The sequence below is a fragment of the Hippoglossus stenolepis genome, chromosome 15 (assembly GCF_022539355.2).
Source record: "Hippoglossus stenolepis isolate QCI-W04-F060 chromosome 15, HSTE1.2, whole genome shotgun sequence".
NCBI lineage: Eukaryota > Metazoa > Chordata > Actinopteri > Pleuronectiformes > Pleuronectidae > Hippoglossus > Hippoglossus stenolepis.
Genome location: NC_061497.1, coordinates 15930560 through 16002648, shown reverse-complemented (window position 1 = coordinate 16002648; position 72089 = coordinate 15930560). Strand labels below are relative to the sequence as shown.

Here is a 72089-nt window from a genome sequence, read left to right as displayed (position 1 = left end):
CTGGTCCGCAGCAAATTCACTTTCTAAATGAGGCTTGAGCTTCAAAGCTATCAGCTTGCTCACCACAAAACTTGCCTGTGTAATGTTGTCCTTGTAAAAAATAGTCTTGTGAAAGCTGCTTGTGAAGCACTCAAAGTCGACCGAGGAGCTTTAACCCAGCGTATTTGTTTTTAAAATCTATATATTCCAGCAGCATGTTTCCATCTGTAATGACGCTTGAGATTGGACTTTTTCCATTGCTGCAACACTTCCCCTTCAAACTAGACCCACTTCTCTTTTACTTCAGCCCCAAACTGTTTGTCCATTTCTATTGATAAGTTTGACGTCGCACAGCCACTTTTATTTTCTTCACCGTCGCCACAATGATTGTCGGCAATGACACGTAACAACTTTGTGGGTTTTCTTCACCCTGACCTTGACCTGGCGGCAATACAATCAGCGGGGAGCGACCTAAAAGACGAGGCTGGACTATTATCAGTCCCAGAATAAAATAGCTGCAGTCATCGTTTCATATTTCTGAGATGCTTTTTCGTATTTTATGAATTGCCTCGTAGGCTGGATCAAACCTTCTTCCGGGGCCATAAACATGCGGATGTTCCCATTCACCCCTGTTGCAAACAAGCCTCTGCAAGATAAATTTGATTACACGGGTTGGTTTGGGTGCAGCTGAGAAACACTTTATCTCGATAATGAGACCGCTGGCTTCCTTTTTCTTCAAGCAGTCACCCCATGCGGTACCTGAACACATGGCCAATTAGTGTAACGTATGAAGGACGAGTCACGTACGACTTAGTTTCCAGGACTCCAGAAACAAGCGTGTGCAGGAGAGTGCACATGAGATCACAACCAGCAGAGATGGTAGATCATCTATCATCGTATAGGCTTGTGTCATATTACACACCAGCCACGGACTATAGATAAACTCCATGACTGCAAATGACTCAGGGTCACCTCGACGACGCATGAGATCTGAAAGGAGAAGAGAGAGTAGAGAGAGGCACGGGATGAAGGGTGAATGTATTTTATTGTATAGAATTCCAATGGGAAGTGCACTGTATTAAATACAATACCTTTGTTAAAGACACTGTGGTCGTAATTACATGGAGAGCCACTATGATGTTCTGTTCTCTACTTGGTTTTCTATACACCCTTGGTAATTCTCTTAATGGCTTTTCTGAACGGATTACCATTCAACATGGAGGCGTGAGACGTGTGGCTGCACTTGACTTACTTTTAAAAGCTTCTCAAGCCGAATGATGTGATGTATCCAGATACTGAATATGAATCATACAGGCGATTTGTCTACATGCTACAAAATAGGGGCGGCATGTAAGCTGGTGAGCAGAATTATAAATCATAAAATGAGTGGGGGGAGCGGACAAAGCTTGCAGGTTGACTTTGGGGGTGAAATGTTTATTAAAGAGCCACGGAATTCAAAGTCAAAGATTCAACTGGCATGCAAGGAAAAAGATGGATGGATGGATGGATAAGTGGATGGATGAATGAATGGATGGATGAATGAATGAATTAATGGATGGATGGATGGATGAATGAATGATTGGATAATTGGATAAATGGATGGATGGATGGATGAATGAATGAATTAATATTAAGAATGAATGAATGAATGAATGGATGGATGGATGGATGAATGGATGAATGGATGAATGGATGGATGGATGGATGAATGGATGAATGGATGGATGGATGGTATGTTTTGGAGCATGGACTGTCTGCAGAATATAAAAGCCGACTTCCATGACAACATCATCTGAAACTAGTTACATGATTCCAATGCAGGATCATAAGGTTTATTACTTTCTAGTTGTTTATGCAGAGGGAGTGTTGTTAAAATGTTAAAGTGTGTGTGTGTGTGTGTGTGTGTGTGTGTGTGTGTGTGTGTGTGTGTGTGTGTGTGTGTGTGTGTGTGTGTGTGTGTGTGTGTGTGTGTGTGTGTGTGTGTGTTACACTGCTTTTGCACACTGAAGCCTATTAGTAGGCGTTCTGCTCCCACAGACTGTTTTTAACTGAAATTACATTGTACGTCTCACAGTTCAGCACGGGTGTGAACTTAGGTAATATGCAAGTCCATTTGTTACCTTTACAGAGGAGGTTGTTGGCGAGACAAACCAATTTGCTCTTCTGTTTGTTAGTGCATTTATCTGATTACCCGATAACCGATCAACATATTTCCACAAAACAATAGCCATAATCGCACTGTGCCACATTATGAACACAGCTGCAGGTCCTCAACGTAAGCTCCTCCAGAGCTACACAGCCCCTGCGTGGTACAAAATAAAGTCCTTGTACCTGAGAAATATGGCAACCAGTCCCCTTTTGGCTTCAGACAGATTTTAGAGGTTGATATCTAGGTTTAGAATATACATTTGTCACATGGTTTTACATATTTTCGGTATTTGTTTACAGCCTTGAAATATAAACTGAAACATCTTATCCAGCATCTTATCGCCCACTGTCAGGAGACAGTTCCTGCACTTAACTTCCACTTTCTACCTCCACCAAGGAGGTTGTTTTCATTGCAGTGATTGTTTGTCTCTTAGCCGTATTACTCAAAAAGCACATATTTCCATGAAATCTTGTGGAGGGGTTGGGTCTGACCCAAAGAAGAACCCATCACACTTAGGAGAGGAGCTAATCGCCTCTTGAGTCTCTCACCGCACTCCCTCATCTCCGTTGCTTCCACAGGTTTGTCCTTCAAGATGTTGGAAGGAGAAACGCGCTTTGCAAATCAGAGCGATGGCGCTCGCCTGCGGAGAACGACTTGTGATCATCTCTCATACATGATAAAAGCCTGCGAGGAGTCTTCCCCAGTCAGATTGGTCTCTTTACCATCTATCATAGGTTCTGTGGTGCCTGCGTTGTTTGCCTCATTCTTCTTGTCCTCAAGGGGAGAATTCTTTTTTTAAATAGCATAGTGGAGCTAAAAAAAAAATTTCCACATGAATCGTGTGCTCATTTCAGTGTTTTTCTTTTATGGCAGAAATTTGTTATGTTGAAGTTATCGTGCTGTGACGTGCTATTAAATTTGCATGTTCGTTAAGGGATATTACAGAAAGAGATCTTGTGTCTGTGGTTAATATTCTGTAGGACAATATGAACTGGAATAAAGCAGGGGACTGGTTATTTGCATTGTCTTATCAGGCATCTTCCTGAACCCTGTGTCCTTGAAAGTAAGCTCATATATAACAACAATTTCAAAGAGAGTTGACATGGTGAAGGACACATAGATGCAACGATGATATGTTTTTATTTTACTTTTGTGGAAAGTCACACATATATATTTATAACGAATATCAGTAAAATGTTTTCCATCAAACAATTCAAACTTATAGAATGATATTCACTTGTAATGTTTTCAGCTTTATTATACTTATTATGTTTATATGTTCTGTTTTACATTACAAAATTGTATATTTTTAACATTTAGCCAAAACTAAAATCTTGTCCCTAACCAAAGTGCTTTTGTTGCCTGAACCTAACTACAGACTGGACTCTGGATCTGAACCCAGGTCTAATCCTCATCTTAACTTATCTTTTATCAAGGAAATGACGATGGAATTTTTTATGGCAGTTTGGTAAACATGAAAATATAAAGGTAAATTGATAGCATGGAAAAGTGGAAACCATTTGATCAAATCAGGGGGATAAAGTTAACAAGCTCCGAGGCGCTGAGCCGAGTGAAAAGTGGTTTTGGTGTTTTATAGGGCACGGAAACTTTCATCATTCATCACATAAATTGGGGGTTAGTTTTTTTCCATATAAAATCACTCGAAAAAGTTGTGGCTGTAAAAAGGTTATACAACAATCTGATTAATCTGGAGTGTTTTTGAAGGACAGTTGTGTTATTCACTTTCCTTTTTCTAAAGCAAGTTAATAAGCTAAAAAGGCAAATACAAAAAGTAGTGTGACGTACTTGCCGGTCCCTCAACTGTCTACCCACTAACATGCACAACTGCTGTATAAACACTTTCTCCAAGCCTTAACTTACTTGAGGGCTGTGGGTAAACCAAGAGCATGGAGACGGCTTTAAAATATGTATTTATTATAATTATTTATTATTATAATGCTACTACAGGCAGAAAATATATTAAGCAGTTACCAGAATAGATAGTAGGAACATTCAAGTGGAACATTTTAGTCGTAAATCTAAATTTAGAAGCATTTTTGTAAAGAAAAAAAAAAAAAAAAGTAAAGGTTGGTCATTTGGTGGAGTTTACCCCAGGGTAGCAGTTAAGTTGAGCATGAAGACTGGGCAAGATAGATGGGGTAAAATGCCACACAACTAAAACCTCGTGTGTGTGTGTGTGTGTGTGTGTGTGTGTGTGTGTGTGTGTGTGTGTGTGTGTGTGTGTGTGTGTGTGTGTGTGTGTGTGTGTGTGTGTGTGTGTGTGTGTGTGTGTGTGTGTGTGTGTGTGTGTGTGAGAGAGAGAGAGATTCTGTCTTTTATCTCGAGGGCCTTCCAGGATGCAGGAGCCGACAATCTGTCTCTCCATCCGGCCTCTGCTGAGAATCCTGTTCCTAATAACCTATCTCACGGTGAAAACGCCTCCTAATGTGGAAAATGGTAAGAATTCAACACAAAGGTTTTCCTGTGCCTGTGTCATTGCTGTGCGGACACTTCCCCACCGGTCAATTTCCTCACCCCATCTTTTGAATGATCTTCTATCTAGTGTAGCTTTTCTTCTGCCTTCACTGAGGGAATCAGTTTTCTCTCTGACCCTTGCCTGATTGTCTTTTTGGCTCTACCACACTCTTAAGAGTACACTGTATATACAGTATTATATGTGTATATTACGTGTGTATGCACAGTTTAGGTCTATTTTGATGGGAGTTGTCAAATCAATGAAGATTTTATGACTTTGCTTTCTATTTCATGGGCTTATGCTCTCTCGGTCACGGAAGTTGTGGCTGATCAGTGTGTACGTTTACTTATCTTAGGAAATGGCCTGTGTATGGATAACATACACAGGCCATCTGCCTCCACCGGTTGGGGTGAGCAGAGAAAAATGGGGAGGAGAGGAGAGATGAGGGGGAGAGAGAGAGACCAGGAACAGCATCAGTTTTCAGCTCTGACTAGTTAATGAGAGTGATAATTATGAATGTAAAGATTTTGTTAATGATAGCAGCAACAATTCATATAATAATAATAATAATAATAATAATAGTAATTGTTGTCTGAATCCTGCAGAGAGAGAGACTCCCACAGCAGTCTAGACCTATAGCAGCATAACTAAGGGATGCTTCAGGACTCACCTGATCCAGAACTAACTGTAGTCTTTATCTAAATGGAACATTTTAAGTCTAACCTTAAATGTAGGGATGGTGTCTGCCTCCCGAACCCAGAGTGGGAGCTGGTTCCACAGGAGAGGAGCCTACCTCCCATTGTACTCTTACCGATTCTGGGAAACACAAGAGAGACTGTATTTTGGGAGTGAAATGATCTATTGGTACAATACAGTGTTATGAGGTCTTTGATATATGAAGGGGTATAAGTCCTGGATGGAGGGCAGGTTGGCTCCAGGGATTTCCTCTGCAGGCCTGACAATCCGTTGCAGTCTGTTCCTGTCCTGTTTAGTGGCCGTACCAAAGTGGACAGTGATGGAAGTGCAGAGGACGGACTGGACGATTTCTATTTGCCCCGACCATCCCCTCCTGCAACTCCTGCTCATTTACGAATCAAGACCACTCTCTAACCATAATCCAGCAAGCAATTACTCTACCAACAAAATGAATTTGAGTTGTAGAGAAACACAATATGAGACAGGGCTCGTGTTCAGGGTATTGGACGGCTCCAGCCTCCACCTTGACCCTGAAATAACAAGGTGTGACAAATTAATTGGAGTGAGGGTTTGGTACATGTTCTCTGAATACGCAGGAGCTCAGACAAAAACACAGCAGCATGCGGTTGGAATGCACAGATCTGCATTATTCCGCTTTGAATGACTTACCCTTGAGTCTTTCGGCTCTTTAAGATGCCAGATGAACACGGCGCAGTGTTTTACTGGCCTCAAGGAACAGAAGCACAGTGTCAATCATTCATACTCCATCGCCGAAAGTTCAAGTTACAAGTAACGGGGATTTTGTGCTTTCACAGGCCAGTGTTGCCATGATAAAAGTTCCAGGCACCTTTATTTCCCCCCCGTTCCTTTGCCAGAGCTGCTGCATCAGGATAATGAGGCAGCTGTTCAGGCAGCGGCTGCGTCTGCCAAAATATGTTTCAATTCATTTCCATTAAAACTGATTTGAGGAGATTTAGGGAGACGTTTTAATAAAGTTTTAACTCAAGCGGCGAAGTCGGGAGAACAAGGTGAGAAACTAAACATCACAAACGTGCAGTGCGGCATCAGCAGTAATGCAGGCGTCGGACATCCACAGGGAGCTCAGAGACGTCCTGCTAAGCTGGCTGCCCCTGGTACCAGATCCCGCATAGAGCTCAAGGAAATGGATGGAAAATGCACATTTCCGCATTTGTCGGATCTGACGAAAGAAGTTTGGATTCTTTTGGGAGCAACAGTAAAATCTGAGTTAGATCAACAAATACAGCACATGGGGGGGAGGTGTGAGTGGAGTATCTGCAGGGCTTCATTGGATTATATACATGGCTGTATATCTCTAACCCTGGGTCTCCCTGCTGTCAGATCGATGTTTGGAAATCTCTGCAGACCTCAGTGACCTCAGAGCTGTGACCTCAGAGTCGTTCCAGACCCTGTGACACTCGTGGTGTGGACATCAAGCCCCCTCTTAGCGCTAACAGTGCCTACAGCCACCGGACCACTCTGCTCCTGCTCCACGAAAAAACAAAGGGAAGACTTGAGTGTGCTGGTTTTCATGATGCTTAATGTGTACACGTGGAAATAATCAGACGTTGCGGTCGCATTACTCTCATGTGGGTGGCCACTGCTATAAGGCCACAGCTCTGAAACGCCCTCCAGCGAAGAAGAGTGCAGGCTAGATAGTGTCGCTTTCCATTACCACCACACTCGCCTTCCTAAAATTAGAGAGGGTGCCTCTGTAAACATTGTCGGGGACCTTGGAATGACTGCCAGCAGGAGTTGTAATATAATTCTAATGGTTGCAGGTTGAAGAGGAAACTACAAATCATGTTAAAAGACAATAAATGTATGGTTGGTTGCTTCCTATTAATCCCTCCGACCTCACATGGCCACAAAGGGTCACTAAGGTCAGACCCCACGGACTAATTAAATGAAGTGAACTGTGAAGGCTTCATATCCATATCTTATAGGACAGGATGCTGTTAATCCTCATCTTTACTCATTGAGGCACCATCGTTGGAGAAGGGTGACAAACTAAAAAGAAAAAAAAAATCCATTGGTCCAAGTGTGGCTTTGACGGAGTTGTTGAAACAGCCTGACAGTGTGCGACTGACTGACAAACCGATATCGTATTTGTTATGCCTGCCAGTGATGGAAAGTGCAACAAAGCAGAGAGAGAGAGAGAGAGAGAGAGAGAGATGGGGAAATAATTGTTAACAGCAGCAGCCAATATCTCTGTCCCTGTCCCTTTTCTGCTCTGCACTGCGCGCTTGCACTAATCAATGCTTGGCACTAGTCATTTGTAGAGTCACATCCTGAGTGCCAGCATAAGGAGACTCCAAGGTCAACGTGCAGTGCACACAGGGTTACACCACAGCTGCTCATGCACACAAACAGATGCACACACCCTAACAGGATCACTCAGGTTATAATCTGATTGGCTGGTTCCCTGGCTTACCGCCGCCCCCCCCACACCTAAAGTGATGGGCCGTCACAGTCGCCCTGCTATCCATAACAGCACAGAGAGGAGAAGCTTTGCATCTAGATTTTTCTATTCTGACAAAGATGTGCGTTGACATTTATTCGCTGGATGGGAGGGAGCTGCTGGGAACACAATACACACTCCAGGATTTAGTGCCAAGTGAAAGGGTGATTGTGGGGAGTGCTGCACAGACGTTTTTGTGTTACCCACCTGCAGCCACAGTGTTTACAGAAGGGGCATACTGGAGGTTAAGATCAATTTCACGGTGTTTCTCCTACTCTCAAAGGTCTGCCAGTAATCTCTGGAACCTTTTCTACAAAGCTGTGCAAGTTTTTTTCCGAATAAAGGCTTTTAAACCCTGCGTCAATAGGAGTGGGTCTGTGTCCCTTGTTATGTGGCAGACTTTGCTTTTTAAGATGGTGGAGTCGAAGCGATAAGTCCAAGTGAGCTGTTTTTGTGTCAGAGGTTTGCACTTGATGTGTTGTTTTGTTTCCACTCGGCCTCCCACATGAGCAGGAGCTTGTTTGGTTCCACGGCGGTTATCTTTCGCCCTGGAAGTCCTCCGCTGGAACACATCAGAACCATCTGAGGGAAACGGCCCACTGGGTTTACACCCCTGACGTCCAACTGAGAGATTTTAGACTATTCTTATCTTCTAAAAATACTCGCCCTCCTTTCTTTATATACAGCTTTTCAGTTTTTTTCCACGATTGTTTCAGTTTTTTATTTACACAACCTGTTGATGGAGAAGCCATCCTTGTTGTCTAAGCAACAGCAGCAGCAACACAACCCACGCTGCGACAATGTATTTTGAAGAAGACATGTGAATTTCATATTTAGCATTAGTCTAAACTGAATTATTGCTTTTATACTTTACAGGACAAAAATAACTCGTACAGTGATTCCACATCTCTTCCAGAAGTTTTATTTTATACACAAAGTCAATAGACGCAGTCATATCGCAAACTTGCTTAATGTTCTGCAAAAAAAACAGAAAACCTGCTGATCTTCACTGAGCAGAGAAGCTCACATACAAATGATCCGCTCCATGTTGGTCCCTCGCTCTCTCTGTGATGGGAAATTAAATAAATCCCCAATGTTTACAGATCTTTTAAAGGAATGTAATCACATAACCGTGTAATGATTAAATTGTTTAGGCAATCGAAACTTAACTTTTATACCTGCAGCTAGATCCTGTGGGACAGCGTTTTTTCCTTCCTCGGCACATCAGCGAAAATCCGAAGGGGATTATAATCTCACCAGGGGCTTTGGTTGTTGGATGATAACGAGAAACTCTTTCCATGTGTAAAATTGTTTCTGTGTGTTCTAGTGAGACGGAACAATGGGCGTACTGGCTTGAACAGTATCTCAAAGGACGGAGGTGGAGTGCTGTCGAATCATTATATTCTCAAAGACGCTATCTGTCATTTTAGGTCGTTCTTATCAGATGTTTGTTAAAGTGTTCAGTTTTCTGATTATGATGCTATGAAAACAGGATCAAATAAATGATGATTTTACTTTAAGGCACCGTAACTATTATGTTTCAATACATGCTGCAGATCGCAGTTTCAAAATGTATGAATGTAGGATTCCACGATCAATGCAAGACACAGATGGAGGAGAGAAATAAATCTAAACTGGCAAATATTTATAGACGCAGGAGAACAAGAGATTAAGAGAGAGAAGAGAGAGAATAAGCTATTACGATGAGTCGTTTTATGGTTCAATAATGCAGATGCTTCTCACTAATATGACCCCTGTGGTATTTGTCTTGAAGGGCAATGAAAGGCAGGGAGATTTTTTGCTGGGACTCAAATCTGCAGCATGTGGTTCTTTACCCAATTTAGGAATTAATGTGTGAAATTACCTGCTGGTTATTTGGTGAGCGGTCTCTGGTCCATATTAGTACATATTCGTCCTTGCTGTCAACATTCATTTGTGAGAGATGCAAAGTGATTTCCCCTGATACATTTTATTGAATAAACTATGAGTACATAACTGCCAGTACTACTGTTCCCTCTGATGCCGAAACTAAACCCCGCTGAACAATTCCTCTGATAAAACATGACTTCACCAGCACGTCACGTCACATTCCTGTCCGGGGTCTTTATTTTTAGTCACAGGCAGCTGTGTACACATAACTGTACTGCAAACAAAACATAGCAATTGTGAAATTCATAAATATATAGTAAAGGAGCGCATGTACACAATCGTATTACTTATTTATATACGTCCCTCAAGATATAGGGTTTCACTGACTATTGTTCAGTGAAACTTAAAAGATAAGTAACATAACTTAATCATTCCTGTCCTGGTTATTTTGGGGCCTGTACGTGTGTGTGTGTGTGTGTGTGTGTGTGTGTGTGTGTGTGTGTGTGTGTGTGTGTGTGTGTGTGTGCGCGTGCGCGTGCGATATACTTTTTTATAAAGATGGATGTCATTAATGCTCCTCAAAAGTGAAGCCAAAGCATTTTAATTGCTCCTTGGCCGCTGACTGTAGCATAGGTCACATATCCCCCGTGAAAACGAAATGGTTCTTCTCCAGGGATTCATCCTCGGCTACTAATAGATTGTCAATTGTCACGTTAGAAGCATCATCACCCCCCCACTCGCTTGTGGTGAATCCAATGCGGGATCCCCTGCTGTGTTCGTAAATAGAACTCTCCTGACTTTCTACGGGATTTATACTACAGGTCAGGCGGAGAAAGTCCGGCGGAAACTGCAGAGCGTCCCTTTCCGGACATTTGCGTTCGCACATGCACCCTTTCAGAGAAAATACAGAGTATCTGTGGAGGTCAGTGCATGTCTGAAAGCATCTTCTGAGTCTGTTTGTGTGTGTGAGTGTGTGTGTGTGTCCAGATGTGTGTGTTTAGGGGAGTTTATGAAGCAGAGGGAGGAGGTTGCAGCACCAGTGAGAGAGTTCATGGAGGCAGCGAGGCCTTAGGCTCTGCCACAGCGGCACAGGCATCATCATCGCAGATCAGAGGAGCTATATTTAGGACGAGTTTGATTTTCTCCTCACAGGTCTCTTCCTCTTCGCAGTCTGATTTTAATAAACAGGCCAAAGAACAACATCCTCCTTTTCCCCCTCTCTGAATACTCGCCCTCCTTTTTGTATATACAGCTTTTCAGTTTTTTTCCCATGTTTGTGTCTGTTTTTTTCACATTTCATTCAAAGTGTCACAACATATTTAACTCACAACCTGATGTGGGAGATGCCGTCTTTGTCGTCTAAACAACAGCAGCAGCAACACAACCGATGCTGTGACAGCTTCAACTCTGTGACGCATAATTACTCATAGTACTCCTACATATTACTCCTTCCTGCACCATGAGGTTAAATTCTCACCCCTGTCCATTCATGTGTTTGTGTGATTGTCAGCAGGATTTAGCAAAAAACTGCACAACATATTTCCACAAGACACCAGCCATTGAATTTTGGACAAAGGTGCAAATTTTTATTCTAGCAGGAGTTTGAGAGATTGCATTTTCAGGGAACAAATCATGGATCTTGGTGAACAAATCAGGCATGCTCGGGTAATTGAAATCTACATGCGTGCAATTTGATGTTTTAATTGAATTTAAATGGACTGCTGGAGCATGGCAGAGGTATGTGCTCTGCTGATGTGATGCTCTGCGATGGTTGTAGTTTTGGTCTGATTGTGTGCTTTTAAAATGGCTGACGGAGGCTATTACATGTGCTGCTGACAGGTCATTGTGATGGGGGCACTTTTCATGTGCTATTTCCAATGCAAGTTCAGAGCTGTGTGCAGGTACAACAAATCAAACAGCTGTTTCAGTAGCCTCCCAGGCACAGGTACAGTAACGACTGAGGTGAAAGAACTATATTTTTAGACTGACTCACTTGATCAATTTAAAATACCTCAAAGTCTAAGGATATAAAAGTAAGAGAGTTGATTTAATTTAATTCGTCAGATGTTTTATATTTGGAGAAAATAAAAACTGCTTAATAGACAATTTAAAACAAAAAAACACAACGACAACGTGCATCATGGATGATTTTCTCATATGTGCACAGCCATTCTCTGAAGGATTTCTTATAGAATTAAATTTTTAACAAAGATGTCGAGTATCACACACTCAGGAGATTTAGAAACTCACACTTTGTGTCAGCTCGGCATGAATTTCACATGAGAAAAATCCCTCTAGCACGGCAGTAAATACTGAGGTGGCAGTTTGGCCTCACATTGATGCACGGGTGGCACTCGGTCTCTAAAAGGATCTATTTTAAGATCCTGTTGTACGGTGTAAAAGATAATTACAACTGTGTTCAGCACGGACCCTCAGCTGTCGTTGTTTGTGTTGGTTTAGGTGTTGGACAAAGACATTTGAGTTCATCCTCTGGTGCACAATGGACATCTGTTTAAAGGTAATGCATCCAACGCTTCCTGAGGCCAGTCTGGGTGTTTGTCAAAACCCATAGACCTAAATATTTTAGCAGAAATCTAAGACGGTGAAGGCTTCATCCTTAACAATGTACAAATAGACTGACATCTCCTCCCCTTGAGCCAAAACACGGTGAGCAACGCTGAGTAAAACAATTTTACTTCACTTATTTTCATGCATTCATGCTTTTATAGCCTGCTTTAAGACATGCACTGAAGTCAGGACTTTCCCTTGAAATTTATTCGCTCCGGACATTTCCCAGAACTCCTGCAAACCCTGGAGTACAATGTCCAGCACATATGAGAACACAGCAATTTCAAAGTGAGTTAGTGGCCGTAATGATGGTGTTTCTTACCTCAGGATGAAAAAAAAGGTGCAATACACGTAGAAGATGACAAGAAAAACATATGGTTTCTGCAGCTGAATTCACACGTCATGCAAACTCCAGAAACTGTCTGGACCTAATTTGCCTCACGGTTTCCAGAGTTCCTGTCTGAAAAGGGCCAAACTGTGTTCATTCTGTTTTCAGAGGAATTTATTTAATGTTTCCATTGAGGTGAAGAAGGAGCGAGACATTATAATTGTGCAGCGCTGTGTCCCTTCCTCGCGCCCTCTTTCACATACATGGTGCACAGCCTAAACTGCAGCGGCATCTTAAACCGCAGACATTCTGAAAACAAACAAATCCATCAGAGATGCCTCGCTGGCTCCGCAGTCTCCTCTTCTTCCTTATGTAACGTAGGTCCTGTCACAGGGAGTCAGCTTCAGGGGCTCGGGCTCCCACAGCAGCAGCATGGGTCTTGTTAATACTGACCCAATTTAATGGGCAGGCGACAGGGATGATGGCCGGATGATGTCTGCCTGGTTTGCTGGCTGACTGGCTGCTACTTGATGGCTGAATGTCTGAGTAGTGAATTTCCCGTTTGACTGGTGGACTGGCTGGATGCGTAACGAATGAGTATTTTTAATGATGTCTCGCCTTCAATCAATTTCTGGTTAAAAACAAGCTGTTGCAGCAGGAAGAGGAAAATATAGAAACCACTTATTATTAATCTGTTGCTGTCATTCACCTCAAACTTCAGATTCTGCTTCCCGCATAATAACAACATTAATATGTTGATAATGAATTATACCTTATACAACAAATAGCAAAGTTATTGATTTAAAAGCTGGAAGAATCCTAGATGTTCCAAAACAAAATAAAAATGATGAATGAAATGTTTGAGATTACGTCAGATTTGGTAGAAATCACAATGGGGGAAATGCAATTGAGACATGGGAAGACTGAACCTAAAATAAAAATGTATTTATGTCAATGAATGGCTCTACATCATCGTTGTTTTATTGTATTGTATGTTTGTGGCAGGTCGTCGTCTACTGGGAAAATAATATCTCTGCTATAAGGTGTGCTGCACTGCTTTGTTGCAAGGAAAGTACAATAGAAAATAAAATATTCTAGTATGAAATGAGATATAGAAACTTAAACAGCTGGGTGGAGGAAAATGTCATCTCACTATGAGTGGAATGATTTTTTGTCTGACTACAGTAGCAGCTTGTATTGACTGATGAAGAAAAATTGCTGTGCTACTGCAGGAACTGAATGTCTTGCTGCTCGGCTTCCACACACATGGCTGGCACACTGTGTTGTCTTTTTTCCCCCCTGCATGATTTGTGAATGGGATTAGCTGCCTACTGGCTAATTGACTGAATGACTCACTGACCAGAGCTCTTGCAGGTTCAGTGGGAGTTTAAAATTGGCAAACGTGTTATTTTTAACATGCCTGGCCGACTGAAGACAGAAATAAGCTGGATTTTCCATCATTTGTCTTGTCTCAATAACACTGGGTGGCCTATTGATCGACAAATTAATTGCCTCATCGGATGGCTGGATTGTCTGACTGGCTGATTTTCAGGCTTCGCGCTGCAAACGAACGTCGCTCCCCATTAGCGTGTCAACGAATTTAAGATTTATGACTTTGTCCACCTGGTAATAATGGAGAGCCGCTTGTTTGGTGAAACGCGGTGACATGACAGCTGCCACAACACTGGCTGGTGGACATGAAGACGGAGCGAGGGGACGGAGTGTGCGTGGGAACTCAACAGAGTGGAAAGGACTTAAAGGGAGTAAAGCAGAGCTGAGAGGACGAGAGGAGGGGAAGGCTGGAGCGGTGAGGAGGGGAGGAGGGTGACAGAGCGAGCCAGTGTGTGTGTGTGTGTGTGTGTGTGTGTGTGTGTGTGTGTGTGTGTGTGTGTGTGTGTGTGTGTGTGTGTGTGTGTGTGTGTGTGTGTGTGTGTGTGTGTGTGTGTGTGTGTGTGTGTGTGTGTGTGTGACAGAGAGAGGGAGAAAAGAGAAGAGAGAGATGTTCATGATGAGCCACCGAACAAGTTCTCTCTCTCACTTCCTTTCACCAAATGCATCAACAGATTGTCTTACTGCATCAAAATAGCATTATTATACTGCTCCTGACACAACTGCCTTCTTGACATGTCCACACACACACACACACACACACACACACACACACACACAGGCCTACACATTCAAACACTGCAGCAATTCAACATTTGCACTGCACCGACATTTCAATGATTCATGCATTTCACAGAAGTCCTAAATTAATCAATCAAGCCTGAACGATGTAAATATAACAGTGATGCAATGTAATTTAAAATAATATACTCAATACCTGATTTTCACTAATTCAGATTTCAATAAATATTAGACATACAAGTATAGTGTTCAGCTTTAAACCCAAGTAAACTGACCTGCAGCTGCTGCAGAGCTGTGTTTTTCCCAGTCTAATTCCATCACAGCCCAGTTAATGTTCCTCATCCCTGCAGTGAGCAAACAGAGCCTGTGTGGGACAATGAATTCACCTGTTTGTTTTTTAACCAGCCCTCTTTTATTATCTCTATATTTTAGTTGGCAACGAGCAATTTACTTTCCTCTCCTGACAGACGTGAGTGTGCTTGAACAATGCTCAGCCACATAAATGTCTAAATCGTTTTTTTTACAGAACAATGTGATTGCTATTAGCATGTGCCCTTTATTCTTTATAATTCACTTTAGCAACCAATTACTGTTTATATGTGTGTTCTTTGTTATGAATCTCTTTGTTGCTTATTATCATGTTTTTGTGTGTGTGTCCCTGGCAGAACATATTGTATCTCAACAACATATCTCAATTGGACCTTCCTGGTTAATAAAATGAAATAAAATAAAATAAAATAAAACAGTTAGCACTGATGTTTTGACTAAGACAGGCTCAGCGACAGTGTCTGCATTTGGTGACGCTAACGTTAACCTTAGTTGTTTATCTGATAGTTGTTAATGACCCATAAAAATAAAAATAATATATTTACTTTAGTAGAAAATAAACGTTTTTATATCTTGTTACCTATAATGTTCACCTGGTTAATGCTGTTCTGCTCAGTTGTAGACACACACACACACACACCCACACACACACACACACACACACACACACACACACAACACACATGCAGTCCACAAAACACACTGTTGTGAAGCATGACTGTGCAGCACTCGGTCCGTCCCATGGAAATATCTGATTTGGTTTGGAGAGAGATGGCGCTGCCCGGTTATAAATAGTTCTCCCTAAAAGCTAAAAAACACTATCTGCTATTGATTAGCTGTCAGCACATGTTAAAGCTCACTGTCGCTGGTCACACAGTCTGTCCTGGTACGCTGAGCCCCATACACACACACACACACACACACACACACACACACACACACACACACACACACACACACACACACACACACACACACACACACACACACACAAGTGCGTGCAGAGAGAGCGAGAAAGCGAGAAAGCGAGAGACAGTCATGTTAAAAAAAATGTAGGCACATACGCTATTCTCTTCAATGTTTTCACTCTGTCTCTCTGTAACACACATGGTGACACACACACACACAGACAAACACACACACGCAAACACATAAAGTATGCACACAAACACATATGAACACCTGTTCCATGCAGAAATATAAATACACACAGAAATCATAGAATCTCTCAAACTCTTACACACATATCTATTCATAGATGCACACACACACACACACACACACACACACACACACACACACACATACACACACACAAACACACACACTGTACGTTTCACCATTTGCTCTGACTTGAATGAGTCATGGCTCTAACACTTCCACTCTGAATGCCAATGTGAAATCATTGGTTCATTGAAGCTGTGGTGACGTGGTCACTGCAGCTCCAATAAAAATACGTGTTTGAAACCATAAACCCAGAAGTCTGTCCCACTGATCCCCTTTTTCTCAATATCTGATGAGATCAGTGGCACAAAAAAACATAATCACAGGCAACTTGAATCTTCGTGCATATTAGGATGGTCTTTTAAAACTGTTTGACTGTTTTCCTAATGTGGTGCCACATCATCTTGATCGCCCCCTGGGGGCTGGTTGTAGTTTTGGTCATAAATCCTGCCTCCTCCATGTTAGCAGATAGGGCACGGGCCAAACTGAAAAGTCAAAGTACAAGTCGTTGGTTTGAATTAGCTATGATGCAATAAAAACATCATGATTGACAGCTGACAGTGACTTCCAATTGGTCGAGGGCATATATCGGCAGGACCTCGAAACCGCGGCTTCACACCACGATCTCTATTGTGCAGACTCTGGATCCAAATGAAGTCAAAAGCACAAGATGGTGGCATCAGGACCAAGTGGGGGATGCATCATTCATCTTAACATATAGAGTAAACAAATCTATTTCCCCATGACATCCTGTCGGGGGAAAAACAAATGACAGAAGAGAGGATTTCTGAAAAAAAGGGTCTTATGCTTTATACATAATTCATGCATGTACGAGTGTGAACACCAGACACATCTTAAGACATCTGACTTGTTGCAAGACAGATGTTAGGATCACATTGTAGCATAGTAGGAACAAAGTGACAACTGGGAACCGGACAGTTCCTTGCGTAATAAAGCGTCCGCCCATACATGCTGGGCTCGGTTCTGCCAAACGCTCCTGAGGAGACGCAGCGTGCTGGTGTGACAGTGATTGTACTGAACAGCTTCCAGGTGTTCACGTGCATGAATGTGTGGGCATGGGTCTTGCTCACTCTCATACACATAGTCGGGGGGAGTGGGAGTACAAAAAGATGGAATGAGCTGTTGCCTCCTTTTCTGGTGCAATAAACCTATATAGAATGAAACCCAAGTTTAATTTTGATTTTCTTTTTTCTGAACAGTAATAGAACATTTTAATTGTCGACACCAGAAATATATAAAAACCTTCCTCAGAGGAGGCTGATGTGGGAGTTTTATTGTAGAAAACATGAGTGTAAAAGATTTGTTAATCACTGAGATGCTGGATGAGATATAGTCATAACTGGAAATCCACGACGTAAAGTCAATCCAGGCAGCAACAGAGCAGACAGGGAGGAAGGCCACATTTGAGGAACTGAGACAACAACAGAGGTTAGTATATTTAAAATAAACCAGGAAATGGACATGAATTACTAAAATGTAAAAGTACCATCTCCTTCTATGGACGGCTCCAAATGAACCAGGCTGATCAGTGTGTCTCTGGTGGAGCTCACGGATGAGGGATCGATCCAGAATGTCCTCGGACGGCCTCCATGGCCTCTCTTCAGCACCGTGTCCCTCACAATCCACCAGGTACTATCGACCAACCCACTTACAATGGATCGCCAGCAGGTGCTTGAAGGTATAGTTCTCCATCAAGGTGGGGGGAGGGGGGCTGGCGGAGGTAAAGAACCCCCCCTGGTTATAACATTCATTCCAAAACCAGTGAAGAAAACTGGGGACCTCTGTCAACACATGAGGAAGGTTTGAGCTACATCTGATATACAACCAGGTTGTATGTGTTGCTCTGTGAAGTCAAGCACTGAAAAAAGCAAATATCTACCAAAAGGGTGTTTTGATATTTAGTGGAAGACATGTTAAATTGTTAAAGATCAACATCTCCGTTCTCTCTGGTTGGTCTTTCAGATTTATTTCTTCACCCGGTGTTGACTGTCTCATGACCCATGTCTCTGCGTATAAACGTCCATCACGGCGACCAGTGTGCAATATCTGTGCTGTTTTTGAAAATCTCTTCCCCGGACATCTGGTGCCCCTTGAAATAGATTAGTTTACACAGGACACAGGTGGCTCAAGAGCTGGGTGGTTAGGATGATCTGTCAGGAGAATCACAAGCAGACCACACACTTGTATTTTAAGCTGAAGGTCAAACGCTCACTCTGAGCATTTGTGACTACGCCCGGGGCAAAGAGTATTTGGAAATATGCTCCGTGGTTTTTTTTTCCAGTCCACTTACAGACACCAGATGGTTGGTATTTGTCACCTCGGACACTGATGGGTTTGGTAAAAGGTTTATAATGAATGCATCATCAGTGCAGGCTTTGTTAGAATTTATGACGTATGCCACCTCTGTAAAAAACAAGGGCCACAAAGTGCACCTCAAGTCTATAAAAACAAATGAGATCCCTCGGACATATTTACAGAGCCGAGGAGCGGATAGGAATAAATTAAATTCCTGTGAGTGAAGTAAACTTTCAAACACCGATCCAGAATATTTACTGTTTATTTTTACTTTTTGAATTATGTCTGCAGCTCATGCAACTGACCTTGATTAGCATTTGCGTCTTAAATTGCTGCTAAATCTTTTCAGTCAGGTATTTAGAAACAAATCACACCCTGGAGACGTTTCCTCTAAGCAGAATTTCTTCTTTGAATGGCCCAAGGAAAGAAATAACCTCTGGGCTGCATTAATTCCATGAGCAGAGAAGACACTTAATACTTTAAATGCTAATTTCTAACCAGTATTATACTGTACTGGAGCACAAATCAGTCATAAGTAGTAAACAATATTTTTTGTTAGGACAGATGTAATTCATGCACGCAACATCAAAACAAACTCAGAATTATTTTATATACAGCTCGTCCCTGCATAGTTAAGATATGCTAATATTTTCATATTTTATTCTTTTTTCTTGCATTCTTGCAAATTAGCTTTATTCTGTTAAGGTTGCAAAATATTTTTTCACGAGTGCATGTTTCCTTAAAGTTTCAAAGAAGCAACAAAGCAATCGGCACTCACACCTGTATGAATGCAAGTCAAAGTTCAAATTACCATCACCAAACTTAATGCGTGGCAGAAAGCCAAAGCAAGTTAACCCTGCTGGTGTAGAGAAATAATGCTTATGATGATAATGTTCATTTGTTTGTGCGGGTGGATCCTCATTAGCCGACTGAAAGAGACAAATTGTTTGGAGTCCTTCACCTACGCACCAATTAACCCACGAGACAAACTGGGAATACTTCCTGAGATAACAACACTATGCAAGGATGACACAAAGTTATAGACCATTCACATGCCCATGTCAGTTGGGTCATATCAAATTACTCATAAAATCATGTAAACTCAATTTTAAAGGTGTCAAAACTATATTTATATAGTACTTTATAATATTACTATTAATAACAGTGACAAACAGCAAATACAGCCCATAGAGAGAGAAACAATATTACATTAAGTGCATTCAACCATGAGGGTACAAACCCGGAACAACAAGAATCAAGAAAGTACAATTTTCTTCGAGAAAGCCAAACTACAAAGTGCTGTAGGTAAGTGCCATATAAGTGCTAATATACCTCCTGAATTAAGTTTACATCAGTATATGAGGAAAAGTTGTGTTGAGTAAATCCTCCCGAGCTGCAAAATGATTGTACTGAATGAAACCGCAGAAAAACAGATTGCAGCAAATGGAGTGTGACATTGTTTTTTTTCCTGGTTGTGTTTCGGGAGAGTCGGAGTGCTTGGTTAAGATTCTCTCCTACGGTTCTTTTGACACACCAAATTTGTCAACAAGTCAGCAGCAAGGTTAGCAGCTCCCTGAAGCTGCTCTGACTGCAGCTGGACTGCAGCTGAATCCTCACGCTGTACAGTGACCACCCTGACATGCTGGTTTTTGTTTGGCCTGTCAGAAAGCTAAACACAAACTAGGCCTACAGCAGAGGACCATGGGAATATTATTTTTTAATAAACAAAAAGTATTGACTTGTTCTACAGTTCACAGCAATCCACCCCATAGCTGAGAAATGCCACTCACTACGTTACCATGGACAAGAGTATATTTTCAACTGTTGACATTTATCTGGACAAGACGTTATTTGAATTATTTACAGTTTACAAAAGTCTCTGATAGAATATTCTGTTCATATTCCTGTTTACATGTTGCACAGTGGAGTGTAGCAGTCAACATCCATATTATGTCCCACTACTTGTTTACACTCAAACCCAGGGCATACATCATCCAGCTCTTGCAAAAACCTCAATAGTGCATTAAGATCAGAACAATCCACATTTCTTAATTTGAATATCACTTATTCCGTATCGAAATATTGGTGTTCAAGTAAAAATGTCTACAACAGTCGTAATAATAAAAACATCTGGGCATCATTAATGCATCTACAAAATGATGTCCCAGTAAAAACCTTGACCTGTTGGTGGCAACAGAGGACGAGTCGGGGATTAACAAAGTCATCAGGATTCATGCTGTGGGCACAATAAACGCATGGTACATAAATCGCAAGATGTTTTACTCGACACCACAGTCATTCATTTAATTCTACAACAACATGCACAGGATGAGTACAGTCCATGTAAGAAAATCTGCATTCAAGTGGGGGTGTGTGTTCCTGTGATACCTACATAGTATCTGCAGGCATCCGTGTACAGTATCGTCTGTGCTCGCCAGTGGCTTTAAATAGAAGCCTGGACTCTGGACTCAGGTGAGTGTCAAGGCAAGCGTGCAGTTCATCCTGCACCATCTGTTCACGTAGATGTTTCTAGTATTCTACTACTACTACTATACTTTTATCCACACAAACTTAAGAATGCCAACACGATGAAATATAGCATGTGTAGAGCAATGAGACGGTGCAAACACTCCATGCACTGTGAAGAATGGTGTGTATATATTTTTTTATAGATATATAACAGGGTTTGGTAAAGTTTCCCCAATTTGTGTTGTTTGAGGTTAAACAACAATTTGTAAACAGATTTCAGCCAATGAAAACCGCAATTAAAATTGGTTCATTATGTTATTTAAATCTTCACAAACATGAATTCTACTTATATTTACTGTTTTATCAGAGTATAAGATTTGTCAGGATCTGCCCCTGTGCTGGACTTACTTTCTATATCGACCTAATTTGTATTTTAGTTGTTTGATACTTCCTGTTTTACTTTGAAGTTTCTAATCTCCTGTGTGTATAACTTGCTTTATGTCCTGTCTTGGTCTGGTTTTACTTCCTGTCGTCACCCACATGTGATTCACCTGTGTTTCCCCGGCCTCCCTGGCCTGGACCCGATCCTGAGTTTAGCTTGTTTGCTGCTTGACTTCTGGATTTAATGGACTTTACTTGTGTACCTACCTGCCAACCTGCCTGCCCCCCCGTGACTGTAAGCCAATTTATTTTATTTAATGTTTTTTTCTTTGCTGCATTTGGGTGCTGCTTGCTATAAATGTCACAAGAGTTAAGATATGATCAAAAGAAAATGTGGAGTACATATAATAGTAAAATAGTAGCTTCATATATTGATCTATGAATGTCAGATAAAGCTGCGTCTCTACGACTCGTAGCCAGAGAGATCATCACTCTGTTGTTAATTTACTTTGAAAGAGCACACAGAAGAGAGGAGTGAATTGTGCATTTGACTCTGTAGAGATCTTTTGAAACTCCAGCTGCTTTCATGTGTCCACATTCATGTGCAACACAAAACCCACATCGCTACGATGCAGTACAATGGTGCTTCAGTGCACCAGGCTGGATAAGCATTTACCACTCAAACATCTGAATTGCTCTTCAGAAACAAAAAGAAGAAAACTGCCCCCGTCTGTATCGATGTGTTTGCTCCATTTGATGCACTGAAGCACGGGAGATGATAATTGCATGCCAGTCTTATGAAGTTGGACATATTGACTCGTGACCTTAAATACAATGTCACAGGAGTAAAGTCTTTGTACACACACATTTACCTTTTATTCTGTCGGGCACACTCAGGCCTCTGTGATGTAATGTTGGAAGAGTAACAGCATTCAGCTGGAGGACGGCCACAGCCTCATCGCAGCTTATCATTCTAAGGCGATTTTAAAAGTTGGAAAATCGTACAACTTCTTAAATGAACTTCTTTAACGTGAGGTGAGGCTGTGCTTAAAATTAAAACGGTGTCACCCTATTGTCTAAATGTTGTACATTTTACAGAAAACTGCTTTGAATTTAGGTTTTTTACAGATTTGTTTTTGCTTGTCTCACTGTTTATTTGCACAGAATGCAAAAAGTAAAGAAAATTCTCAAATATTTAGCGTCAGGCAGAGCAACTCCAGATTTACACACAGCCGCTGAGACCTTGTAGCTAATGCACGCTCAGGTAGCATTTCAAAAGCAACTGACCTTGATTAGCATTTCCGTCTTAAATTGTGATCATGATGCTTGATTATGGATTTGTAGGGCAATAAACGAGTTTGCAGCGTGCTTAGTGAATCAATTCACATCAGAGCGGAGGAGTTTATCTGTCCACCTTTTAGGAGCATGACCATGCATACAGCCACTTGATGTCTTTTGGCTCTGATCAACCTTGTTTGTGCTTGTGACACCGGAGCTGGTTGTTAGCGAGGAGATAATGTGAGTTCTGCTCCCTGTTGCATTTTTTCCTCTGTTTCATTTTATATTTTGTGGGACACTGCAGTTTATTCCGATACAGCTGCCGAGGTTTTTCATCACTCTGCAGAAACTGAAATAAAACTTATTTCCCTCTAATATTCACTGCGTGGGAATCTCAGCATGGCTTTTGCCACATAAAGCAGAAGGAGTCACACTCACAGCTTCTTGAAGGAAGGAGACGTATTAGTCTCATATTTAGATTCATAATTTAGTTTTTTTGCTGCAGCTCCTCTTTTCAGCCTCTGTTTTTAAAAAGTTTTAATGTGTGAGTCAAAGAAGTATCGGCTGGACTACTGACGAGGCCTTAAGGAGCCTCAGGAGCAGTGCTCTCCGTGGAGGAGTTATTGTTCATATCAATGTGATTTAGTCCTGTTCCATTTTGAATGCACGGGCTCATACCTGTGAACATAAATCAATCATGTCTGCAAAATACACTGAAAGATAATGTGCACGGACACTCAATATTTATAGAAACATTTGCACGGCTTGATTAGTTGTGTTTCTTTGAATAGAATATAGAGTAGGCGGAATGAAGAGGAGAAATAAATTACACCACCACCGGTTCAGTTCTCTCTCATGAAAGCGTAAGAGCCCTTCCTCCAGGCGCTCCACTGCTTTTGATTATCTCAGCCACACAGGAAATAAAAACAAAAACATGGTATTGAAAATAAAGTCAGAAGATTTACTTTTTTCCAATAAGAAACCGAGCAGCTGAGCGTGGTCTCATGTCATCAATCATACTCTCTACATTTGTTTTTGTTTTGGTTTCATTTATCAGTTTATCAAGTTCAATTCCTCAAACTACAAGGTTGACGTTGAAATTAGTTTGATTAATTGATCCCACCTTAAAAATCAGAGTTCTAGCTTTTTCTGGAGTTTTTACTCGTATCACCTGGTTTTCATCAGTGGAAGAAGTTTGCTCAGTTGACTTGGAGATGGGTTTTGTTGACATGCAAGCTCAGTGAAAGTTTGGATGTTTACAAAAGTGGTCCATTATCTGATAGCTGCTTTCAGACATGCACTGAAGTTGCTGGAGAGTGAGTTTGTGCGAGCAGGAACATTTCTGGAAGATTTACTGAGTGAGTGTGCGTGCTGATAACGTTTCTAATACGAGGGTTGCAGGTTCCACGGCCGAATCAACACGTCATGTCCTACCTTCTGCCTCCCAGGCTCCACTCCTCACCTGCATGTTCCCTTTTTGTTGTGAGCACTTCTTACCAGGACAAACTCTAGCTAACTCCTGAGTGATGTACCAGCTCTACTGTGTGTGGATTACAACACCCCCTCCTCCCACATGCTGGCTTCTCCCTCTGCTCACTTAGTTTCTGGCCGTCAGCCCACACCTTTCCTCTGTTGGAAAGTCGATCCCAGCAGGTCCGACAGATTGGCACTGATATCAACAGTTGCGGAACAGGATGAACATCAGCATCGTACCGACGCTGGTTTTGAACACGCTGTGTAAACCAGTGAAGAATCAAGTGTAAAGTGTGTGCATGTGCATGAATGGCAAACTGGGTTGGATATGTCTTGCGCGCTCACACACTTTGCCGCACAATCACGTTTGTTGACTGTCATGTGCAATAAGAGCCGGGGACATCGGTCCACAGGCACCGCGAGACATGAGCTCGCTGACAATTCATGTGCGTCAGTGCTGTGTGCCCATGTCTGCTGTCTGTGCAGATCTGACATCAGCGTGTAACATTAAAGAAAACGTTACAGTGACACAAAGCACGCTGCAAAATCGATGGATGTTGTCACACTATCATATTTTGAATCATGTGTTTAAAGTTTCACATTAACTTTGCATCATGCCCACTTTACATCCATTATCTGTTTCTGCTTATATTTATAATCCCTTGCATCACTCCACATGCCTTTTTGGACTTTAGGGTTTCTAAGTTGCATGCAGTCTTATTCCTTTGCATTTTCTCTGAGGCACGATACTTGTAAGCTGTTAACAAAGTGACCGGTTTGGCCTCATTCCTTTTTTCAATTAGAGGACATCAGTTGCTGTGCGCTGCATGTTGAAACGGCTTAAGATGAGGACAGGTGATACGACGAGGAAACGGTTCAGCTGATGTCAGTGAAATGCAAATGCATGTACAAACTTACCAAACTTGGGACGATCGGATCGATGGTGGCTAGTTGAATAGTTCCAGAAAATGATGACACAATGAGAATGTGTCCCTGGAGGCATTCAGACCAAACACTGCATGTGTTCGGTGTGTCAACATTTGTAAAAATGTAACATTAGCATATCGGATAAACTCATTATCATAGAAAAAGCTGACGATGGAAAACCTCCTCCCTGTGTCATCATTGTTGCACTGCAGGTCAGAGGCCTCGTGCATATGTTCCCACAGCCACTGACGTATGGAAATGATGCTTGTTGCTTTAATTTTCATCTTCGGATGTTGTGAGCATATATAAAGATGGACGATAAGACAGCGCCCCAAAAGTGAAGCCAAATCATGTTGATCGCCCCCTGGTGGCGGGCTACAGTCTGTCATAAAATCCCACCTCCATGTTTGCCGATGGTACACATGGGCAAAAACTAAAAAGTACACAAAAGTTTCTCAAAGATGGTTTCTGTCATTTTAGTTAGTTCTTATCACCCTGATGATTGTTCGTGTTTTTCCCAGTAATTTGGTTTGAATTAGTTATTTGATGCTTAAAAAATGATTGACAGCTGAGACTGACTTGCAATTGGTCTAGCGTATGAATGGGTTGGACCTTGATACTGTGGCCCACTATCACTGTTGTGCCGACTCTGACTCCGTTCTGACTTCAATTCCCAAGAGACCAATATGTGTACATGCCAGATACATTCTTGTATGTGAGCATACCCTCGACTAGACAAAGCTGTATTATACATAAGCACGGATGCATTTGTTTTAGTCGCCAAGACCGATGTAAGAACTGTCTTTAGTAATATCAAATTTAGTATGGGATATTTATAAACTGCTGCTTCAGTTATTCTGGTTTTGTGTTTGTCTAAGCACAGGCGTCCTGTCCCTCAGGGAACTTAATTCATTTTTCCTGGAAAAAAATAAAAAAACATTTCTGCTTTGTCCATAAATAGACTTTAATTAAATTTCTGTTGAATTTACCCACAGCAGGATTTTCCACTTTCGAGTCTGTAAAACTAGAACAACTGTGACGTGTGATCCACACTGTATGACAATTGTATCCATGGTTCTTAGGCCCAAAATGATGAACACAAACAGAATTTAGGACCGTTCGACAAACTCTAAAGGACTAAAAACCTTAACTATCCCATCCTTGTTGGGGCTTTAAAAGAATATAGATTTGTCCATGTTCATCCCCTCTTCTCTAGGGGGACACGTGCAATTCTACTATTGCACCAAGCTTGACTTAAGAGCTTATTGACACAAGAGTGCAAAGCAAACACAACAGGGAACCATATATATGACAGTATCGAAGAGAAAAATGGATCCTTTAACTGGACTGACTGTATCACCACTGGGAGAGTGGGACACAGCGCACGTCCTCGGGCTCCACACCATCCAGTGGCTCATTGACAGAGAAGAGACATATTGTATGAAGATGATGAGAAAGGAAAGAGGTGGTATCTATAGAGCTCATGCTATACAGATGAACTGCCTGCATAGAAATAAACCTGGAGTTTGCCTTTCCACCCCAAGGTTAACGGTGAACAGGGCTACTTGTCTATTTTCTTAAACCTGACGTGGTCATGAATGAGAATGTCCAGGTTTGGTTAAGGTTTAATGATCCGATCACTATCTTGTCTGTATAGCTGTTTTCAGAGATGCACTGAACCCCAGACATTCTCCTGAAATGTTCCCACAGGGGCTGAATGTGAGAATGTGGACATTTTTCCTGCCAGCTCTTTTGTAAAATGTCCTGAAATGTGAACCCATGAGATAATACAATAGGAAGATGAAAATTCAGTGAGTGAGTGGACGTGCTCATGATGTTTCTATGCAACAGACACAAAACTGAATGAATACAAATGTCTGGATGTAAAAGAGGTGAAGATTCCTGCCTGAAAAGGCAAGGAGATTCGAAAGCTATTGGTGATAAGTACTAAAGCTGTTATAACACATAATAATTGCTGTGGTTTTTAATTTTCTTTATATGTTATCTCCTGCATATTCTATCCAGAAGCCACTCCTTGCCTGAATGTTGTTGTGGACGTGAAGAATCACCTGCTGCGTTCTTCAAAGGCAAAATGTCAAGACCCAATTTTATAGACAATTTCCAGAGTTCCTGTCTGAAGACAGCTTGTGTTACAGTGCCCTCGAGGGTGTCTGTTTGGAGTGAGATGCAATTCGTTATATTCTTGCAGACATTTCATTACTTGCACTGAAATGTTCATATTCTACCGTAATCACAACATCCTTATTATCGTGTAGTGCAGGAGTATTAACAGGGTGGTGCTTTCTGTATCATGGAGCAGTAAAAGATCACCAGGACACTGTGGAGATAAAACATTGATCTCCTCTGAGGGGAAAATACCAGACCTGGCGGCGGATGCTCTGGGTGGAGACCCCCGCCAGCGGAAAGTAATAGCGCCTTTGTGTCTGTCTTTTGTGCGAGGGTTGTGTTTGCCTGAGAGCTGCACAGCATTTTGTGCAATGTTCTCTACCTCCTGCTGTTGGCACAAGTTTCCTTCAGTTTGTGATTGGGCACTGGATAACTGAAAGAAAGCAGTTTATTCAACGGAGAAGGATAGAGGGGAGCTTTTATACTGAGACACATATAGCAGAGATGATCAATGTTGACATAGCATAGTATGCCGACTTCACATTTGTCCACAAGCTCATCCTCCATCTGTCTACTTTGGTCTGTTCATAGTAGGCCTGTAATTTAGAGTGTAAAAATAAAGTTACAAGGATTTTTGGGGTGATTATATATTTTTTTACATATTATACATATATGTTAGAAAATATATGATAATAATAATATATAAAGACAATTATAATAAAGGATTTTTTATAATAAGAGTACCCTTACTCTTCAATGTTCTTTTTTCCATCCTCATTCCTGAATTATTTCTTTAATTTGCCCGAATCATTATCATTGTGTTCTGGAGTCCTGGCCGGATGCCGAGCTGGATGTGATTAACCTGCTCGGAGGAGCCTAATGGGAATCTTATCTTACATAGAATTTGGGAAATATCTGATGATGTGGAGTTAATTTGTAGCAGTGTCCTTACACAGGTTGGTGCTCAGGCCCTAATTTAGAGCGACTAACTTTTTACCTCCGCCAAGAAAGTTATGTTTTCATCTGCATTTGTTTGTAAATTGGGTGGATTAAAAAAAAAAAATGACTGGACGAATTACCACAAAACTGGGTGGATCCAGGAAAATGTTTTACTTTCTTTAACGTTGCAATTTTTTTCATAGATTTCTCAGTTCATTCAAGACATATTTAGTGGACTAATCTATAAGTGTGTGCGATTTGGTGCAGCTTGACTGAATTTCAGGGGACTATTGGGCCTTGGTGGATTTGGCCTCTGAGTTCCATTCTAGTCTCAAATGAGCTTCAGTGGTTCTGAATGTGATGGAAATTAAGGTTTGTTGTGTGTTGCAGGGTTGTGAGATATTGCCTAGTTGACCGAAAAGTACTGAAACCGAAACACTGACCACATGTGTCCCCACTTGTGCACGTGTCTGCGTATGTGCACATTAATCTCCTGTGTCATGAGCACACTGACAATCAGACACAAAGCTTTGAGCCCTAAATTGGTCATAACAGCATTTGTCATCATACACACATACATACTTCCATGTGATGTAAATGAAGCGCAAAATATTTTAGTTCCTGTGTCATCACAAATTATTCAAAAAGAGCCGTGAGTAACAATACACTGGTGACTTTGTGCATAATGTCTCCCTGCATAATGCTGCATGACTGGCAGGCTGCACCGCCCTCATGGAGCAATGCTTGGTTGTGCATTGTTAGCTCCCTTTGTGCCTCTTTAAATATGTCAAGTCCGTTTTCGAATTTGCCAAACAGCTCCCTATTGTTCACCGTACAGGCCAGAGAAATAGTATCAGCCTGACGAGGATTAGCCATAATCATCTCAAGACTCTTGTGGGTTTGAATCAAACACTGTACGTTTCTTGGCATTGCAGGTGCATTAAATATGATTTGTTCCAATACTTGTAACTCCGTGAATTGAACCAAGCCTGGAACAAGTTCACACTTCATTATTATCTCCACACATTAATGTCTTTGGAAGCTCAGCGGCGCAGCAGTGTGTTCTTTCATACTGCACCACAGTACATTTGTAGATCTCATTAAGCTTCCCGTGAGACGCGATGTAAGCTTAAATAGGTGAAGACAGACTCTGTTTGACCCAATTTAGGGAAAGTGTGATTATGCTCTCGTTTAAAGCATCAGGAACTGAGGGAGCTTTAAGAAGCTCAACATCTGTAATGCACGTTTATTCTGAACCTTCCCTGAGCTCCTCCACTCCTCACCACTCCGTTCCCTGTGATGGCGAACCACGCTGAAGATGAGGGAAATGGACATTGCAGGAAACTCTATAAAAACTAGATGAGAACAGAATCTTAAAGCAATCCTCTTCTTATCCACTCGCTCGCAGAAAGAGGCAATGGAATCCTGGTGTGATCTTTGGGGCCTGGAGGAGCATACCTGAAAAGGGGGAAATTGTTGCCTGCCGTTTTGTTTTCACTGAAGCTGAAACAGTGACGGTAAAAGTCGGTAGATTGGTGCTTGTTCCCTATCATGCAAAACACAACAGGGCTCACACCATGCATTTTGATGTCAGAGTGGAACAACAATAAGATCACATGCATGGAAAACATTGACAGAGGCATGTTGTAACCTGATGCATGCATAAAAAATAGAAATACAAAATAACATAGAAATAATACATACAATGTAAACAGAATATATAGTGAGAGCAGGATATATACAGTGTAACAGGATTGGACATTTGACATTGAATTGCACATTGCTGATGTAGTAGCTTGTCTTTTAAAGCTAACAATGACTTGGTCAAATCTTTTTTTAAGTGACTTTATTAAAACCTGGGAACATTAGAAAATCCTCTAAATACGCTGAAAATGAAAATGTTCTTTCCCAGAAACAAAATGAACCAACACCACGGGGGAATCAAGATTTTCCGCTCTTTGCAAACCTCCTCCTCTCAGGCTCAAATAGAAACGCGGTTATATCCCATTTTATCCAAAAATGGACTGCAGTCTGCAGAGCCTGGAAAAACACATTTAGCTTTTTTTAGTAAGCCCTGGAAGATTCAGTCAAAACCGCAGGAAAAATCACCATCCACCCTCTTATCCTGTGAGCCAATCCCAGCACACATGCACCTGCTTTCACTTTAAAATATAGTCACAGCTAGTAATGTGAAGATGGATTCGAAACACATTTGTAGATTGAAAATGGCCGTAACCCGCTTTATAATCGACAGAGTAAACCTGCTGTAAATCCATTCACACAAAACACTAAACAGCTCCAAGCTTGAAGAATGGGGAAGAACTGCTGACTTCATCGTTTTATCCACAGTTTCCCCGAACTTAAACAAGTGGATAATGTGGTGCAGGTTGTACAAACTGGAGCTCAAAGACAGCATCGCCGCCCCAGTGGATCATTCTAATGGGCTTCCTCATTACACTGAGGTGACTCAGACTGTGTTTTAACAGTATAATCACTGTGCAGCAACTTCTACGGGTCATTAGAGGCGATGCTCTCTTAGAGGATTGGGACACTTTAATTAATATACAAGATAAAGGTGTTTCTTTTTTTTCTTACTTTCCTTATCTGCCTCAGTTCTTATACCTTTTCTAAATTCACCCCATCTGATATTCAATAGCCAACCACAGGCTTCTGATAATTGGACCCATGAAGCTTCAGTGGCCCCTCGACGCAGAGGAAACCCTTATAGCATGTCATCATTTCTACTGGGGCTTATCTGACATTTTGAACTTTCTCTCTGCACTTTACTAACTCCGTCTCCTGCTGTAGTCTTAAAGAGACCTCTTGCACACTTGGTACACATGAGTGCCTCGTGTGCAGTTTGCTGGCATCACGTTACCTACTGGGCTATAAATCCCGATTTTGCTGGGTGACCTCACGGTGCCAGTTCGAGTTGCTAGTGTGTAAAATTGCTCACAGGGACTTTAAGCAAGACGTTGGCTTTTCCCAGGACAGGCCTCATTAACTCCTCTCCATCCCACTCACCTTCACTCTTGACTGTTATTACCCTGCACCTTGCCACTCTTCACTTTTACTTTAAAGGAACGGTTCCACATCTGCTGCCAATCTCGCTCTGTCTCTTTCACTCCTGCCCGCTCACGCTCGCCCCGATGAGCGTGTTCCTTCTCTGCCAGTCAGTTGCGAATTGATTCGACCGAAGGAAGTTGTCGTTTTAAACAAGCCGCTCAACAGAATACGAAATTGTGTCCTTTGTGTTCAGATAATGGAAAGGCTCCAGCGAATATGTTGAAACGAATGTAATTGACTGAATTTTAAATGTTTCAGGTGCGGCAGTACCACAGTTTGACGACCCTCAATGGATAAGCTGTGTCGAGAATAGAGGGATGGATAGTACCGCAGGACTTCATAAGCTTTAACAATGAGCCAAGAGGCTGTTTGATGGAACTGATAATTGCCTTCAAAACTTTAGCAAAGGGGAACATGGTTGAATGGAGTCTTTTCCTCCAGAGACAAAATCTGCACAGTTTCATCCACTCAAAGATTTGTTTTCCTACGACATCTTTTTGAATCCTTTTTGAGAGGTGATGTAAGTTGGGTGTCGTGTTAGATCCACGGCTTCTGTTCTTAATTTCAATACATCTTTTGTAAGCTTGAACTTCTGAACGGTTGGTGGTGGCCTTTGTTACTCGGCATGAAAAGATGGAGCCATATGAAAATCTGGTTTGAACTTGTAGCACATTCATTGGGAAGAAGCGTGAATAGAAACTGGGGCAATGCTTTTTAAAATGCAGATTAGCAGGATTTAAGTTGCACATGTTTTTCATCAATCCTGTAAAAAGCAAAGTGTTTATCCTCTTGGTTTCTTTATTCTCTCCCAAAAGTAGCTGGAGACCCAGTTGCCACTGTTTTGGGTTATCAGTCCCATTCTTGTGAGGCTTAAGCTCAAGAATTTGGTACAAACGTTCATCTGGATTTAAGGATGAACGGATTAGAATTTAATGGTCAAAAGTCAAAGGTCAATGTCATGGTGACCTTAAAAAACACCTGGCACAGTGGTTCACTTGGACTCAGGGATGACCTGATATAAGGTCTCTAAGGTCAAGGTCACTGTGACCTGATAAAACTCTTTGTTGCCTCGTGGGTGTTAGGCCTTGAGGGACTCCTTTCAGATTTGGAACACATTTTTTACTGAGACTCACAGATTAATACGATTAGATTTGGGTGGTTAGAGATAAACGTTTTTTCGGCCTCTTGAACGTGATATCTCAAGTCTGCCTTTAGAGAATTTCTTGTAATTTTGACCAGTTGTCGCTTGGATAGAAACATTAATTGATTAGATTTCAGGGTTAGGGTCAAAGGTCAATGGTCACAGTGATATCATGTGAGTCTGAAAAAAACTAGTATGTATAATGGAACCTCACAGCGGAGGCGTACAACCGTAAATGCTCTTGTATTTGCTGTATGGGTGACTGGCCACATGCTAAATGCTTAATTAAGTATTTCATTTTGTTTGGTTACTTCTTTGTAGACAAGCTGGTGATCAAGCATTAAACCTGTTTTTACCTGCCATTGTTCTAAACAAACATGATTTTCTAGTGACACTGGCTGTTCTCTGCTCCCAGTTGGTCATGGACAGGAGTTCTTCCCTTACCTGCTGTAACTCCTGCAGGCAGACAGCCCCCCACACTGAAAATGAACAGCTCTGACACGTTCTCAGAGAAGATATTTCCTGGCCTCACAGACCTGGAAATAGTTTCCTCTCAAACTACTATATATTTTTGTGGGACACAATACTCATGTCTCTTTTACCCTCCCCCCTTTCTTCACCAAGCGCCACACTTCATTGTCCACGTGAGATGAATCAAACAGATGTGACAATGGGGCACCTGCATACCTGCGGAGATGGAGGGAGGGGTTTTGTAATTAAAAGAGGAGGGGTGCTCTTTCTTTTCCTCTTAACAGTCAATCTCTGATGCCTCCATGCATAATGGCCGTGACTGATGGGATGTGGGCGGGGAATTGATCCGGGGAGCCAGTGCGATCCCATTATTCTGCTCCACTTCTGTCTGTCCCCTCTCTGTCTCTCTCTGTGACTCTATTTTTATATATTTTCTCTTACTCTGGAGATCTCCGCTTGTCTATTCCCCCTTGCTGCAGTTTTTTTTTTTATTCTTCCTTTTTCTATTCACAAATTTCACGCATTATCATTCCAACTGCCCCTGGGGTATGTTCTAGTCGGCCAATATCAACAAACATTTACATTCTGCTCATATTGTCGTCTCCTAATTTTCCTGGTGATGTGTGCAACCACAGCTACAAGTAATTTTGAAGCTGTATTATGAGAGATTCCCTTTTTATCTGCAGAAGCAAAGCAGCGGCGCATACTGAGCACAAGATGAGGACACACTTTGAAAAAGGCCAAATAATTGAAGGTGCAATAACAATGTTTTTTGTTGAGTTTTCAATACAAGTGGCATTTACAAAGTAGGGGTACAGTATAACCAACTAAGAACAGCAATACTACAGAACATGAGACATAAATAAAAACTGTACATAAAAAAAATATCTATATATTTATAAATAAATGCTTGCATGTATACCCGATCTAACAGTACAGTCCTCCTTAACATCCAAGATGTCACGTATCCAGCCTGTGTGGGTTGGAGTGAAACCATATGTTGTATTTGCATTTGTTTAAAATTTGTTTAAACCTCAGACAGTTATTTAATTTTTCGACCTGACTGTCTCGTTTACTACACTTCTCCACTATTTCATCATGTCCTTCATCTCTTTCTCTTTTTTTTTTTTATCAATCTAGACTTCATCCATTTATGTCTGTGCTGACCTCGTAGTCAGAGGTTTTTCACTCTTTCTATTGCCGACCACTCTGCACATGGCAGCCGGCTCTTTACGTGATTTTCATTCAATTTCCATTTGGTCGGTGAGGAAGAGTTTGGGCAGCTGAAGGATGGCTGCACATATGTCTCGTCTGGCAGACCTTCCTCCAAGGCTCATTTTTTAGAATCTGCTTCAGTTGGTAAAATACAAATATCCAATTTACTTTTTAAACTAAAAACTGAGTGTAATTAGTTCTTTAAAAGATATAACGAATTTCTTTTGAGGGGCCTCAATGAGCCTTTTATTAGATTTATGTCATTGTTTTTTTTAACAAAACCTATTCATAGAGTCCTACAGTGTTGTATAGCCAGTATACCTGTAATTGGGATTATTGTTGTCTTTATGGGTACAAAACTGGTAACATCAATATATATTACAGACTGATATTGTCTTTGACGTCTATATTACTGCCCTTTGATAATTGATGAGCGTCATACAAATGTCTCACATGATATTTTGCTGGATAACCCGAGATAATTGGGGTCTTTCTCCATGACCATCCCTGCCAGCCCATTCATTTATTCATCTGTTTTAATGTAACAATAATCTATAGGTGTCAGTTGCGGAGGGTTAAGAGGCATCCACTCAGCCTAATATACTTAAGGTGTGTGTGTGTGTGCACTATTTTGAGCTGCCACTCTTACTGCAGCTCAGTCGCTCAATTACACATCAAACCCTTGATTTTACGACATTTGTACCATTAGCTATTCAGTTGAGTTTAAGCCTGACAACTTCAAAAATTGGAAAAGTGTACCTTGCCAACTGGACTTGCTTTTATCCACTTTGTGGTTGGAGCCTGATATTTAAGAACCTTAAAGTCAACTGTTGCAGCGCTGTTGTATTGCCCAATGTAACATGTATTTATCCTGTGCACACGTTTACCTTGATGACTTTGCACCAATAAGTGTTATCATTCAGTATCCAATAAAACAAAATATTCTTTCTTCCTTTTAATTTTTAAGTGCATGCATAAAATAGAATTTGCTTCAGACTTTGCTTGAAAGCTTTTACCTACATTTCCCAATGTGCAGTTTTTTTAACAGTAACATACATATATTGTATTTGCATTTGTTTAAATTGTTTAAACAACATGTTAGCCGATCAGAGAGTTTGACAGTTGTTTACTGCACTTCTCCAGTATTTCTTCATGTCCTTCATCTTTCTCTTTCTTTATTAGTCTAGACATTATCTATTTCTGTCTGTGCTGACCTTGTGGTCAGAGGTTTTCTACTCTCACTGCACATGGTCGCCTGCTCTTTGCATGATATTCATTCCATGTCGTCAGTGAGGAAGGTCTTGGGCATCTGAAGCAATATTGCTGAGGTCTCAATCTGTTTCTTTGCACCATTTTTATGAGGAATGTGATACTGCTGTGGGAAGCTCAACTGTTTTAATCTTCGTTAGTTCCGTCCTTTCATTGAGTTTCAACTTTAAACTTAATAAAATTAAGAAATAAATGAATGCATTTTGTTTCCCATGGAGACCATTGATGATTTATCTTCTTCTCTGCCTCTTGTTGCTTCTCTATTCCTCCTCTGTGCTTCTGCTCACTTGTGTCCTGTTGGAGGTCGTTCAAAGGTTAAGATTGTTGGAGAAAATGTGCAATTTTTTTTTTTTTTTTTAAACTACTAACGTGAAGATAGAGCCAAGAAAGTGTCAGTCACATCTTCGACCCATTGGCGGTTGCGAAATAAAATAGATGCCATCTGTGGTATGGTTGGTAGAGTTAACAGCCGAGGCCTGATGGGGGACGGGCAGTAATAGAGCGTTGTTGAAGGTTGGAGAGAAAAAAAAGAAGAAAATGAGCAGAAAAAGAACAATCGGTGTGTTGAATCATACTCGATTCCTAAAAACAGCCTCTCTTCCGCTGCCTCCACTTACCTGGTGGATGTTTTCATTTCAAAACATCTTGCACCAAAGTGAAATTAAAATTGTAAACATACTGAATGATTATTTTTCTGTCCAGTGTGTCACAAGCTAAAAGAAAATGGCATTGACTTTAAAAATAACACCGTCACTCAGCATCAGCTTCAACCGTTGCAACCTAGCGACCTTAAAGTAATCTGTACATTATGAAAGACCCTCTGGGGAGTGAGAGAGGCGGGAAACTAAATACTGCATGGTGTAAGTGTTGTGCCCCCAGATGAGCAACATGTTCCTTTGAATAGAAACCAAAAAAAAATGATATACATATATTTAATTGACCCGTATGTTAAGATTTTTGGATTTTGTTGAGCGTTTGGATCAGGACAGAACATTTCACACTAAGATCTCATTCACAGGTCGATGGGGCGGTAAAACCTTTGCTTTTCACCGAACACTGCAAACTGTGTGCGATGCCACGATGCTCTCTTTAACAATTACAGGCTGGAACACATTTGAACAAACACTGAATTAATTGCAATTAGCGCCTAATCGGAAAACGCAGCGTTGTTCCGTTCATTAGCTGAGCTTTCACACCTAATTTTTATCACAAATACAACTGGTGTCCTCTGATTATCGTGGTACTCTTACCATGAGGCAGTTGCAGTCTTCATCTTCCATTCTCTAACTTCTAAATGCTTCCACCTATTTCTGCTGAGATAGTTTGAGAACGTATGTTCTCTGCTGCTGTTGGAACAAAGGTAGCAGCTGTTTTGTCATGTGTGTGAATTTTGACCTTTTAGATCATTGCGGACTAAAGAGAGAAGGACAGATGGATAGAAAGATGCCTTTTATTAATCCATCCATCAATTCATTATTTACACCACTTATCCTTTGAAGATCATTGGGCCTGAGGCCTGGCACACCCTGGACAGGTTTCCAGTTCGGAGATAAACGACCAGTCACACTCACAATCACACCCACAGTCAACTCGGAGTAGCAGGAGAAAACCCACATAGACACAGGGATGACGCGCAACTCCACACATAACGACCCCAGCCAACCCGTGGCATTGCCCGTTCCGCGCGCTCAATCATCTGCGGTGGGGGGGAAATCAATTTGTGATGGCAGCAGAGAAGTACAGAGATGTATATTTAGTGGGACGGCATGGGATTAGGAGGTCGATTGGTCGTCCGCCATTTGAGTATACGTGATAATGAATTTGTGATAATGAATTCAAGCTCCCCGATGAGATCAGGACAGCACAACGTCTACACATCTTCCGCCGCAAACTAAAAACACATCTTTTCTGACTATACCTTGAATAAAAAAAAAAAACAGTAGCGATTTAGTAGCACTTATATGGAACTTACCTGTAGCACTTTGTAGTTTGGCTTTCTTGAAGAAAATTGTACTTTCTTGATTCTTGTTGTTCTGGGTCTGTACCCTCATGGTTGAATGCTTTGGATAAAAGCGTCAGCTAAATGAAATGTAATGTAATGCAGTTTTTTAAATTATAGTTTGAAAATAAATTTATATTTGGCAACACCGATGAAGAAATGGACAAATTAAGAGATCCAGTGTGGAAAAACCTGGTCCACTCCATTTATAGTTGCTGTAAATAAATGTTGTGATAGTGACAGTGTAGCAGATGAGGATTTAGAAACAGCATGAAAATGAGCCGCTAAATCTGTTGCTCCACTTGGCTTCATGGAGATTCATCGTCGATGAAGCTTGTAGTTCTTCTGTCGGGTGCTAAACTTCAGGGGTTTGCTCATAACATAGTTTTTGGCAGCAGCAGGCGCCAGAATGAAAAAGATCTTAAAAGCCACTGTACTTTACTTGATCAAAGGGCTCACAGACACATTGAACAGCGAGCTGGAGAACACAGCGGAAGAGACAGATCTCTCCTTCAGGTGCTGGTGCACACGGACAGGATTTTAAAATACATGCTAATGTGGCTCTGTAGGTGCCGGAACGTGTAAAGAGAAATCAGGTTTAGGGAAGGGTTGCGTTTTTCGGTAAAATGAACACGTATCCAAGACGATCAATGGCACCATGAGATCTTTAAAGAAGACGCTGCCCTGTGGATTTAGGGGGATGAATGGAGTCTGCACTGTCAAACGTCCAATCATCATCAAAGCTCATTATTTCAATCTAAATCTCAATCACATGCAGCAGTCAGACATCCGGCTGTGTAATCTTGTGCTGATTGTGGTTCTCGTCGGCAGCCTCAACCTATGGTGCTCAAACGGCTCAAATGACCTTTAAGCGCACCTATTGTATGTCGCCTGATTAGCACAGCCATAATTATGATTGCTTTATTATGATCGACGCTCGGAGGTCTGAGGATGTGTCAGCCGTGTCATCGGTGGCCGTGTTCGGGGCACAGCCTCTGTCACTTAGAGCGGAAATTGTTGGCTGCAAGACTCCGGTGGCGGCGATGTGTTCAGTCAGTGGAAAAGGTTAATGCACGGCTCGTCTCCAGCAGCGATGACCCGGTCAGCTCGTGTGTGTGTGTGTGTGTGTGTGTGTGTGTGTGTGTGTGTGTGTGTGTGTGTGTGTGTGTGTGTGTGTGTGTGTGTGTGTGTGTGTGTGTGTGTGTGTGTGTGTGTGTGTGTGTGTGTGTGTGTGTGTGTGTGTGTGTGTGTGTGTGTGGTTGAGATGCTTCCTGCTCAGTGGGAAACCACGTGTAAAGGTTCAGTTTGGTGTCACACTCTTGCGGATACATGGGATGTTATTGGTTCGATTTATACGAGAGCTCGTGCCGATGGTGATTTTGCTTGTTACGCTTGCACATGCGCAGACTGTTTTCCTGTTGTGTCTATTTTTGCATGTTGCTGCAGTCGAACGGACGTCGTGACTGACACGGGTTCGACGGGCCACTGACGAACTGACACTTTCTGACAGCTCCATGGAAATGTGATATGTTCTGGTGACACTTTAATTATGCTATCGAGACATTTGTTATGCGGAAGATAGTTTAATCATCATAGCTTCCTGCCAAAAGACACGTGAATAAAATAGCATTTGTTGTGTGTTTTATGGATATTATCGTTTTCGAATGAGGCATTTTTACAGTTAAGTATTATTGTCCAGCCGTCTGTTGTGGGCCCACAGGCGGTCTGAAGTCCTCAGACATTTAATAACTACAGTAAATGTCCTTTCAAGAAGGAGATAATTGACTCATCCCGAGAGAACACCCCCCTTCAACAAACAAGGGAAGCAAACATTCCCCGTTCTAATTTGTGCTGGTTTGAGAAACAGTGTTTCAGTCAGTGACTTCTCTGTCTGGGCCGTTTGCCAGAGTGAGAGCAGCTGACATCAGTCAATGTCAAGATTTATATCACGGGCTGGGAGCCGATGAAACGGCCCCGGTAAAGTCACCAAAGGTTGAAACAGCAGTTGGAATTTCACCAATGATTTTAAGCTCCTCTCACACGCTGTTAATTTTTTTTACTTTTACATCCATATTAAATCATTCAAAGTGAAGTAGTTCTAGAGCTGGATGACGCTTACCAGTCAATGAGCAGTGATTTCTCAGTGCTCCGACACATTTTATATGCAGAGTCATCACTTACTAAATCTACACAGCCAGTATAATATGCTGGTTTGTATTAAGTTTAGAAAGATATTTTGTATGATATACGTACGTCCTGTCGTCATCCCCTGTGTGGGCTGCGTTTAAACGTATTCTCAACATCGATTGCTTTGTACACGGGCCTATGTCTGATGATGGCATGTCGTCAGTTTTTGTTTTTACTAACTTTTTTGATTAAAAGTCATAGAGAAAAAAAAAGGTTTTCCATTTGAATGGAGAAAATGAATTAACCTGTTCTCCAAGTTCACTTCTTTGCCACTCTAATATTCTTAGTATTACTACCAGCATCACAACTTCAGGCACAGAACTTGACAATAGTTCAATTGCACTAAATGAACACAGGAGGCGAAGACAGGAAGCAATCCTGCAAACTGCTTCAATTTTTTCTTCTTCCAGCAAATAGTCCAAAATCCGACAAATCCATGAAAGCATTTTCTCGCTGCAAATGAATAAAATCAACCTCTTTTTGTCGTATAAAACTTTTGAGGCACTTTTCACATCAGTTATATTAGTTCAAACCAAACCAAACAAGGTGTGAAAGTGGAAATTGTCTTGTTGGTGTTAAAAAGAAATGGTCAGACAGGATGTATGAATACCTAAAATATAAATAACTACTAATTATTTTGTTTATAAGAATTGTGTGAACTATTTACTGAAGAACAGGGTTACTACTGTTTCTTTATGTATCCGAGGAGAAAAACACCAAACCCAGGTGCACAACACACCAGAGAAGATGCTGTTTCTGTTCTATTCATAGTCTGTTCTGTATGTCAGCAGATGACAAAGGCCCAGTTTGTTGGCAATGGATGTGAACTAATGTGCACAGGTGTGGTTTTTAATGGGATCAGCGGCTCATTTCTACCTAAATTTATGGAAAGAAAAGCACATTTTTCTCCATGTTTTTGTTTTCTCAAGCAGATGTTTTAATTTTAAAAAAATAAACGTCATCAAGTATATAATTAGATTATGTAACTAACACACCCTCCCCCTGTCTATGTTTAGAAAACCTCAGCAGACACCAGAGCTCAGCCGACCAGACTCAGAATGATTTTATGCTGACCCGCTGAGTCCGGGGTGCTGTCTTACAAAGCAAAATTAATAGGGCAGCGAGCTGTCTCTGCAGGGCTGAGCTGCGGCTTTTCCAGCTCGCGATGGTGGTGGTGATTCACTGTTAACTGGGAAAACATCACCATGGTAACATCTGCTGCCCAGCTAGCCTCGAAGACAGGGCTACAGAGTTCTCCCTCCCCATCATCATTTTGATCTGGACGAATTACATGACGGTTTCTACGGCGTCCAGGTGTCGGCAGAAACGGTGTATAGCTGCATTAGATATTCTCCTGAAATTATCCAGTGGGGCTGATTGTGAGAACACAAAACTATTGCTCCGGATAATCTCTGGAGGTTTTTCTGCCAGCCGTTGATAATGTTTCTAACACGCGATGGAAACAAAACTGAAAAAATACGAGAAGACTATTAATATCACCACCTGAACGCCCCGGAGATCATTCTGTTGATGTGAACACGTCTGACCCGGAAAATCTCTCCTGTTGCGTTCGTATGTTAAAAGGCAAATTCCGGACAAATGGGTAGGGACATTTTCCGAAGTTCATGTGTGAAAATGTAGGAGGCTTTTGAATTGACCGAAAGTATGACAAATCGAGAGTAAAAGTAATATATAAATAAAAAAATGTGGCTTTCACCTAGTAGTGACGACCATCAACTTCTTTACACGGTTTCTTCCGCTTTGAACTTCAGAAGCAGACATGCTACATTCTCCTTATTATATCCTGCTAAATATTGCAGTGGTTGAAAATCGTGTTATAGGATTATTATTCTCCTCTTTTCTCCGATCTTTGCCATCTTTTATATTCTTGAGTGCCTCCACTCTACAACTTTTAACCTACTCAATCAAATTACTTTTTCTGCAGCACTGACCTCATTTCCCCTTGAGGCTCAGTGCTTTGCTCTCATCTGGTAAAAAATCGTTCTCTGCTACTGATGTTGAGCAATTGTTCTCGGTAACAGATGTAAAATATCTGTGGATCGTATATGAACACAAACTGAATGTGCAGAGCCATGTGATGAATAATCCCATGATGGAGTCTGTAGTGATAAAAATAATCTGGGTCCAAAAGTACCAGGTATAATCCCAGGTGAACAAAACCAGATGGAAAACAACTGTCCTTTTCTCTGTCTGTAACAAAAAGAGGGATTATGAATAATCTCTGGATTTACAGTGTCAGATGAAAAATCACAGCCATCTGATCTTGGCTCTTAATTAAACGTTGTGATGACGTTATGAAGCAGTGTGGGATTATGGGCTGAGGTTCCCGTTACACAGCGAACGGCGATGAATAATCTCCATCCATCACAAATGACCGATACAAACAGTGGAAGGAAAAAACAGCCGATTGGCTAACCGGCCCAGCGGTGTGTGTCATATATCTTTGCCCCGGAAGTTATGGCAGAGACGAGCAAAGCTACAGGTAAAGCTGAGATCACAAAAATAATAAAAAGGACCAAATGAAAGGTCCTGCTACCTTGGGGGGGGGCGTGCATATCTCCAGGTTTGAAAAAGTCAACCAAATATATAACATAGGTCTAGTCGTTTTATATAAGAATTGTTACATATAATATCTTAAAAACACCCAGATAATAAACATTTCTGGGTTTTTAAAGACAAGCGATAAATAATCCTGAATTAGTAGGTCATAATTTTTGTTTGTCGTTAAGGCTAATAAAATATAAGCCAGGGTTAATGTTGAAATAGGCAGAGGACCAACACCCCAGGAGCAGAGCCTGAAGAAAAGATATGAAAAAAAATAATTAAATACATAAATAAACAGACTTGAAGCTATTGGACTTGTTACAGGAGACTGGACCCAGATTATTCATCGCTCTGTGGCTTCCTTAATGGGTTACTTGTCCGTAGGCCAATATCAGCGAATCTGTTTGATAATTTAACTCTTTTTTTATTTTTATGTCTGTCGAGGTGACACAGTCATTATGCTTAGACGGAGTTTGTGATGACACGCCGCACTGCGCTTGCATGTGTATTTGCAGCAGTGAGACCGTGTTTGTTTGCCTTTTGCTGGATTATGTATTTTTTTGTCCTCCCCTGTTTTAGCCGTACCTCGTACTTTGCTCAGCTCAGTGTGAAATGAAATGTAGGACTGCTGTTATTCAATCATAGCATTTATTTTTGCATTGACCTTTTCCCGAAATTGAGCCCTGCCTCGGTGTGTTGTCTGCGCTCCCCATAGGTGCTGCTTGCTATCAGTCATTAAATGCATCCCGGTGTCATTCACCTTTATATCTCCTGGATATAACTAACACAGGGAAGCTGAGGTTATATTCATCTGCTTGTGTGCAAGCGTGTCGGATTTCCTGCAAGCACATGCACACCTGTAAGTGGATAGCGGCATTATATCGGGAACAAGAGCTCACTTTTCAGCTGATGAGGTGTAATGTGGTGGTGTTCCCTTTTTTCTGTCCTTGTCTCTAAAAAGACATTATCACCTTTTCACTCTTATCTCTCATCGCATCACTTCCCTCCACCGGCACCCGCTTGGTTGTCAGGGAACCCTGGTGATTAAAGGGACCAGCCTGCTCGTTCAGAGGTCACGCTGGAAATCACAGCCCATCTCGAGCCGTGCGACATGATGATAGGCTGTGGGATATGATGTCGGGGCAGAGGTGATCTTGTCTCAAGCGTCCTGTGTGCACATATGCTGCTCTGTAAGATAACCAGGATTTGTCCAATGAATATAGAACTTGAATCCCTGCCTGATGTCTTGTTCTAGGACTCTTGTGTGATGAGAGATACAATGAGTGTCATGACCTATACTGGGCAAAGCAGTGGTTGCGGTGGTGAGCATTGTCGCCTACCGGCAGGGTTCCCAATTTGGGTCCCAGTTTGGCCGGGGTCTCTTTTGAGGACTTTTCATGTTCTCTTGGTGTCTGTGGGTTTTCTCTGGGTACTCTGCATTCCTCCCACAGTCCAGAGACATGCAGATTGGGGTCAACTGGGATTGGCTCCAGCTCCCTCCACGACCCTCAAAGCATAAGCAGCATAGGATTGATGAATGGATCGAATCTGGAATAAAATGTAAACATTTGACAGACAATCCGTTGTCCGGTGACTTCACCATATGCTTGGATTAGGCTCTTGAGCAAGATAAACGGCTTTACCCTGTCCCACTTGTACAGAGTAAGTTGGTCAGGCGTTTGCTATAAATTGCATCAGAAATCTCAGCAGAAAAGGGTTCTGCTGAAATAGATGGCCATCTGAAGAACCCTCCGGCCGTGGGAAACCGACATGCTCCCTGGTGAAAGTACACCCCGAGAGTTTGAGCCAATCTGTCACCTTGCACAGTGCCTCCTGTTCTGGCTCGCTCCCTGTCTTTTGCCCACTTACTCCTCACATGCCTCCCCACGACTGTACCGTCTGCAGGGTCTATTTCTGCTCACGTCGCTGACATCCAACCAGGTTGTAGCGGTCTCTATCTTCTATCGGTGCCCTCCAGTTGTCTGCATCGTGGGAGTCCAGCGGGCCGTGTGCCGCGTACTCGGCTACAGGCTTTTGGCAGATGTGTTCTGCTGCTTATTTTAGCTGCATGTAGCCTCTTTGTATCCGTCTTTGTCAATCTGTCGTTCTGCTTTGTTCAACCTCTCCCGCTCTCTGTCAAGGGAACAGATATTTTTGTGTATGTTTTATGCTGCTATGTAAAAACAACTTTTTTATTCAAACCACCTCAGTCATTGTCTAAATACAACTAGAGCTATGTTTTGTTGACTTGTGCACTTATTTAATCCCAAATGTTTCGCACAATGTTAAAACCTAGAAATCCTCAATTTCATTCAAAGTAATGGGACCTTTCATTCTGTTCTCCTTTTAATTATGTCATGTCCACTTTACCTGTGGCTTTGTCCGTCTCTATAATGACTTCTGGGACGTGTGACGATGGCACAACACACTATTAGCTAGTCAGCTGTTTTTCCCCTTCCACTGTTTGTATTGGTCACTCGTAATAGATGAAGATTATTCATTACTGTTGTGTCGGCAAAGCGTAAACACACAGGGGAACCAAGTGACCCAAGAAGATTGATTGTGCTGAAGACAACAACTCCCATGATCCCACGCTGCTTCAGGGTATCGTCAAAAACTAGGTCTTTCGTTATTGTTTTAATCGAGAGACCCCTTGTGGCCGAAGTTACATGTTGTATATTTAATCCAGTGTGTTAAAATGCCAGCCATTAAAAAAAGAAATTATGCATTATGCCTCTATCTTATTTCAACTGCCATTGTTTAATAATCTATAATGTATTATTGCTCCAAATTCAGACTTGTCAACATCACATTACGATATAGTAATTATGACATAGCCCCTCTACATTCAAGCCTCTACAAGAAAACAGCACTGCCTATGTGGAGAGCAGAAGATATATAGTGTCAATTACTGAGATATACTGTGTCTAAATTTGGAAGCTGGGACTTTCCTCTCAGAGGCAGAACAGGATGAATGTGAACTGGAGGCTCCCGTGGGGAAGAAAACATCTGCCAGCCAAAACAAAGGGGGGCTGGGGGTGGGGGTTGGGGTGGGCTTCTCCACAGGCCACGGAACTACAGTATTTAGGCCTGCAGGTCTGACACGGCCCTACACTGCTGCTGCTCACTCCTGGGAAGACGCACATTCGACGTGTTGAGGTGGGAGTCTTTACTCCTTTTCCATTCATACTGTGCAGAAGACACCACAGCTCGTCTTCTGTGAAATGTCCTCGTTTCAACTTGCTTTATTTGATCTCGTGTAGGAACTTAGTTCCTGACATGCAATGGTTGTATCTTGGGTGTTTGACTTTGAGTAGGAAAAAGCGAAAAACTAGGGAAAAGATAAAGACACACAGAAAAAGACAGGCACGTGTAGGAGTAAAGATTCACCTCAAGCCTTTTTGACTACAGCTTTCCACTCTGCACAGTATTTTCACACTTGTATTCATATTTTAAAGAACTCTTAAAGTAATATGCCAGCTATTAGCCAGTGATTGTGTTGCTTCCTCTGCTGGTCTCACCTGAAACTAATGCATAGCCCGTTCTTTTATTTCCTGTTTAGCATACACTAAATGGTGACATGATTAAAAACCGGCGGAGAACAACCCACAGCCGGGCTCGCCAATGTCCTCATTTCCCTCTGCCCGATCGTATTTTCACACTTCACTGAATCTGCCAGACTCTTCTTGGGTTTATTAGTTCTTGTTGTTCAACATCTAACCATTCCCAGATCAAAGTGCAGATTCAGCTGCGGCACTTTGTTCAAATGCATTCACTGCACATTATTTTTCTCTCACAGGAAATCAAGCAGCTAGACAAAAATAAAGCTAATTCAGAAAAGAAACGAGCAAACATCTGGACTGAACTCAGATTTATGCAAAGGTTTTAGGAAGTAAAATAAATTAAAGATGCTTTTAAAAGAAATATTTGAAAAGCTTTACATTTATACTATAATCCAAAAATCCTACAGTATTTTCTTTGCCACCTTTCACCTATAAAACACGACCAGTTGGAACGTTGTTTCCTAAAGAATTGACCATAGTTCCTCTGTGGATTTAATCAGTCTCATATAATCTGTCTGTGTTCACATAACATGATCCCAGAGTGACTTCATGTGTCCTCATTTCTGTTGTGCTGAAGCTGCAGCATTTCTCCACTTGTGTTTTCTAGACTTGTATCATTTTCCTAAACCCTGCCTCCAGTGTGAGCTGTCAGTGTGACAGAGACGGTTCTTTTATGTGCTGGTGTTTATGGACAATTTTCAAATTTCCTTAAGCAGCATCGTGAGCTCCTTCAGCTTTTGTATGGAAGAGACAAAATAAGAAATAATTGGGTGACGGAAACAGCAGACGCAGGGATGGTGCGGAACACACTTAGTTATGGCTTAAACTTTTCAGCTTGGGTTAAATGTGGCCTATTAACAGTAACCTTGAAGTTTGGAGTTGTGCAACAGTACATTTAGATGGTGTAACAGTCATGCTCAACAGAAAAAGAGATGCTCAACAGCTGGTAACGTTAAACCAGTATACAGCAGCAACAACATGGTTATATAACAACCATAGATCCAATTTAATTAGATTTTAAAGAGCACCTTCCCTTGTCGGAGAAAGAAAACACCTGTCATGCGGAGCGAGAGATTTCCTGCAGTGACTCTGATGTGTATCTGTTGGATTGTACAGCTCTAATCAAATGAAAAATGTCGACAGCGCTTTATGATATTTTAATTATAGCAATTACTGGAACTCATACATTTAATGAAATGATAGCACAATATAGGTACAGTAATGTAATTAGTGCAAGTGCAGCTTGTAAGTGGTACTCGACAAAGCAGTTGTTACAATGATCTTTACAAAGTAAAAGAAATACATTTAGAAAGTAGTGATACTGCATCTTGAAATTTGAAATCCAGGTCACCTTCACACATAGGATAACGTGCATAGTATATACTTGCAGAACAAAATTCTGTATATTGTGTGTAATTCTTCAGAGACGTATCTTGTGCTCGTGAGCTCATTCCTACAAAGTGACGAGAAACCCTGTCTATGAAATCAGACTGACCCCTTGTTACAGGATCCCCTCAGCAAAAAGACCCTCAATTATGTCAAGATTAATTATTCTTCATTCATTACTGCATCGTTTTATTTGGCCTTTATCTGACTCAGGCTGTTTTTTCTCCACTTTACATTTGCACAGTTTTTTTGGCAGAGTTGCCGGAAATGAATTACTGCTTTCCAAATTAAAGGTCATAGCTTTGAGAAAAACAAATGTACATTGTTAAAATGACGTTGAGGCTTTTGAATTTTGTATTGAATAGAAACTGTGTTGCAGTTATAGTACTATAGTAATCAAAGCCTTCATTATATTCTGTACATGATCAAATGCCCTTTTTAATATTCTGTTTACTCCTGAAACTAGAATAAGCCACTACAAATGTGAATAAAGGCCCAAGCATCCATAAACAGGGGAAAGTCTTAAACTAGGATTACGACATTGTATGTTACCGCCAACAAGTGCAGTTCTACGAAATGTCCTATAGGCGGACTTGTGAGATCATTTTCCAGAGTCCAAAAACATATTTCATGAGGCCATTTTGACCTGTGACCTCTGACCACCAAAACCTAATCAATTGAACCCTTGAGTCCAACTGAAAGTTTATAACAAATTTGAAGAAATTCCCCTATAGACGTTCTTGAGATATGGTGACTACAAGAATGGGATGGATGGACTAACTGAAAACAGGTTGCCACCAACATCAAAGAATATCTGTACTTCAGTTCAGGGGGACAGAGATTAAATGTTGAATGTCCAGCATTACAATGCCACGTATTTTGATCAACAGCTGCTATTTTTTGAAAATTGTCTACACCACTTATTGTTAGAGATTAACACAGCATCAGTGTATTCTAAATTAAAATAAATTTACTTAAGTGAGAGCTGAAATTGCATTCTCTCTTAATGAAGTTGACAAAATGAATCTATTAAAATAGTTCTTTGAAAGAATAAGCTATGAAAGAGGAGAAACCTCAAGGTCAACCCAAGGTGATGATACTGATGAATGCAGGCTGGCTGCTTGCTGAGAGAAGCTTCCACACAATAAAACAACCTCTAAAATAACCACAGCAGCAGAGACCAGTGGCACATCCAACATTTGTGTTACTTAGATAGATAGAAATTCCTGCGGGATCGGAAAGGACCTGTAGTTGAATAAAAAAAAAAAAACTTCCTTGTAAACACAGATCAGCAAGGTGTGTGTGTAAACCCTAGGGTTTCTCCAGAGGAAGTGGAAAACACAAAATAAAATGTTAAACTAAGGCCAAGTCAGCACTTAGTCTTCAGCAGAAAGTGTCACACGTATTTATGAGTCTGTGGACACACATGCTGGTGTGTTTCTGTAAGTACTTTGTGGTTGTTTGATACGAGACCAAAGCCGTTCATCTGGGAGCACTGGTGTCAATGACATTCGCCTATTTTGAGAATAGTGAAGAAAGCATGGCTGCATTGACATACCATCAGTTTGGGTGGTATCCCAATCAATCAATCAATCAATCAATCAATCAATCAATGACATTGAATTACATCAAGGTCAGTTTTATCTTGCAAAACACTGAAGACAATACGAAACATGGCCATTTTCAATCATGAACTCTGGAAAATGTGCGGTAAATCAACTTCATGCGATACGCCAGTGAGCAAACTGTAGCTGACTACATGCGAGTCTAGATCTAGTTAGCTTTGCACAAACCAGGCTATAGCTGTTACCCCCGTTTCAAGTCTTTACCCTAAGCTAAGATACGCTAAGCTAATTCTAACGAAACATCGTCTTTAGTGTTTCCTTTGATTTCTCTCAACTGCTTCCTCATGTAGTAAACAACCATTTTCAAGCCTTTATCAAAATGTCACTTATTAAAGAGAATTGTAGTTATTGTCACTCAATGTAGTTGTTTGTGACATCTATGCACATTGATTTCTAAGATGCTAAATGTCATTCACAAAATAATTCAGTGTTTTATTTTGATCTATGTTCCTTACATCAATCTTTTTTCTTTCACATAGACTTTCACACACAAAAAAATCCGTTCACACTAATCTTTTGTAAAAGTCTGTGTGAGGTTTTTTCCCCCATTTCACTGCACATTAATTAATTGGGGACATTTCCGAAAACATTATTACTCTGCAGCTTCTCCGCACAAGATATGGATAAATGATTTCAATCAAGTGATCCACCAGCAAGATGTCTTCTGTCCTGGCTGCATTAAAAAAGCACATTTACAACTACAGGAAATGGATAATGACTAACATACCCTCCCTACATTTTAAAAGACAGAGCATCTTGAATGGAAGAGATTCATTCGCAGGCTCAACTGTGGGATCACTGGAGTCGTGATAAACTGCTTCTAACGTCTTTCATGATTGTCTCCATCATTATTGATTTTCTCTAACTGGGCTAGCCGTACATGTTGCAGGAGATGCAGGTGAGACGTGTGTTACTCCACTGCTGACCTTCTATTTTTACCTTTTACAGAACAGCTCGTGCCTGCAGCTGCAAACATCTCCCGTATGACTTGACAGTATTATGTAAATCAGTAACAGTAGGTGTTCTAGACATTCACAGGCTGATTGGAATACTTCTATCTTTTGTTGGTTAAAGTATTAGTTTAGTACACGTGGGTTAAAGTTGAACAAAATTATGCAGAAAGTCATTCTTGTACCTTCAGTAAATAATGAAGGGACTCTAATATGCGGTTTTGTACATAATGTCAACGGAGTTCACTTTGTGTGCTGCAGTGATTTAATATGGAGACAGGCTACTCACTCATCAAAGTGGAAAGTAATGTCAACAATAAACTTTTGTTTTCCCACAAACTAGCGATGGTCCTTTCCTTTGTATCTCTCATCAGCATAATCATAACCTGAGGCTTTACCACACATTCTTTGCGATATTAAACAAATTAATGAGACAAACTGTCTCTGCATGATACTGATTTTATTTTTTAAGTTCATTGTCACGTAGGAACGTTTACATTTTTACGTTGCCTATTTTGTTGTCAATTTTAATAAGGTTGTGATAAAAAGAAACCTGACGAATCCAAATGGTTATTTTAAATTGGCATTAGGTGTGTAAATGCAGCATCTCTAATAACCTCTTTTTTCCTGTATGCCCCTGTGTATTCAGAGAACAGAGGCCTTGTTATCTCGCAAGAGCAGCGACTCATTAGGGACCTTCACTGTCTTTGTCTTCCTATTATAACAGGAACTATTATTATAAGGCCTGGTACAGGGAAGCGACAAATGTAAGTCTTGTAGTTTGATTAGGTCATTAATGCAGCACAAGTCGAGACTTCAAAACTCACTTGGAACAAAGTACAGAGTTACATGTAAATGCTGATGCACTGTCACTTGAACAAGTGGCATTAAAATGTCTATTAATGGTTAAGGTAGCATTGAGGGGTTGGTGTAACTGAGCTGATGAGTCAGGGGAGGGGACCATAAAGAGTCCGTGGAGCTTATCAAATAGTCATCAGCACTGAGTCACTGCAACATCCACTGCAAACAACGCGCCTCTTTCGAGTAGGATTGTGTAAAGATCGTATCCGTTCTCAATTAGCGTAGCTTTAAGTGTCAATAAAATGTAATGGCAAAGCTACAGATCCTCTGAAATTCCATTTATATCACACTCCAAATAAAGCCAAGGGTGTGTAAACAAAATCATTACCTGAGGCCATTCGGAGCAATTTATGTCTGCAGCCGACTCTTCAGTGTGGTGGCCGAGCTCAGAGAAATCATCCTTGTTACGATGTGGACTTAGGGATGTTTGGTTAACAAAGAGCTTGATGGAAGAACTGACGACACTGAATACATCTGGTTTACAACATTTCTGTACTTCAATAAATTGGGAGGGGGGGGGGACTCTTGTTAAATTGCTCCTGACCTGCGCTTGGTGCTGCTCAGTGCAGCATCAGGCAGCTCTCACTCTCTGCACAGGAACATTGTGATTGATATGAAACGCAGCAGAGCCGAGTAACCGCTTAATTAATTTCCACCTTTATCTTTCTATCTTCTATTACTTCTATCCTCAATCCAATTCTCCGAGCATCATTGCGGATCCGTTCAAGGTTGGTCGTTGTGAAATGATAAAGACTGAAATATGTTGAGTTTTTTATCCTGGTTTTCTTTTAAAAGTCAAGTTAATACTAAAGTTAAAACAAACAATTACTTGTATTATTACCTCAACCAGGTATTTATCTCTTTGTAAGAAAGATTACAAAAATGTGATATAATATGGATCAGAGAAGAAGCCATTACATTTTGGTGTGGATCTGGATCAAGGTGCACATACAGGATTTATTTTACTCTCCGTAACATTGTGAGATTAGGGTGTTTTTTTAAATTTTCACTGACATCTCAGAGAACATGGATCTTGATGAATTAAAACCACCGATATTTAGGGGTCTGGTGTAGATATTGGTGCAGAACAAACAAAAATCTCAAAAAAGTGACATTTGAAAAGGTGGAGTAAAACTTCCCATGAATTGACAAGTTGTTACAGCATAAAAATAACGTGTGTTAACAATATGTCTAATTCATAGCTGTGAAATCCCTGCTTATTGTAGAATATGGTTTAACAATTTTACACTATTAAGTCTCTTTACTTTAAAAAGGTTTAAAAGATTAGATGTTAATGAGTAGAAATAAATTGTTTATTTCTAAACCTACCATCATTATCGGGGGTTAATAGGTTTTCCTATTGGTTGATTTATTGATGATGAAATAATCCGATCGGTGTACTTTTATTCTAAAGCGCGTCTGTGTCAGATTGTGTTGACATTTCAGTTAATTACAGAGTTCACATGGTTCACTGTCCAATTATCAGAGGTGTGTTGCAGCAGAGGGGAGATCTTGGTTTGCTGCATCAATAAAAGGTGCACAGCTGTGGACGGACCTCTTTCCAATTTTTTGCCTCGTGAAATAAACTGTTACCTGATTAATTCCCTCCACCCATCACATCTTTGTGTTTTTCTATTATTCCCTCCACCCACATTGTGCAGAAGTGAGGGACTCTCATCGCATTTGTAGTCGAGCAGGATATCAAAGCACCAGGCGCCCAAATGTTTTGTTTGAAGAAGGGGAGCAATTACAGTTAATTGCTGCGGTGAGGGCAGCCAGTGAGTGGCAGATTGTAGAAAGGAGCATCAGCTGATAATAAACAAGTCATTAGGTATTAGATCATTATCATGGACGGCCAGAAATCAAAGGTGAGGACAAAACGGCTGTGGGATAAAATATTGGTACAAAAAAGGTTTTACATTATCTTTTTTTTTTTTTGTCTGTCTTGACCTTCTACTGTTGACAATGGCTGCAAACTAAATCGGCTTTTGCCCGGCACTCCCAGTGATTTTTAGCTTGGTAGCCTACAAACATTAGTTAAAGCTTAATTTAGCTATCTTTATGTCAGGAAAAACCTTGCGTGGAAATCAGGGGAAACATTATAGTTTTAATTAATGCAACACTGCATAAATAAACCACTGAATTGCAGGGAGGTGGTTGTGGCACCAGAGGCCGGGGTTTGCTCTTCTCTGCGATTGTGTTTAGACCGTTGACTGTAAATAAAGATGGACGACACATCTCAGTTTCCTCCCATCATCCAGAAATTTAGCCAAAATATCCTGGATGCTAACGCTGCCATCGTTTGCATTTGGAGCCTGTGAAGTAGCGATCGGGGGAGGTTGTCCGGGTCAGACGCGTTCACACGGGCAAGAAAATGTCCACAACTTTCACTAACATGTTTTTTTTTGCATCACAACAACGCCACTGGCCCTTCAAATGTCAAAAGTACTTCAATCTTGTTGTTTTATGTTAATATTTGTGTTTATGTTGTCATCTTTTATGACACCTCTTTTTAATTTGTATTCTCTGTGTGTGTTGTTTTCAGTTTTGCACCTCACTCAGACATTTTACTAGAAACATTTTGGGGAAATTTTCCAAAGCAACAGACAATAGCGCCTCTGGATGATTTCAGGAAAATGTGCAGCATTCAGTGCATGTTAGCTAAGGACATGAGGAGAGCTAATAACATGGTGTCACAAAAAAAGCAGATAGATACACACAATTTACATATATATGATATATGTAGATGCCAACAAATGTCCCAAACACTCGTATATAGGGAGAAATTGATATACTAAGACAATAAGTGGCTGTCAAGTCAAGACAGATCTTGTATTCTTTTGTCTTTATATGCATCAGACCACACAAAATAACAAATCATCTAGGAAATGCATGCATGCATGGAAGGGGATATATCATAGCATCTGTGCTTGTATTTGGGACGGAACACTTCTCTGCAATTATTAATAACAGAAGGACTCGAAATAAACAAATGTCTGCAGCTGCATCTAAATCCGTAATGTTACACCCTCTCTTTGAAAGTCATAAATCATTGTGCTGTAGGGATCAATTATGGAGACAGAAGATGTTTAAAATGAATTATTAGACGTCAAGCTGTGCGACTACACTCCCAAACTACATCTCTAAACACTTTCGACAGCTATGTGAGGCTAATATTATTCCCCTGCACTTCACTGAGTTAGATCACCATTTGCTCGACCTCCCCGCTGACCTCAGATGTGTCATTGTCTTGGCTGCGGCGTCGTCCACAATGAGCCGAGATAAAAAGCTCATTCTCCTCACACCATTTCTACTTAATTAGCTCTGCTCTAATCTATGAGCCACAGCTGAGAGGGCGACGCTGTGTCAGCAGCCGCTGTCATGTACCTGCCACAACCACTATGAAGTTATGGAGGTGTGTGCTTTTGTCTCAGTGCCGGCGCATTCGTCTTGTGTCTTTGGTAACGGACTTTGTCTTGAGTTTTGTCAGTTTTGTACACGTGTTTACATCTGTGTGCGTCGATGTGTGAGGTAGTCTCTCTCTCTCTCTCTCTCTCTCTCTCTCTCTCTCTCTCTCTCTCTCTCTCTCTCTCTCTCTCTCTCTCTCTCTCTCTCTCTCTCTCTCTCTCTCTCTCTCTCTCTCTCTGTGTGTGTGTGTCCATATAATGTATCTACCATATATCTGCAGCCTGGCCGTGCATCCCATTTGCAAATGATACTTACAACGTGCAAACGTCAGACAGAAGGAAACACACACTTCCTACCTGTGACATAGGAACTACAAATTACCAAATACAAGCATGAATTTTGTGCCTGTCTTGATTCCTCTCCATACCAGAAGCTTTAGTTCACGTCATATTGAAGAAGCAGGTTTGGACTGAAGCAATGTGAGTCACTCTCCACCTGACCCTGTCAAGCTTTATAGCACCGGTGTGTGGCACCCGTGCCTGGGTTTGCTCAGTGAAGACTAATTGAAATTGTCAACAAAATATTTGCAAAGCTAAAAAAAACGTGTCTGAATAGAAAGTTTTCACAACTAGACAGAATATTATTAGGGCTGCAAAACTCTTACAAATCCATTAACTGGAATTAGAGATTTTCTTTTCTTTTACAAATTCAAACTTTCATAAATATGATGTTTATTAAGACCATTATTTGATTCCTCATCGTCCTCCTATAAGATCTTAAACTTCATAATTTTCAATTATTTTCAATTTGTTCAGTTCTTCTGGTAACAGGTGCATTTGTTTTGCATGCTGGTGGTCTCCTCATGCTGGTTTTGTCATTTCCTCTCTCTCTGAAGCAGCTTTTGTTGCCCTGGGTAAGGAGAGAGCTGAAAACGATGAAAGTATGGTTCTTGGCTGCATCTGTTGGCAAGCTCAAGAACACCAGAACATTCGGATGTAATCAGTTAATGAAAGCTTTAAAATTAGGGGGTGAAATTAAGCTTCAACAGCACGTACATGACTGAGGAGAGATGCCCACGTAGTCATAATGCAGCCAGAGTAACACAAACCGAACACTTGACTCTACATTGATAGTTGGATGCCAAAGGATGTCTTGGGAGGGCCGTTTGGATACTGCAGCAATGGCTGTTTATGTAACCCCCTCCACCCCCACCCTCCACAAAGACGTACCAACCACGACGCAGCCACACCAACGCCTGTTCGGTGATTCACACCTAATATAGCCCTCCGTCCATCTCTGTTTTCCATTTACCTCATAAAGCGGAGGCATGTTCCCTTCAACCACTCTGCCACCTCTTTCACACCTCCCGTCTTGCCACTTCCCATTAGCATTCCCTGGTCACGGGGCCGTATGAAAGTGAGGCACACACCTGCCACAGTCGAAGCCCTGTAGCCTGTCGCCTCTCAACAACTCAGGTCGGTTGGGCTCTGGCGGACTGGATAGGTGTTTACTGAGCTATAGCTTTCTTTGAGGATTGATGGATAACTGACCGGCCGGCTAGTTGACTGCACGGCTTGCCAGCTGGTTATGTAAATGCATTGCTGGCTGGCTGAGCAAATGCCTTCAGGGCGATTGTCTCCCCTCAGCCTCTCCCTCTTTCATCCTATCTGTCCCTCTCTCCTTCGCTCCCTCCTGCCGCCCTCCCCGGCCGAAATGAAACAGCAGCTGAACCAGAGGTAGGAGTGTCAGAAAGTGCCACAACTGTGTTCCTCTCTGTTTTTAGGCAAGTTCCTAGAATAGAACAGCGTTCGCAGTGTGTCGAGTGGAGGCTAAACCCCAGAGGCTAGCTGGTTCACTGACATCCTCTACTCAGGAGCCGTGGTACTTAAGCTGGATGACACACACACACACACACACACACACACACACACACACACACACACACACACACACACACCACACAAACACACACACAAAATGGGTATCCAAACAAAAAGGGTTGAAAGTGTACATGCTTGTGTCCATAATTTAGCACAGAGTTGCATGCTGTCGCAGATATAAATATTCACAAACCCTCATATTCACTTGTATGCAAAGAGCAACAGATCGTGCCAGATAGGATTTCACACTTATTCAATATTGAATAAAAAAATACTCTGCAAAGTTATTTATTGATGGCTGCTATTTCAAAGTGAAATGCTAGAACATTCCCTCCGACTGTCCTGTTGGTTAAAAACCTATATTACAACAACACAGCCATAAATAAAATTGAATTTGTTTCGTCTGGGAGGAACAAGTTCACTGGCTGTGGGGTGAGGACTTGTCAGTCACAGCCGTCATGTCACTATGTCTCATCATTGTTGTTGAATTCCTCTAAATCATCCATCCATTTATGTTTCATGGCACCCTGTGGTGGCCAGGCTGCAAAACAATGCACACAATATATGGCATGATGTTCTGCAGTATACATTTTCTTATGTGTACATTGGTACGTCACATAATTGCTTTTTAACTTTTAACTGTATTGTTAGTTGGTCGTGTCACTTGGTAACCACTGGCAACAATCACTACTAGTGATGGTATGATACTAGAATTATGACTTCAATGTGATACCTGCTTAAATATATTGATATGATACTGAAGAAGCCGGTTTTTATTAATTATCATGTTATTATCTGATTTGACGAAAAGAAAACGATTTCGGGTTCCCAATTTGAATCCCAGTTCAGTCTGGGTCTTATAGAGTTGGCCTGTTCTCCCTCTGTTTGGGTTTTTACTGGGTGCTCTGCCTTTCTCCCCACAATCATGCAGATTAAGGTGAGGTTAATCAGACACTAAAGTAGATTAACATAGTCACTCATCTCTGTATGTTGGCTCTGTGATACCCTGGCAACCTGTCCAGAGTTTAACACGTCTCTCATTTTCTATTCCGTCCATTACTGTATGTCCTGCCGACTGTGTGCTCTACCCAGGCGTCACCCCCATCTGAATGTTCGGAAAATTTTCCCATTAGTATGAACTGGACAATTTTCCACGGCGCGATTCAAATGTGAAAGACAATCTCTGGAATATGTCCCGACCCGATCTTCCGGACATTTTCCCGAGTTCATGTCTGAAAATGTCGTCAGAGTAGTAACTGTTCAACTGTTCAATCAAAATGTAATTCATCTGTTGGTTGACCTCTGCATGTGATATGTGTCTGTGGTGTGGTTTGTACTTGGATGAGCAACAGTAGTTGTAGATGCCACAACAGCATCCCACCTTCTGATCTGAGTTTTCTCTGGTGCGTTCCCCTCTCCCTCTTTCAGGGGAATTGATAGTAGTGTAAAATCATCAAATGGGTGTAGGCAGGGAGGGATCTGCTGGGCCTGATGAAAAAAAGCTCATAGACGGCAGAGATTAAAGCACAGAAAACAAAGCGGGGGAAGTCTATTTTAAAGATGACAAACGGATAAACTCTAAAACTGTAAGAATGGCCTATATCTTCAGAAACCCCTGGGTGCTCTTCAGATGTTAACAGCTCTTGTCATGTTACATTGCCTTTCGAAAGGTCACACACAGCAAATTGCCCTTGCAATGGTATGAAAAGGGCCAAATGGGCTTTGTTAGACTGACAAAGCAGGCAGCCACCGGCCTCGGGTCATCCTGCCTTTAATGTGACGCAGCAGTGCCGAGTTCTGCTGACTCGTAGGGATGCTCTATGTGTAGGAGGCTGACTGACAGCCAGACCCTTGTGCTGTATTTGCTCCTCAGAGGCGTCAACGTGGAAGGCCTTCCCTCCTACTTATGAGTCATATACATCCGTCCACGCAAGGGCATCTGATCCTATGAGAGGAAATGTGGCCCCCAGGCTATTGTACACACACAGGATGGTAAAACCCACATATATGTTCTGCAGTATATGTAATATGTTTATGTGCCTGTTGTATCCCATATAGTCCTGCTCCTGCAGTCCATTATATCACAAATCTAGAACAAACTGTCTTAACTGAAAGGGGTCTCTCTTAGTGATGAAGACTTTAGCCAACTTCTTCATCAGTCCCTGTATCATTAAACCCATTTTCAGCAGCAGTGGGTAGCTTTTTTTTTTTATGGCAAAACGCTCTGATAAACTACCTGAGCACGGGCTGCGCAGCACCAGACAGCAGACAGCAAAAGTTGGCTGCTTCCTCGTAAAGAAAGTAGAACATTTAACATTCATAGATGCATCTGAGGAGTGGGTGGAGACAAAATCAGAGAAGGAGAGGGAATTGTTACGTATCCTGCAGATTCATTTTTTGCAAACACGTAAAAGCTATCAACTATTTAACGCAATAATGCTCAAGTGTCATTGTTTTTCAGGTTTTTGTCGAATTCTTTTGCAGAAAAAGCAATTACTCCGCACCCCAAGCATCAGTTAATGACACACTAGAGTCTAGACTGCACAATGCAATCTTATTCATCAAAGGAAAAACAGCAGCAAATGCAAAGTATGAGCCGTTTATCCAGAAGAGCGATGTCACTTGAGGAGATAACCATCAAGTCCTCTTCCCCGCTACCACTGAGGTTTTTATGCGCCCTGTCAATACTTCAATAGTTTCACAATTTACCTCTTTTCATTGCTTCAGCCCACTAAGCACCGCCCCCCGCTTACACACACAAACCCATATCCTATATAAATGTCTCTTCATGTCCACTACGTTTCCTCTTAAGATAGGTAAAGGAGACCTAGAGGCAAAAAGGATCATTGTGTAAAAAGGCTATCATCACTTGTCTCTTCTTGAGATATAAGCTAATCCAAGAAATACAGACTGTGCGTCTCCTTACGGTATCTTCACGTGAAATACGATACATCAGGAAGAAAATCGATAAATAATCACCTTTCCGCTAAAGCTCCTAAACTGTTAAACATGTATTTGACATGAAAATGGCTCCACTGGGAAATATCTCTTCATGTCTTTTTACAAACAGATGGTGTGACATTGTATCTGAGCCTGTGTGCATTGACTTTACATATGAGGGGTACGTCGATGAATGTTAATGAAGGTTTTGCTCAAAGCTTACTGGCTCCATTGTAACACAAAAGTCATGTTTATTTGGCCTGTTAGCTCTTGATGTGCTTGCCCGCTGTAGTTGTGTGTTCGCCCGCTGACCTACAGAACAGCCACTGAACTATATCCCACGAGCCATTTCATGAATCTGTGTATTTCCACCACAAGGTTTTGGGGATGATAAGATCCCCTGTTCCTCTGCAGACTGGCACACACAGCCAAAAACAGTTATGAAGTTACACGGGCATGAAGCCGGGCAGGAATGTACTGGAACACTCGCTGCCTCGCTGGCACACACTCAGACACACATGTAGTTCCATGTGATAACTTGGCACATTCACAGCCGCAGTCTCTTGGACTTATGGCGACTTTTGACACTTAGCATTCAAGTCATGTTGGATCAGGAGCCACGTTCAGAACTGAAGAGTTCCATTTCCCTATTTTCAGACAGCCCTTTAAAGAAGCACTTGTGTAGGAAGATCCGTTTAAATTGCTCCTGAATGTTGAGCCGCTCTGGAACTGCTAGTTTGAGGTTATTTCTGCCAAAAGAGATTCAAACCAAATCCAAGGGTTGACTTGTTTTTTTTTTTTCACCAGCAGTGTGAATGTTTAATGGGTCTGTCAAATAAAGGTGAAACATTAGGTTATCGGGTTCCTGGTTTGAATCCTGGTTCAGCCGGGGTCTTTCTGTGTGGAGTTTGCGTGTTCTCCCTGTGTCTGCGTGGGTTTTCTCCAGGTACTCTGGCGTCCTGCGACCCCCCCGACTCTTACCCTATGACAGCTTGGATTGGCCCTGGCTCCCCACGTGCCCCCTCAAAGGATAAGCAGTATAGATGATGGATGTTTTGTTGAACTATATGTGTTTGTCTCTATACCCGTTACTTAAATAAAGATTAGACAGACGACCGTGGGGCTAATTCTTTTAATAGCAACGGAGTCTATTCTACTTACACCTGCCATATTTTTAGAGTACACACACAAGTTGCACTCATGCACATATATACAAGTCAAAATAGTAAATTTACCTTTGATCTTTCAATGTAGAAAGACCGTATCGACATTCAGAGCCACTGTGTGAAGATGCCGACACATTCATACCTGATCTTGCACACAACCCTTGAATCCCTTGTCTGTTCTCCTGTAATCACCTGTGTCCCCCTGCTGACGCCATCCCTTCAGAACCTGTGCAGGTCTGTGTGCATAATCCCTCCTAATGAGCGGAGAGAGGGAGAGGGAGAAATGCAGGAAGCAATCACATGAAATCATACATGTGCATCTATAAATAGTTTTCATCCCTGAGCTATGTTCTCACACATCATATGGCTTCAACAGCCTGAAAATCACATGGCTCTAAACCGGATTCAAAACAGACCTGATGGAATGTGAATGTATGAGAGGTCATTTACTTCACAGTTGGAGTCAAGAGTACAATTTGTTTTAGTATTAACAAGGGGAATTACCCACTTAATAGTCAGAGAGGACTGGATATGCATAAAGACTTAAGCATCATTATTTGAATAGCAGATTTTATAAACCTGTTGAGCTTTAATCTGTATGTGTATTGAACCCCTGAAACGTGTCTGCCAAAAGCTAATCAGTTTGTATTAGTGCTGCGCCTGTGACTGGCAGCGAGGCAATGGAAGAAAAGATGAACCGCAGTGACAGCAGTAAGTGCGTGTGTGTGTGTGTGTTAGTATGTGTGTGTGTGTGTGTGTGTGTGTTAGTATGTGTAAGACAGTGACAGGGAGAAAGAGAGAGTGAGTGTCGGAGAGAGATGGCACTGCAGTGGCATGTGTGCCTTATAGCTCTCTCAGTCTATCTTTGTGGCATTAATGTGTGTGCCCTTGCACAGCTATCTTTGTGAGGACCAGTTTGAGCCTACAACCTACAGAGTGAGAACATTTTGGGAAAGTGAGGACCTTTTGGCGGCTCCTCACTTTGTGACCCCCCTTTAATGGACTGTTTGGGGGTTAAGACTTGGTTTTAGGGTTAAGGTTAGAATTAGGTTTAGCTTAGGTTAAGGCTTAGGCTTAGGCATTTAGTTTGGATGGTTACGGTAAGGGGCTAGGGAATGCATTATGCCAGTGAGTGTCCTCACTAAGAAGCTGTACAAACGTGTGTGTGTGTGTTATGACATATACACACACACACACACACACACACACACACACATCCTCAGAGATACTTAAAGAAGACACCGTGTTTGGGTATAGCTTTAGGACCATTGTAGACATCCTAATCCAAATGTTATCCGTAACCTTAATCATAACCAATTCATGTCGAACCTTAACCTACCCACAATTCCCCCCCCCCCAACCCTAAGATATCAGAAATGACGTTTCGCCTCATTAGGACAGACTTTGGTCCCCATGTGGTCTAAAAGTCTGAAAGAGGTAACAAAAACAAGCATTCTCTCACACACATGCACACGACCGCAAACACTCTGTAAACATGTCATGGAACAGTGTGACGCTGAGTGTTTTCTTCTCCTTATCCTCACTAATTCTCACCAAACCAACCAGGTTTAATCCGAATTGTTTAGGGTTAGGTCTATTTTAGTTTTTCATGGCCCAGTGACAAGAACACTTTCATTCAGTCCCTTTTTTTGTTTGCTCTATTTTAAGAACAGCAGCCAAATTAAAGTGGCCTGCTTTGGGATGGTCTCCAGCTGCTTGGTTGGATTTCATTGATGCCCAGAAAGACCGCTCCCCGCTAAACTTTGTTGCTATAGCGACGCCTACTGGATGAAAAGGGGGACTTCATGCACATCGTCGCTGAAAAAGATTATCTCATCCCTGTTTCTCCCATTCAGCTCAACTTTCCTCTTGCAAATGACGTGAACAGACAAACGTGTGCGTGGTACAGTTGAGCATTTACTGCTTCACAGTATAGACATTTCTTTTTGTCCTCTGTGTCGAATTCAGATTGTTCAATCTTAGTGATCAAAATGAGACCACTCCTTGTTTTACAGCAGTGTTTGAAATAGTCCACAGAGCAAGTAGCCCATGATGATTTGTTTTTAACAGTATTTGACCTTGTGACCTTGCAAAAGTCGTTTTACCAAATCCACATCTCACGTGTCTCTAATCTTCTGAGTCTTTTTCCACATTCTTGCTCTTTCTCCTTTGCAGTAAATATTTACTTAGTTCCACTGCTGATAATGGCTTTAAGCTGGATTCATCTAATCAGCACACTCACTGTGTATCTGTTAGATTCAATGTACCATTATGAAATGCCACTGACTCTAATCCCACTCCCACAGATCCGTAGTACGCAGGCATTCTTTGGCTTGTTTTTCATGGCCTTGTTTTTATTTTAAAAAATGTGTTCCGCTGATGCACCGCATGTCTGAAAAAATCAACAAAATGCCCGGGAGCATGCTGCCACACCGTTTTGTTGTCCTCGTGAATTTATTTTGTGGCAGCAGTGGGAGGCTTTAGCAGCTTTACCACAGGCACTCAACGTTTTATGTGCAATTTAATTCAAAATCAATCAAACCTGGAAATTAGCATCGGTCTCTGGGCTTCCTGTGCGAGTGTTGTGTCGAGCGGGGCAACGATTAGCTGAGAGGCCTCCGCGCGTCCACATCAGCCAGCATCGCATTTGCATAAACAGTTTATTCATGACGTCAAAGGCGCACAATGTAAATGATATTAATTGTCATTTACTTCTGTTTTCAGACGCCAGCTTGAGGATTGAGAGGTGCATTAAAGCACGTTTGAGTGAAATAAAGTGTCGGATCATCCTCGTGTATGGGCCGCACTTTGTCAGTGTTCTCACACTGTTTAATAAGTAATGTCGTAACAGTGACTGTGTAACAACAAACAAATTGTTTTTTAAGTGAATCATTAGACTGGCAAATCATCGTGTGTGTGTGTGTGTGTGTGTGTGTGTGTGTGTGTGTGTGTGTGTGTGTGTGTGTGTGTGTGTGTGTGTGTGTGTGTGTGTGTGTGTGTGTGTGTGTGTGTGTGTGTGTGTGTGTGATCCAATCAAAGCCTTATTCTGCTCTAGTCTCAGTAATTCTCATTATGCAGTTAGTTAAAAGGAGCAGAGAGAAATACAGCAGGAACCCGCACACATTGAAAGACCAAATGCCTCATCGGAAAATGTCTCACTCAACATGAAGATATGTTGTTGTGATATGATGAATATGCAGCATATGGAAGAGTATAAAGAGCCAAATTAAACCGAGAGCGAAGCAAAAACAAGCTGGAGCATGTTTGGAGATGATGTAAAACTTGCAAAAATAAGGCATCGAAACAGCAGAAGCTGGTGTTCTCAGGGTCCTTGTTACAAACATGTATTGATAGGAGCCAGTTAACACCAGCACACGTTAATAAATCATTAACCCTCCTTTGAGTGATGTATGTTGTCTATAAATTCAATGTGTTTCCTCTTCATGGGTGCTAATCCATTTTAAAGCGTCTATGAGCTCATTATTTCTGAGACAGCAGCTCTATTTTAAAACGCAAATTTATTGAGGAGGCCAGAGCCTCGGATACATCATTATGCAGAAGATGGAAATTGTGAAGCTCAAAATGAAAACAAGAAAACAAACAACCGGTCAAACTTCCATCGTGTTTATTTTGTGCTGCATACATCTTTGTGTGTGTGTGTGTTTTGTGTTGGTCACAATTTCCCAAGAAGTGTCCCAGAAATCAGTGAAACAGAAACAGGCCATCGTGTGTGTATGTATGTGTGTGTGTGTGTGTGTGTGTGTGTGTGTGTGTGTGTGTGTGTGTGTGTGTGTGTGTGTGTGTGTGTGTGTGTGTGTGTGTGTGTGTGTGTGTGTGTGTGTGTGTGTGTGTGTGTGTGTGTGTGTGTGTGCGTCGAGCATAAGAATCTTTGGCTGTCCTCCTCCTCCATTGGCCTGCTCGGGGCAGTTTCCCTACATCTGCTACTGTGTGGCTCTCGAGGGATATCTGCAAAGACCACACACACACAACAACAACAACAACAGAATTCTTGTGCATCAAGCCCCAATGAGTCTGAATGTAGAAACTCATAGGGGGGGTTCTCTCTTTGTTTCCGGGAGGCGCTGCCCAGGGCTTCATTAGGATGTGTAAACAGAACAATTTGTCTCCTAATGGATAAAGATAATTGTTATTCTCTATTCTGAAAGAGAGACGGATTACATCAGACGACTGAGAATATACAGCAAACAACTGCATATGATCATATTTTGGCAAAGCTGACAAATCTGATCTTTATTCACGTAGTCCATTGTGCATGTTTGAAATCTTATGGAAATGTAACAAGAAGTTACGATCATAGACTCTGTTAAGAATCAGCCTCCGAAACAGATTGGTAAAGCACACAGTAAAAAGATGTGAGCCCTTCCATGCGGAAAAAAACGAATATATATATATATATTTTTTTCATATTCTCGGTTTGTGGCAGAAAGCAGACACTGAGAGGTCAAAGGAACGCACGCACGCACGCACGCACGCACACACACACACACACACACACACACACACACACACACACACAGGCTTCAACAGGCATCTCCTCAGAAATGCAACGCTTTCCCAGCTTGGCGCTCCTGCTCAGACAGTATCTGGAGGCGAATGCTGACGTTTGCGTAGAATTAAGGACAGAGGAGGACGTGATGTCACAGACACGTCATAGCCAAACAGCCCTACATTCTAAAAATAGTCGCAGGCTGCGCTGTTGACAGCAAGTAATCACAAGTACAAATGCAACCAGGTGGAAATCCACAGAACACGGACCCTTATGAGATATATACAAATATCTGCATTGTGACGTCTCTATGAGCCGTTTTGTTTCCCTTTGGTCACTTAGTCTCCACATTTGAATGGAAATCGAACATTTTAAACTATTTCTCTTTCTTTTCTACAATGATTAGCTCCCTTTCTTTTGTCTACATGTTGTAAAAAGATTGACAGTACATCTGTTGGCTCTGTGATACACTGGTGACCTGTCAAGGGTGTACCCTGCCTCTCACCTGATGTCAGCTGGGAGTAGCTCCAGCCCCCCCCCTGCTACCCTCAATGGATGGATGGATGGATGGATGGATGGATGAAACAACCATGATTGACTCTCAGCTTTTGCAATCACAACATCCTGTCGTATTTTCCTCTATCATATTTTCACAGAAGATATTGTAGTTGGGACGTCATTGGTGTGACTCTGCAAAGTTGGAAATGCACTGTCAAATGTACAGTGAGCTCCTGTGTGTTAGTTTCCTCTGCCAAGGAGGGGGTATTTTCTTCAGCGTTCGGTTATTGGTTGGTTTGTTTGTTTGTTAGTTAGTTGGCAAGATTAAGCAAAAAACTGCTTTGCACGAAACATGGTGAAAGGATGTGTTGTGGGTCAGGGAGGAATCCTGTTAATTTTTGTGCAGATAAGGATCAGGGGGTGGATCCTGAAATTTTGTTTCACTTTCTTTACCAATGCAAGAGGTTTTTTTTTTTACATTTCCGTTGATTTCTCAGAGAGTAATTCATGGATCTTGATTTTTAAAAAGGAGACTGGTATTTATGAGTGTGTGCAATGTGGTGCAGATAGAAATAAAAATCCAGATCTAATGGATTTAAATGTGGATTCAGACTTTCGGGGCCTTGGTGGAGGTTTGTTATGTTAATCCAGGGTTCAAAAGATTGTTGAAAGACACCAGGATTTTATCCAGTGTGTGTTTTGTATTCAGTTCCTCAAACCAATGTGACTCATGTTGTGATTCACAGTGCGACCACAGTGACTCTTCCACCCACATGTGATATTCCAAACTGCCACTAGAGGAGGTAGTAGACAAGCGCATGGCTTGCTCAGATGTGGTGGGTCACATGTTGTGTAAGGAACAGCACAACAACATGACAAACGATCCCTGTCACATCAATAGCAACTATCACAAATACAGATCCCCAGTGGTGATGACTCCCCCCCCCCCAAGCAAAAAGACTGAGGATTTATCGAACAACCCGCCAGCGAGTAGCACAAACTTGATGTTTCACAACCAAAGCCCCCTCCTGCCAATCTGCACTTCATTAGGCCTATTGCTTGTCAATGTGAGCAGCTCCCTGTCTCCTCCCCTGCTCCCTCGGCCTCGTTCTGATTAAAGGGGGAAGCCTCATAAATACGCTGCTGCCTATAAACGATTTCCTCGTCACATCAAAGTCACACGGAAGTTGTAAGCCGCTCTTGTAATTGCAGCAAGGCCCAGGCACCTTTTTTAGCGTCCCCACATGCCACCGCGCTCTCACCCCTGCGGCCCTGCAAAAGCCTACACCGCTAATCCGTAGTGGTCCGCTGGATCCCACTAATTCAAACCTATAGTCAACAGAGGTCATTGATGTAAAGTTTAATGAGGCAGGAAGAACACGACTCGGAGGATAAGAGCAGGAACAAATGAATGAGCGTTGCCTCTAACACGAGAGAAGCAAGAGAATGGAAAATAATGCTAATTAAGCCTCTGTCCCAGGCTAATTTGAAGATTGTTATTGATTATTACAAGTTAATTAACAGTGAATGTTACTGTTGGTAAGGGTGATAGGGTGATAAAACAATATCAATAATTATCACAATATATTTTTCTTTTAAAGCAATAGTATGTTGCAAGTTTGTCATTTTCTGCTCAGTAAGAAGAGACAAAACAGAAATGTGTCTTTAAACTTTAAAGAATAATGTGATAATTATCTATCGACCGATATTAAAATGTGTCCATTTTTCGGGCCATATCTCCCAGCCCTACTGTGGTGAGATTTAAAAAACAAGAAATTAAAAAGCTAGACATTAACGTCACTGCACATTCTCATTGGTCTAACCACCAATCTATTATAGAGATAAATGCTGTTGGTTAGTTCTCATGCTCGTAACAGCTTATGAAACCCGATCAGCTCAGAGTTATAAATACAGTGATAAAGACTGTCAGGGAGACAACAGAAGGTATGTCTGTATAAACAAAAGCATCATTATAAAAATGTAACGCAGAAAAAAAAAAGAAGTTCGACCAGAATGGTAAACGACAGTTCGGTAATTATGGGAACTGTCTGTGAAGTAATTTATGGATCTCGTTTATGGTTTGTCAAACATTGCCCTGAACTGACCACTTTCTGATGGGAAGCACAAACCACACGTGCGCACACACACACACACACACACACTTCAGCCCACACGTACACACTGAGAGCTGCTGTATCTGCACAGAGCTGAACAAGAGGAAAATCAGCCGCTTGGTTTCCGTGGTTTAAAAAAAAAAGACTTTTAAAAATGGTCGTCAGTGAATGTAACTGCACATGCTCACATATAATACATAACTCGTGTATTTAAAGGAAACAGTCTGAAAAGCTTTAATTGTTTTTGTTCATTTCAATCATAAGACATTGGTGTGAAAACAAAAACTGCATAGCACGACGTAGGCCCTTTCAAAGGGACGCTCAGGAGGAAGAACAATATAAATACACTTTTGGTCTCTGTACCATATTACATTATAAATACACAACATTAGGCATACATGCATTTTTCCAGCACTGTATTTCAAAGAGAATAAATATGTCTGTGCTTTATAAAGGAATGAGTAGAGTTGAAGATGTTTTTATTGCTATATGAGAGAATAAGTTGTAAAGCGAGGGTTGTACCTTGTTGCCTTGACGACACCACAAACCTGAATTTGACCATTTTTCTTTTCAAGGCAGCAGACATGTTTGTAGAACTGGAAATATAAAAGAATGTTTCAGTGATATGTTTTATTTTGGCCTGAGTTGCTGAAACACTCATTCACCCACGAACGAAACAAAGTGTCTTGATATTAAGGCTCTTTTCAAAACAAGGCACTGAGTCTGATGAGTTTATAAAAAAGGCTTTTGGTGAATAGTTGAAGTCTCTGTTATTGTGCCCGGTGCAAGTGCTCACCCAGCTCACTTACTGCAGAAGTAAACAAGTGAAACGGATGAACAGCTGGACAGTGACACCCCTGCTCCTTCTACGGACAGGTCATGTAAACAGACAATCCAAAGAGGCAAGAAGACACTTTTTCAGTCCTTGATTTAAGAAAGAGATTTTCTAATTTGAGTCAAAGTGCTCGTAAAGTTGATTGACGCACTCCTTGTGCAGTAGATATAATACAAACAGTTTTTTTCAAATGTCCTCTGTGTCCATTTTTAGGGAATCCTTGGAAATGCCCTGAAACACATTTCCCCACAGTCGGAGATAGTTCCATTTTTATGATAGGTGGTACATGCTGTAGCCCAACGGAGTGGCGTACAGTCCTAAAGGTGAAATTGGCAGCATGGGTCTGTGATGGTGGTGGTGATGGTGATAGGCAGAGTATGACTGTCCGTACAGTGACATGGCGCCCAGGGTTAACGGTAACGTAAAGCCAGGGTGCAAACCTCCAGCAGCGGCGGCCGCCACCGCAGCCGTCTTGGCGTCGGCGGCCATCTTGAGCTTTTCCAGCTCGGCCTCCTGGAGCCTCTTGGCTTTCGCGCGGCGGTTTTGGAACCAGATCTTCACCTGGGTCTCCGTCAGGGTCAAAGAGTTGGAGAACTCGGCGCGTTCGGCGATGGACAGGTACTGCTTCTGCCTGAACTTCCTCTCCAGGGCCAGGAGCTGCGATGTGGTGAACGGAGTGCGGGGCTTTCGGTTGTTCTTGTGTTTCCTCAACGGACAGGAAGGACTGATGTGACCTGGGAGAAGAAAACAGAGGCGATTTTAGACTGAGGACTTCATTTGTAAATCACTTCCATGAAGTACTGTTGATTTATTGTGGCTTTTGGGCGTCCTTCTTGCAACAACGATACTATAATCAACTGTATGTACACAGCACTTATCTCCACAATGTGACATAGTACTTTACAAGGAAGAAACAAAAGACAGATAAAATGAGAGAATAAAATATGGAGGCCATAAACCGACCAGTTGGATTTACTTTAACGTAAGTCAGTTGTAGATGGTTTAATGTGAGGCTGCACTGTTATCTAATAGGCCACATTTCAATAAAAGGCCACATGTCTTTAATATGTTTGAATTACTTCCTCCCACATTAACCCCCAATATAATTAACATCTGACCCATTTAGAGCAGATAAGTGGTTCACTCAGCACAACTTCCTGCTTTCTCTCCAACAGGAAACATCATGGCAGCACAGCTTAGTGAACAATACATCTCGGTGAGAGCAATGATAATCTGTCGCATCCATATTCAGCCAATTAGTTTGCTTCTTCAAACTTCAAGGCAACTTGGATACTTTGGCTTCAGGATATAATTTATTGTTCAGCAGGAAAAATATAAAACCTTTCTATAGAGGAATAAATGACGTATATCGCACAGAATGAGACACGTTTCGTGCGTAAAAGCTGTGGCACTAACTTACGCGGCTGTGTGGAAAACGCGCTGCTGGTGACCCAGGGCGCGCAGTCCTCGGACTCCGACGCCTCGGACTTCACCGGCGACGAGGGCGCCGCGGTTAAGCTCTTTCGGTGTCCCTCGGGGGGACTGCACGGCTCCCGGCACAGGTACAGAGAGTGTAACGCTGCGGGGGACACCGCCACCGAGCCTCCCTCCGGTTTACCGCCGCGGCCGTGCGTCGTCCTCCCGGCCATGAGCGCCTCCACGCTGAACGGATGATGCCGACGCACCGCCGGAGACGTCTTCTCCTCTCGCGTCCCTTCCACCGAGGCCGCGCGGCTGCTGTCCTCCTCGGATGAATTACACTCCAAGTCGTTAAAAGTCTCCTGAGAGGCCATTTCTCCTCCGGGTCTCATCCAGATACGAACTACTCCAAAAAGTTGCAGCCTCAGGTGACAGTCGCTCCGGCGGAGAGCGCAATGTTGTGGAGCTGTCAAGTACCACGACTATGTGGGAGGATGAAGACGCATCACGTTGACACGGATCCACTCTGACCAATCACTGCAGCCCAGACATGTTCATGAGTGGGCAGATGTTGCCTTCAGGGTCAGTGGGAAACAGAAGATGCTTGTTTTGTTTTGGGTAGAGCAGAAGCAGATGCATTATATATTCATTATTATTATTAGTTCTATCATTTTTATATAATTTTTTCACCAAACAATTACAGTGTACATCTTGTCATCTTTTAGTTTTTTTTTATTGTGTGATTTGTAAGGCTGCATGGAGCACTTGAAAGCAGCAAAAGTCCTCTGGAGTCAGTGAAGTGGATCAGGGAGGTATAAAGCAGATACAAAAGGAAAATCCAGATGTGCAACATGAAAGTTTATGTGTCATGAGGAGCTTTGAATCCGAAAACCAAGATTCTGTGAAAACTTGAAGAAACCGGTTTCCCTCATGTCGCCCTTGATTTCATTAAGTCGAGGGAAATAGGCTGCAACAATAAAAGTTAGGCCACAACATTATCACATGTTAAGCTTCAGTCATTTATTAGCTTTAACTCTAACCTCATGAGACAGCGTGTGTAAACATGGGCCCCATGCGGATAATAATGGAGAATTACGCCGTAGTGAAACACTGATCCCTTTTCTTCTCCATCCCTCCTTCTGACTCGTTTGTTCTTCCCTCTACAGGGACTTTCCAGTTGTTACTCACAATCCTGCTGTGTGCTATGTCAGTCCAGCATTAACAGAAGGGTGTCACGCTCAAATTACAGAGTATATTACCTCAGCAAATTACACATTTAGTTGTTTGTTTTTTTTAAATCCTCAGCTCGGTCCAGCTGGTGTCTGGACACGAACTGGATGAGACGTTCACATGCCTCTGTTCATATCTGTAGTCGACTCATTCATCTTCTCGTCCTATGATTCAGTCCCATTCTCTGCGCATATTAAACATGAAGTAACTCTTTGTGATTCTCATGACCTAAGTCATTGGGATTTTTCCATGGACACTTTCACGCTACTGTATGTCGGATGAAATTGCCCCACTCCTGACAGAGACTATTACACTTGTTCCAGCAGTTTTCTACGAAGAAACAGGCCCTTTGATTGCGGCAGAAATAATTTAGAGTTGAAAGGATGTGTAATTCTTTCCGGCGGTCACGCTCATTTATAAAGTCACTTCTCATCTGTCGCCTAATTGCTCATGTTTGACACCAAGACGATTTGTATTACTGTGGTTCTCTCTCCGAATGATAATGAATCGCCACTTGATATCACAAGGTCTGATCTGCAATCATCATCTGTTGATGTCTAAGTGGTACAAGTGCTTCCTTCGTGCACAGCCTGCAGCCGTGCACAACTCTTACACCCACTGAAATAGTCTTACATGAGAACTTCACGGAAAAAACACACGTGTTTTTTTTTTTTATCTCAAACACCCCCGAGGAAAGATTTATGTACAGTAAATGCTTGATATTTTTTGCAGCGTTTTTAGTCAGCAGGCCCGAGCAGCTATGTGGGACTGTGCAGCAGGACTCATTTCCCAGGACACTGCTACTGCTGCCTTATTAAAGTGGGGTTATTTCACAGACAATGAGAGGTTTGTGAAGGCGCCAGTGAGCGGCCAGATGAAAGAGCTGACTCCTCAGGGGAGAAACTGTTGCCTTCTTTTTCTTTTTTTTTTGCAGCTCTTTCCAGGATCCCCACCTCTCTCTCTCTCTCTCTCTCTCTCTCTCTCTCTCTCTCTCTCTGCCTGGCAGGCCCCGCAGGCACCTTGTCAGTCATTATCCACAGAACTCGTTCTTGGCTTGGCTGTCTTTGGCATGTTTCCTTCTTTCCTCCCTCTTCATCTTTGCACTTTGTTATTCCTGCTAAGTTTATTAGTCATGTGCACTGTCGTTGGTTGGTTTGTTTGCAAGCACGATTACACAGAACAACTGAAAAGATTTCCATGAAACTTGGTTGAAGAATCCATTAAGTTCTGGTGATGATCCAGATCAGCGGGCATATCCAGGAAAAAAATGTACGTTTTTTAAATATTCACCATTTTCCAGGGGAATAATTCATGGATCTTGATGGGGGAAAAAACTGGCAGCTTTAAGGAATTAATAACTATGAGTGTCTGAAACTTGGTGCAGCTTGATTGAATATGAGGGGACTGTTGCCTTGGTATGTGCCATTGTAGGTCTGTCTTAATTCGGCTCTTTCAGGTTGTCCACCTCCTCTTTCTTTCCTCATTTCACACCATACTTGATCTCGTTGTCAACAAAAAAAAGTTCTTCAAATCAAAAGATCCAGCTACAGGTCCATATATCAAATCTTTGAAAATGGCGACATAAATGAGGCCGTGTTATGAGAGCTATATCTAATAAGCGAGGGTATAAAAAAACTTGGCAAGTATGTCGATCCATTC

The 72089-nt window shown here is 41.7% G+C and overlaps 1 protein-coding gene across 1 annotated transcript; it reads right to left on the bottom strand.

Annotated features, from left to right (window-relative positions):
* Positions 1-67155: 67155 nt before the first annotated feature.
* On the bottom strand, positions 67156-69689 carry msx2b (muscle segment homeobox 2b). The gene is made up of 2 exons (XM_035179326.1): positions 69202-69689; positions 67156-68515 (listed from the first exon to the last, which is right to left on the bottom strand). Exons 1-2 carry the CDS (start codon positions 69590-69592, stop codon positions 68052-68054), a joined length of 855 nt encoding a protein of 284 aa, XP_035035217.1. The 5' UTR covers positions 69593-69689; the 3' UTR covers positions 67156-68051.
* Between the last annotated feature and the right edge of the window lie 2400 nt (positions 69690-72089).

Excerpts from the sequence above, each read along its gene's own strand:
- msx2b (XM_035179326.1), bottom strand. The coding sequence starts at position 69,592 with ATGAGACCCGGAGGAGAAATGGCCTCTCAGGAGACTTTTAACGACTTG. Across the intron at positions 68,516-69,201 it reads CGCGTTTTCCACACAGCCGC|GTCACATCAGTCCTTCCTGT; the intron begins GTAAGTTAGTGC and ends TTCTTCTCCCAG.